The sequence below is a fragment of the Symphalangus syndactylus genome, chromosome 21 (assembly GCF_028878055.3).
Source record: "Symphalangus syndactylus isolate Jambi chromosome 21, NHGRI_mSymSyn1-v2.1_pri, whole genome shotgun sequence".
Lineage (NCBI taxonomy): Eukaryota > Metazoa > Chordata > Mammalia > Primates > Hylobatidae > Symphalangus > Symphalangus syndactylus.
The window spans coordinates 62,725,450-62,797,538 of NC_072443.2; the positions used below are offsets into that span (position 1 = coordinate 62,725,450).

The 72,089-nt window shown below is 40.0% G+C and overlaps 2 long non-coding RNA genes across 2 annotated transcripts; one reads left to right on the plus strand and one right to left on the minus strand.

The window, feature by feature from the left end:
* Window positions 1-24,504: 24,504 nt before the first annotated feature.
* Window positions 24,505-44,062, minus strand: LOC134735483 (uncharacterized). The gene is made up of 3 exons (XR_010118654.1): window positions 43,895-44,062; window positions 26,042-26,129; window positions 24,505-24,594 (listed from the first exon to the last, which is right to left on the minus strand). It is a non-coding gene; the product is annotated as an uncharacterized lncRNA (long non-coding RNA).
* LOC134735482 (uncharacterized) lies at window positions 43,297-52,364 on the plus strand. The gene is made up of 2 exons (XR_010118653.1): window positions 43,297-44,008; window positions 49,177-52,364. It is a non-coding gene; the product is annotated as an uncharacterized lncRNA (long non-coding RNA).
* The last annotated feature ends 19,725 nt before the right edge of the window (window positions 52,365-72,089 follow it).

Sequence of the window (72,089 nt, forward strand, 5' to 3'; positions counted from 1 at the left end):
TATGCATAGATACACACATGTATATCATATATATACACACCAACATTAATGACAAAATAAGGAGGAAATACTGATGACAATTACAGTCATTTCTTAACTGGTCACATGGCTGTAGCTGGTATTTATATTTACTTTCTTCCACTACAAAATCTGTATTCCCTTTGCCTTCAGCACACATAAAATTAACCATCACAGTCATCCAGGCACTTCTTGGGCATTTGTGAGCACAAGCTGGCTCAAGTACCCTGATGGAAGTTCTCCAAGGGTAGGCCATGAGGGTTGGTTGTTAGAACCAAAATCATCTAGGAAAGGGGTGCACAAACGTGTTACACAGGAGCTAGGTGAAACACTATTTTTAATGACATGCTGCTTCACAAGACATTTGAAAACTGTTTAAATTTTCTTGGTATCTCTTTCCTCCAAGTTTTCAATACTCTACCATACAGGTACGCAGGTGCCACAATATCCAGGCTTGTCCATTCTGCTTTGTACTCCTCTCTCCATCTCCTTCCCTGGAAAAATTCACCCCATTCAGGGTCACATAATTCTGGTAAATTTGATGTGCCCTGTGCAACAGTTAGTGAATCTGATCTTCGAATCCATGGACCTGAATTTTAACATGTGACATTTCCCAGGTAACATTCATACTTTGATTAATGTTTATCCCAGAAAGTGTGTTTTAAGGAATTGACACTAAAATGGTGTCAAAATGTAGACAATATAACGCAAAAAAGGAGGAACATTTTTGAAGAGTTCTCCCATACATGAACATCTCCAATGGTTTCTTTGAAACAGTAAACACTTTCCACCCATATAGCTAAGCCCTTGGTAGAGGCAGCAAATGTAGTAATAAGAACTATGTGAACTATTAATATTTATTATGGCTTGCTATATGCCAAGCACAGGCATCATGCAAAATAATTGTATCTCATCTAATCCACACAATGACCACCCTATGAAGTAAGCATTACTATCCCCATTTAATAGAAATTGAGCGTTTATAAAAACTGTGGTTTAGAAAATTTAAATAACTCACCAAAAGGTAGGAGCTAAAAAATAGCAGAGCTAAGATTCAAAGTTTGTGATACATGAAACCAAAGCCCTTGCTCTTCTCCACAATGCTATCTTGCCCCCAGGAGTTAATTGATATTACCCTAAAAGTCAAATCAGTAACCCGACATCGGGGTAAAGAAAGAAGCAGGAGAATATTGGCACTGTAAGGTCTTCATGAAAATCCTAATGGACAACTCACATGTAAGCTTCTTAGTTACATATAAATGTATGTGTGTGTTGTATGTTGCTTTCTTAATTTCTCTTTCTCTCTCACACACATCCCTACTCTTCACTTTCATCTCATGGGAATAAAAGATAAACTTAGATAGGAAAGGCAGGTTCAACAGAAGCTTTCTAAGAACACTTCTTAACTCCCCAGTCCTCTATGCTGAGAGAAACTGAAGAAAAAAAGAAAACTGCATCCAACTTCTCCATATTTTGTTAAAAGTGTAATCAAAGAAAAACTATCTCTCCAACTTACAGAAAACTGTGTGAACAATTGCATGCTATAAATGCCTATCCACTATGTAATTCTCAGAACCCAGAAGTTCAGAAAAATAAGTCCATAAATACTATACTGTGTAGAAGAATTGAGGTGTAATATTTGTTGCTGCTGGGCAGTTGACAACTGCAAAACGATATGTAGACAATGAAAAATGATTTCCAGAGCCCTCTGAAGTGTCACCCAAATGATAAATGTTTAACAAGAATCTTATCAATGTTAAAGAAATTGATTATCACTGACTGACCTTTCACCTTAAACTGCCCTTTTTTTAATAAATGTCTTAAATATTTCAAAGGGAGCATTACAATATATTTTATTTGTGGCCTTTAATCCTTTTCAGGAAAACCTTTCATTTTGATGAATGGCAAACAGAGAAAATACAGAACCCGATTCTGGGTATTTTACTGACGTCTCCATCTGCATGAACTCTGAGCCACAATTACCAGTGCTGTGAGATTGGAGGTGGTTGCTTATCCATTTGAGATTCTCACAGTGATTAAGAAAAAAAAAAACAACCTATCTTTTTTTTTCACTTTTAATGAGACTTCATGGTTTGAGAGATCTGGAAACAAGAGTTGAAACTAAAGTTCTCCTATATAGACAAAACATTCTTATTTCTTGAGGTTAATCAGGACACTTGTAACTAATATTTTCCCTCTATAAGGAAAATATAACTTAATACTGCAAACAATAAAGTGGAGATAGGTAATCATGTTCCTTAGTATTAGCTGGAATTTGAAGACCACAAAAAGTCTGAATAGGGGTGTGTGTTGGGGGATGGAGGAACAGGTAAAGAAGAAAGTAGGTTTAGATCTTCTGGTATTTTAACAAACTAAGTTTGAGTTTTGCCAAGCTCTGTATTCAACTGTGTTCCAGGTACTCTGATTGCATAACAAACTATTGTCAACTGTCATGTTATAAAGTAACTACTTATTATGTTCATGATTTCTGCAAATCAGGAACTCAAGACACTGCAAGCATGGTTGTCTCTGCTCCAGATTACCACTCCTTAATGGAAGACGTGAAGGCTGAGAGACAGGAGGCAAGACATTTTTCTGTGAAGAGCCAGAGAGTAAGTATTCTTGGCTTTGCAGGGCATAGTCTCTGCCATGACTACCCACTTCTGCTATTGCAGGGTAGTAGAAGCCATTGATCATATGTAAATGAATGAACATGATATGTGCCAATAAAACTTTATTTATGAAAACAAGGAGCTGGCTGGATGTGGCTGCCTGGAGCCCTGAATGCTCATTTGCCTGCATGTCAGGAGGTTAATGAGAGCTATCACTGGCGGCAGGGGCTGGGGGGTCTCAGTTCTTCTGTGTGTGGACAACTCCATGTAGGCTCACTGTAAGGCCTTCATGAAAACCCTAATGGACAACTCACATGTAAGCTTCTTAATTACATATAAGTGTGTGTGTGTGTGTGTGTGTGTGTGTATGTGTGGTACACTGCTTTCTTTATTTCTCTTTCTTTCACATATACATCCCTACTCTTCACTTTCATCTCATGGGAATAAAAGATAAACATAGAATGGAAAGGCAAGTTCAACAGAAGCTTTCTAAGAGCACTTCTTAACTCCCCAGTCCTCTATGCTAAGAGAAACTGAAGAAAATTAGTAAACTACTTCATATTTTACATTTGAGATAGTTTGGCCTTCCTGTCATCAACGAGTCTGGGATCCAAGGATGTGAGTCCTAAAAGAGAGAGAAAGAAAGAGAGCATCAAATGGAAGTTGTATGACCTAGTCTCCAACATCACGCAGCATGACTTCTATCACATTCTATTCATTGAAGCAGTCACTAAGTCCAACCTGGGTTCAAGGAGACAGGGAAGAGACTGTCTCTCACTGGGGAGCATCAAGTTTCCAGAAGTGCTTGTGGATTGGAAATATTGATCTGGCTATTTTTGGAAAGCACAGCTTTACACTGTCTCACTCAATACACCAACACATTTTTAATGAGATACTTGCCAAGTCCCATAGTAGACAACAGTAAATAAAAGTTAGTATCTGCCTCAGAAAAGATCACAACAGGGTGAAAAGACAGTTTTGCAAAGAGATATTCAAAGATAATATATTACAGAGATTTGAGCCAAAAAAAAAAACAAACAAACATGGAGGAATGACAAATAAATGCTACCAACATAGATTTAAGATGTAACATTTATGCTAGGTCTAGAAGAGATGTCAGCAAACTATAGCCCATAGTCCCATCTGACCTGCTGCTTATTCTTGTTAAAGTTTTATTGGAACACAGCACACTCATTTGTTTATGTACTGTGTATGGCTGCTTCTGCATTACAACAGCAGAGGTGAGTAGTTGCAACAGAGACTGTCCCACGAAGCTGAAAATATTTCCTATCTGGCACATTACTGAAAATGTTTGCCAACTCCAGGTGGTCTAAAGAAGAAGCTTGCCAGGAAACTGAGGGGAAGGGAAAGAGGGAAAAGCTTGTACAAATGTGGAAAGTCACCAACAGGCCTGGGTCCTACTCAGAGTCTATTGACTCTATTAACCAAGAACTGTGCAAGTTTTTTCTTCTTCAGCACAATGTTCATATATTTTATTTATGCAGGAGCAATGAACACTTATCGGCTTGTGGGCTAGCCTTCATCTGTGTAGAGAAAAGGATTCAGAGACTCATAGGAACAAGGAAGAGGGGAAAGGAGGGGAAGGGAGAGAGGGGAGGGGAAGGGACAGAGGGGAGGGGAAGGGACAGAGGGGAGGGGAAGGGACAGAGGGGAGGGGAGGGGAGAGAGGGGAGGGGAGGGGAGGGAGGGGAGGGGAGGGGAGAGAGGGGAGGGGAGAGAGGAGAGGGGAGGGGAGGGGAGGGGAGAGAGGGGAGAGAGGGGAGAGAAGGGAGGGAAGGGAGGGAGGGGAGAGAGGGGAGGGGAGAGAGGGGAGGGGAGGGGAGAGAGGGGAGAGGGAGGGGAGGGGAGGGGAGGGGAGGGGAGGGGAAGGGAGGGGAGGGGAGGGGAGGGGAGGGGGAAGACATATCTGTTAGATACTTGCATCTTGGATTTTGTCTTCCTTCCAAAAAGCGAAAAGGATTTTGCTGATTTTGGCAAGAACCAAATCACATTTTTCCCTATCTTTTCATTCCCCTTGTTGCTTGTTTTTTTTTTTTTCCTCTCCCCAACACCCACCCCCCCACAAAAAAATAGAAAGATATTTTTAAAGATAGCATGAGTCCTGGAATCAGAATTGAGAAGTATAAATCCCATCTCTACTACATACTATGGTGTAATCTCAGGCGGGCAATTCACTAAATTTTTCTATGCCTCAATTTCTTCCTCTCTGAAGGAATAATACTAGTATATTATTTAGATATTAAACATTTAAGGCATAGTGCCTGGCTTTAAACAAGCACGAAATAAATGTAGCTTTTACCTCACTGCATTCCACCCCTTTCACCCTGTGGACCACATGAAGTCTAGTAGAGCAGAGATCTTTCCTTCTATCAGGAAGTTAACCAGGCCATCAGGTTATTAACTCAATATATTTTCCCCTTACCCCTTCACTAAAAAATCATGAGTTATCTCTTTAGTAAGCCTTCCCACTTTACAACCTGTGCTGCCCCCTCAGGTTCCAATGGTGGTAACCTCAATGGTGGTAACATCTGTTCTCTGAAAAGATGGAAAATGCTTCAACATGAACTATAGGCTCTGCCTCCTCTCCAAGCCCACCTTGGTCATCCTCACGGCTTCCCTTAGTTTTACCATCCTCACCTCTTGGTTCTTCTCTTTCACGTACTCTGCTCCTTCCACCCCTCAGTATTCAAGTCCTTGACTCCAAAACTCTCTTGAAGACTCAGTGCAAATGACCCTTTCTCAAAGCAACTGTGACCTCTTATGCTAAATTAGATAAAAGCCCCTCTTGCCCTCTCTCACAGAACCAATTTCCAATTTAAAAAAATTTATTTATGGCCGGGCTCGGTGGCTTACGCCAGCACTTTGGGAGGCAGAGGTGGGCAGATCACCTGAAGTCAGGAGTTCAAGACTAGCCTGACCACGATGGTGGAACTCCTGTCTCTATTAAAAATATAAAAATTAGCTGGGTGTGGTGGCATGTATGTAATCCTAGCTACTCAGGAGGCTGAGGCAGGAGAATTGCTTGAACCCTGGAGGCAGAGGTTGCAGAGCCAAGATCATGTCACTGCACTCCAGCCTGGGTGACAGAGCAAGACTCCATCTCAAAAAAAAAAATTGGCCGGGCACAGTGGCTCACACCTATCATCTCAGCACTTTGGGAAGCCAAGCCAGGTGGATCACGAGATCAGAAGACTGAGACCATCCTGGCCAACATGGTGAAACCCTGTCTCTACTAAAAATACAAAAATTAACTGGGCATGGTGGCGCGTGCTTGTAGTCCCAGCTACTCAGGAGGCTGAGGCAGGAGAATCACTTGAACCCAGGAGGTAGAGGTTGCAGTGAGCTAAGATTGCACAACTGCACTCCAGCCTGGCCACAGAGCAAGACTCTGTCTCAAAAAAAAAAAAAAAAAAAAAAAAGAAATTATTTATTGTACTTAACAAAATGAACAGTCATATATCTATAGGTATGTTAATTAATGTGGGTCTTTCTCACTAGAGCAGGGATTGATAAACATCAGCCTGTGGCCAAATCTGGCCCAATGCCTGCTTTGGTACAGCCTGCAAGCTAAGAATGGTAACATTTTAAGTGGTTATCTACGTACCTACGTAATTCATTTTCCTCTTGGCCCAGAAGTCTAACATATTTACTATATGGTCCTTTGCAGAAAAGGCTTGCTCATCCCTGCACTAAGTTAGGTGCTTCTTCTTTTTTTTTTTTTTTTTTTGAGATGGAGTTTCACTCTTGTTGCCCAGGCTGGAGCACAATGGCACAATCTCAGCTCACTGCAACCTCTGCCTCCTGGGTTCAAGCAATGCTCCTGCCTCAGCCACCCGAGTAGCTGGGATTACAAGTGTGTGCCACCACACATCCAGTTGATTTTTGTATTATTAGTACAGGCGGGGTTTCACCATGTCGGCCAGGCTGGTCTTGAACTTTTGACCTCAGGTAATCCACCCACCTCAGCCTCCCAAAGTGCTGGGATTACAGGTGTAAGCCACCAGACCCAGCCTTTTTTTTTTTTTTTTCAATTCCAACATATCCAGCACTTAAAAGTGTCTGTCAGAGAGTAAAAACACATAATATAGAGAGATGAGAAAATAATAATTTTGACATTTTAAAGCTCTCATTTTGAGCACACTCTGTGTACCAGGCATCACGTTTTGAAGGAATGTTGATTGTATGAACAGAGAACAAAGAGTTTTAAGCTGAAGCATAGCTGACTGTTGTCATCTCTGGAGGAGCACACCTTGAAGTCTAAGGATGAAACATAAATCTGTGATCTGGGGGGACGTTCGCTCTGTGCCTCTGCTCTTCTGGTTTTAAAATCTTTGCTTCCTGACAAGATGCCATGTCCCTTTCTTGCTCCCTGTTCTACTCATTCTTTCTCCTGCATCCTTCTCCATTTGCTCGGTCTCTCTTTGATCCTTGATCTGTCTGTCTGAATACCACCCCTTATTCCAAAGTCTTTCTCTCAAGCTTTGGAGGGCACCTTCTAGTCAAGTGCCGGGTAATAAAGTCACACTCAGTCTGTTCAAATCCCTTAAGACCATGGTTCTCTAGCACAGTCCCAGGGCCAGAATCATCATCAGCTGGGACATTGTCAGAAATGCAAAATCTCAGGCTCTAACCCCAGCCTGGCTGAATTAGAAACTCAGCAAGCCATGGGGGCAGGAGGGGACAGCAATCTGTGATGTAACAAACTGCCTAGGTGGCTCTGCTTTAAGGTAGTGGCTCTCAATCCTGGCTGCATATTCTAATCGCCTGTGCCACTTTTTGAAATCTTCTATGCCCAGGTTCCACTCAACAAAACATTCTGATTTTTAAAGATTTGGGAAGGCCCAGGGTTAGCTATTTTTGCTTGCTTGCTTTAATAAATGAATGAATCCATTCATCTATCCATGCATCCATTCCCCAGGCCACTCCCTTGAGCAGCCAGAAATGAAAATTATTCTTGTATCTTCATAATCCAGGTCACTGACCAGGCCTATGCTAGAATAGCCAATAGTTCAATAGCTTTCTAGTAGAACAATACTCTGTTATAGGTATATTATTGAATGAAATAATTAAAGAAATAAAAATACTAACTAGGACATCACATAATAAAAGAAGGAAAGAAGAGAAAAGAAAAATTGTTTAAGATATCAACAAAAGCAAAATCAAAAGAGACCAATTAAAATAAGCCTTCAATTTTCACTATCATCTGTATTTTGCAAACTAATCCACCTGATTTGTCTAAAACCTTATGGATTTACAATTCACCAGGAAACAGAAAAGGAATTCCATTCAGCTTAGAAATATGGTCACTTCAATAACTTAAAGAAAAACAGTATCGCATTAAAAAATATATACCTGCCATTTCCATGAATATATTAGTCCCATTTCGTCTTCCAGCTGCTTTTTCCAAGTTTCTAAAATATTAATTTTATAACTATCCTCTTCATCGGGATGGAATTTTTGTTTTTGAGCATATAACATCACCACTAAAATCTCTTGGGGAACTAAGCAATGTATTTGCCAGGAAAATCATCATTTTAATAACCCAACATGATGGGCATAGTGCAAAAAATACACATCTAGCAGGAGTATGAACTTGACAAGTGTCTTCTATTTCCTAGATGAAATCAAATCAAATAATATTCTTAAATTCACCCAGGATTGGAGAGGAGGGGTACAAAGGCAGGGCAATGGGAGTATTATCTTGTAAACAAGTAATAACTAGCAACATTGAATTGGCCTTGGTTTACTGTAAACACTTCAGAGTTGTCTCCGCCAAGTAACCACACTCTCATAACCACTGGAGGAATAATCAACCTTCAGACTAACACTCCTGTTTAGAAATGAACCACTAAAACTCACAGAGCAATTGGAATACAAATGGAATGACCTCCAAAAGGGTGGCAGAGTTTGGCTAAGCCTCCTAATGCTGCTTGTCCATAGCACCATGCCACCTGACAAAAACACGGGGACGGGGTCGGTCTCTGTGAAAGTTGTGCAAGTGGATTCCTGGGCCTTCCTTCCTCTCCCCTGCCCACCCACCCAGTCTGGCCTCACAGTCCTCTGCAAACCCATTCAGTGCAGTCTCTGGGCCTTTGTTCATAGCGGTCCCTCCTCAAAAATGTCATTCATTGCTCCTAGGCTGATCCCTGATCAGTTTCCCTTCCCCAGTAAACTTTTCTCAGTGAGACTAGGCCAGTGCTTCTCAGTCTATGGTGATTAACCAGGTGTTTGTTTCTTTGTTTTATTATTTTAATCTCCAATTCATCACGGATCAACGATTTTGTGAAACCCAACTAAGATTAAGTACTAGAAAAATTATACTTAAGAAGGCACATAAATACGTCCAATTTTTTAAATTATATCAACAGACATGAATTACTCTGTTCAATGGTTATGTTTCTCCATGTTTCCTCTCCACTTTGTGCAGATTAGCATGACATAGTTCATAGACCAATACCAGCTCATCAACCACATTTTGAGTGGCTCTGTTCTAGGTAATGCTGATATTGTCTTCCTCTCTCCTCTATTAACTATAAACATTTTGGCAACTTCTCACTCAGTTATTACATCTCCTGAATATGTCATATAATACTAGGTAGGGTGAAACTCTTAAACAAAGACTGTCTCACTAAAGTTTTAGTCAATGGATTTGTTATCTGGCCTAACTTCAGTAATCCAAAGCAAAATAAAACAAAACACTTTCGTCCCCCAATGTATTAACCAGACACAGAAATATATAATTCCAGTCCAGAGAAAGGGTAATTATTTACCCTCTGATTCAATGAATATTCTCTCTACTACTACCCAAGGCAAGTTCTGAAAACACAAGCTCCACAAGAAGCTGAACTAAAAGAAGGCTTATGAATATTTGATGATATCTTTGTCACAACAGATATCAGCATATTAAATATCCTGAGAATGTATATGATAAGGAAGTTTAACTTATATAGGTCTGGGGTTTTTTACACATTTTTTGAAAACAGCTTTTTATAATTGATAAGTTATATTTTAAGCATAGTACAAATAGCATCCTTTGGGATGTGACATTCTCATGAAATGCCAGTTTTCTGAGCAGTCACTGCAGAGTACTAGGTACTAGGAACATGCAAAGATGAGTGAAACATATTCTCTGTGTTCAATGAGGTAATGATATCTATATTAGAGTTCTCCAGAGAAACAGAACCAATAGGATGTGTAGATAAACAGACAGATTTGCTTTAAGAACCTGGCTCACGTGATCATGCAGGCTTGCAAGTTTCAGTCTGCAGGGAGGGCTAGCAGGCTACAGAGCTGAGAAAAGCCAATGTTGCAATGCCATCCCCATCAAGCTACCAATGACTTTCTTCACAGAACTGGAAAAAACTACTTTAAAGTTCATATGGAACCAAAAAAGAGCCCACATCGCCAAGTCAATCCTAAGCCAAAAGAACAAAGCTGGAGGCATCACGCTACCTGACTTCAAACTATACTACAAGGCTACAGTAACCAAAACAGCATGGTACTGGTACCACAACAGAGACATAGATCAATGGAACAGAACAGAGCCCTCAGAAATGATGCCGCATATCTACAACTATCTGATCTTTGACAAACCTGACAAAAACAAGCAATGGGGAAAGGATTCTCTATTTAATAAATGGTGCTGGGAAAACTGGCTAGCCATATGTAGAAAGCTGAAACTGGATCCCTTCCTTACACCTTATACAAAAATTAATTCAAGATGGATTAAAGACTTACATGTTAGACCTAAAACCATAAAAACCCTAGAAGAAAGCTTAGGCAATACCATTCAGGACATAGGCGTGGGCAAGGACTTCATGTCTGAAACACCAAAAGCAACGGCAACAAAAGCCAAAATTGACAAACGGGATCTAATTAAACTAAAGAGCTTCTACACAGCAAAAGAAACTACCATGAGAGTGAACAGGCAACCTACAGAATGGGAGAAAATTTTCACAACCTACTCATCTGACAAAGGGCTAATATCCAGAATCTACAATGAACTCAAACAAATTTACAAGAAAAAAACAAACAACCCCATCAAAAAGTGGGCAAAGGACATGAACAGACACTTCTGAAAAGAAGACATTTATGCAGCCAAAAAACACATGAAAAAATGCTCATCATCACTGGCCATCAGAGAAATGCAAATCAAAACCACAATGAGATACCATCTCACACCAGTTAGAATGGAGATCATTAAAAAGTCAGGAAACAACAGGTGCTGGAGAGGATGTGGAGAAATAGGATCACTTTTACACTGTTGGTGGGACTGTAAACTAGTTCAACCACTGTGGAAGACAGTGTGGCGATTCCTCAGGGATCTAGAACTAGAAATACCATTTGACCCAGCCATCCCATTACTGGGTATATACCCAAAGGACTATAAATCATGCTGCTATAAAGACACATGCACACATATGTTTGTTGTGACACTATTCACAACAGCAAAGACTTGGAACCAACCCAAATGTTCAACAACGATAGACTGGATTAAGAAAATGTGGCACATATACACCATGGAATACTCAGCCATAAAAATGATGAGTTCATGTCCTTTGTAGGGACACGGATGAAACTGGAAAACATCATTCTCAGTAAACTATCGCAAGGACAAAAAACCAAACACCGCATGTTCTCACTCATAGGTGGGAATTGAACAGTGAGAACTCATGGACACAGGAAGGGGAACATCACACTCCGGGGACTGTTGTGGGGTGGGGGGAGGGGGGATGGACAGCCTTAGGAGATATACCTAATGCTAAATGACGAGTTAATAGGTGCAGCAAACCAACACGGCACATGGATACATATGTAACAAACCTGCATATTGTGCACATGTACCCTAAAACCTAAAATATAATAATAAAAAAAAATTTTTAAAAAAGTTGCAGCTCAAGTCTGAGTATCATCTGCTGCAACATTCCCTCTTACTTAGATAATTTCAGCCTTCTGTTCTATTCAGGCCTTCAACTGATTAGATGAGGCCCACCCACATTACAGAAGGCAAACTGCTTTACTCCATCAATTTAAATGTTAGTCTCATCTAAAAACAGCCTCACGGAAACATTCAGAATAATGTTTGGTCAAATATCTGGGCACCATGTCTTAGCCAAGCTGACAAATAAAACTAGTCATCATAATATCCTAATTAGAGCCACAAGCCATGCATACAACAGACGATAATGCAAAGCAGAAAGGATTAAGGGCCAAAGAATGGAATGAAGCTCCTCGCAGCTTCCTCCCATTGCTTTTAGGATATAGACCAAGTTCTTGACATGACTTTCAAGGCTCTGCATAATTTGGGGCCCAGTTCCCTGTCTAGCCATGTCTAGCTTCACTCTATCTCTGGCTTTCTGAATTGCAGCCACTTGTCTTTCTTCCAATGCCTCAATCATTCCAAGTCCTCTCCAGTCACTAAGCTTAAATCTGGCCCCCTGTATCTGGAATACTTCCTCATGCCCCTCCACCTCTCGATAGCCTTTTAACTTTGACCTGCTACTTATCCTAGGCTCTCAGCTGAAACTTTAACTCCTTAGAGAATCCTCTCTGACCTTGAGCCCAAGACCCTAGTCAGGCCCAGGGTCCTTCACTTTCTCATTAAACTGTGATCCTTTTCGTCACTGCACTAATACCGATGTATAACGATAGACTCATGACTGTGATTACTTGATAATTGCCCGTCTCCCTACACTGGATTGCAAGTCCCTTAAGAACTAAGACTCTCAGGTTTTGCCCACCATTGCAACCTCTGTGCCTCACTCACCATTTTGTTCCCAGAACAGCAGGCAACTAATACATACGTGTTGATTGACTGACTGACTGACTGACTGACTGACTGACTGAACTTCAGAAACAAAACATAAAACGTCTCATAGATTTGCACAGTTGTTCAGGATGAAAGAAAGGGAAAAGAGAAAGCTAGAATAAAATGGGATTTATATATTAAAATTATAAGTACGGGTCCTTTCTCATTTATCAGTAATCATTTACCACTAAAGGAAGACACATAAGAGTTCTAAAGGTAAAGTAGGTGTGTACCTATACAGTCGTAGAATGAATCTCCTAGAACGACTTCCTTCCCATCCCTCTCCCCTTTCCCAAACCAATATTAGGTCATAAAGTCCTTCAAAATCCTTTGGCTTGGGTTTATTTATATTTTTAATTTCTTCTTTGGCATTTTGCTAGCACTTTAAAAAATATGAATGCTAGTTAATTTTTGAGATTAAATATATAAATCTGAAAGGTAACTGTGTAATAACACATCAACCAAATAAAATACATAATACAATTTAATAATACTAATAGCACACTAAAAATATCAGCTATCGCGCATGTATGTCAAACGATGACAAGGATAATAAAACTCAAAAGTATGGTACAATAATAACATACCCAGAAGAACAGTAAATGAGGCACCTTTAAATAAACTACTTTCAGAAGAAGGTTGCAAATTACAATATCAAGAATGCAGTGAAAGGAACTGAATGCTCTAAAGGTATGTAAATTAACGCAAAAATGAGATCTTTAAGTATTGCTCATTATCCTGGTTTAACAGAGATGATTTGGAAAGTCAGTCACAATTACCAAGCTAAGTCGCAAAAAAAAAAAAAAATCAGTAGAATAAGCTTCCAAAAGAAAGGTATTGCTGATGCGGAAAAAAAAATATTCATCAAAGGCACCCAGAAATTTTTTTAAGTCTAGATGATGGCAGGATTACAGATAATTTTATCTTCCCTTCCAGGTCTTTCTACATTATAATTTTTCTAAATTTAAAAAAATGTAGAAAAGCAATAAAGAAGCAATTTAAGTAAAAAAAAAAAAAAAATACAACATATCTTTAAAATTGTGAGGTTTCTAAGTAAATAGACAGAAAACATTTTCTACTCACTTTGATTTCTTGATTTGCTTACTTAACACTTTTTGAGGGTCTACCACTCCCTGGACATTGTCCTAGGTCTTATGAATACAAAGATGCCAGAGTTTCCACCTGTTGTCTTTCCTCTGAGGCAGATTATAGATACTGACAGTAAATAAGGGAATAAGCCCTGTGATTTTGTCCTCAGGTCACTGCCCAGAAATTTAGCCGGTCACAACCTTTACTAAACAAACACTGTACATATTTAGTAAGTATTTATTTGCTGAGTATTAACTCTGTGTCAAGCATTGTACTAGACATCTTGAATATAGCAATGACCAAGATAGGGACAGTCCTTATTTAGGAAATCATTTGACATGAGCTACAGATTAAATATAGAAACCAATCACATTTTTTAAACTTGCATTCATTTCTCAAAGCAATACTTTTATGACTCCGTCGAATGTTTCTTGATGACCCTGACTAGACCTAGCTCAATCTCTGAACGAGAGTATCAGTGAGGATTCCATTTGCCTGGATGCAACAAAAAGCCTGATGACTGTGGCTTTTCCATTTGCAGCTTATTTTTCTCATATAAAAAGGAATCAAGAAGCAGTGCATTCAGAATTGGTATAATAGCTCCTTGGTGACATCAGAGCCTCAGGCTCCCTCTTCCCCATTTTACCATGCACTTGTTATCTTCCATAATGGTATTTCTGTAAGAGGAGATGGTGTCCAACCATATTTTTTATTAACAAAGTTAGAAATAGAAGTCACATACTAGTTAATATTAACCTATAAGAAACAAAAAAACTGAAGGCTTAAAATTAAAAATACAGATGCCAAAAAATGAAAACATGACTTTACCCAAGGTTTGAGGAAAATTAACAAGATAGTCCACATGATTTAAGCGGTGTCTAAAGAAAACAAAATGGATGAATAAGCTGTTCATGTGTCAGTAGGTCAGGCACAAATAACCAATAAGGACAATTTAGACCAAATATTACAAAGCAGTAATAATGATGAACATGACTGGGTACACTCACTAGATAACGGCACTGCGCCAAGTACATTATCTGCATTCTCTCCATGTATTCTCACCACAGTTTTAGCCATGAGGGCCCCAACATCAATTGAGGGTACTGTCAAATGGGCCTTCACAAAGCACTATTTACAAAAGTGGCAGCGAGGTTAAAGGCAATGAACAAGGAATAGTGTGTTTCAGTAAATTAACCACAGACAACCATCACTATCCCTAAGCAGAAGGCACCAAGGGCTGAGTAGAATTCCAAGACAGAGACAGGAGGTCTGGCTGTAAGACAGCACTAACCAGCAGTAAGCTTTCTGAGAGGGACACAGCCAACTGTAGTGACCCCACAGAGGATGAGCAGGGAACACCAAACTCCTTATTTCATTCTCCTTTCATGCTTAGAGCTCCTGCTGGGATTCCTTCTGGGGTGAACCCCACTGGAAAGCAAAGGACAAAAGGCATTGCAAAATAGCCAAGGGAAGAAAATGCTACTGGGGACAAACCAAAGATCTCCCACACAAACCCTAAGAGGTAGGCATTTTTGTTGTTCTTGCTTTACAGATGTAGAAAATCAAAAAAACTCAAAGAAGCTCAAAGATGTTACTAACTCACCTGAAGACCATATTTGGAACCAGTTCTGACTCCCGAGGCCCATCACTCAACTATCAAACCATATCATTTCTCAAGATAGGCTTTAATCCCCAAACTGGGTAATATGACTATATTTCTATCCCTATTCTCTGATGTTTAAGAGGAAAGATGGATGGATGGTCTACTTTTATATTCTTAATCACAGGATTATAGTCTGCATTGGAAAACTGCCTCTAAAATCATCCTATCCCTTAAACTATAGACCAGTGATCCTGAAATCTGATACCCAGACCAGTAGCATCAGCTGCACATACTATGCACAGACTCATCCTCACCCCCAAACCTATTGAATCAGAAACTCTAGGCTGAGGGCCCAGCCTACTTATATTAACAAGCCCCAAGCCAAGGGCTTCTTTTTACTGATTCAGAAATTCTGGGTCTGAGGCCCAGGATTCTTATTTAACACATCCTCCATGTGATTCTGATGCATGCACCAGTTTAAGAACCACTGCAATATCTATTTTCTGTATAAAAGAAAAAGTCTATAAACACCTTGAGAATCACTTCTCTCAACCTTTACAGCATTAGCAGCTGGTTCCAGTAGGGCTGCTCATCTTAACACATCCCAGTGTGTTGCATTCACTGGCAGATGGAGAGGACATTGTGATGTGCATCCAAGCCAGTGGAGGGCACATACTCCTGAAGGCTTGCTACTGTCCTGTTTTTCAGTTAACCTGAAGTAGCCCAAGTCATGAGAGAATCAATCAGTTGATGAAGAGAGAAAAAGTAGGGAGCATGTCCTAAGCAGCAGTAATCTCCCTCCCAATGAGTTTTGTGTTTTGTCATAGTCTGTAGCAATTGCCCCCTACTCCCCTAAGGATGGACTGGACTATATTACTTTGCACGCATATCGTCCAGAGTGTAGTCATCATTTTTAGGTTCCATCTGCCATGTAGCTGTAATCTCACTGATGGACTTCTCTGGGTTGAATAATCACTTCAGCACTGTGCTGCTTCTACTGTTCTCCATGAAGGGTAAAGGTGGTTAAAATGCAAGTCCCCAAGCCTCACCTTCAAAACTAATTTTGTATGCCACGGGTAGAGCTCAGGGATCTGTATATTTAACAAGCTCCCTAGGTGATTCTACGGCCTCTGTTCTAAAGACCATACTATCATACTCAGTGGTTAAAGACACAGGTTCTGGCCAGGTGCAGTGGCATGTGCCTGTAACCCCAACTACTCAGGAGGCTGAGGTGGGAAGATCACTTGAGCACAGTTCAGGACCAGCTCAGGTAACATAGTGAGACATTGTCTTAAAAAAAAAAAAAAATGTAGGCTCTGGGGTTGAACAAACCTATTCCAACCTCACCTCTTACAACATCTGTCCCTTGAGTAAGTTACTCACCTCTCTGCGCTTCTGACTCTTTCTTTGTAAACTAAGGATAATTTAAAGTACCTAGATCATAGATTTGTTGATAAAATTTAAAGACAATAATCCATGCAAAGCACTTACAAGTGCCAAGCACATAGTAATCACTCTCATGAAGTACTAAGTGTCAGCCACTCTTACTTCTGTGATGATAATGATGACCATCACTGTCATTTAAATCAACTACATTTATCGAAAAAGAAGAAAGAAGACAAGTCTGGCTTCTTTCTTCTGATCATATCCTTCTGATGTGTCCGAATTTTCACTTAGGCTGGCTCTTTGTAATATGTTTCTTAGAAAATGAAAACTGAATTTAAACAGGTAGCTGCCCCCCATTACATAGGCAGGGGAGAAAATGAAATGGCTTATTAGGGGATTTTAGGGGAAATTAGACAATCAGCCTAAGTTTCAGTTCACTGCCAGATCGAGGTGCAGGTAGGAATGATGGAGGTGGAAAGAGAATAGGCACAGCCGATCCTCCAGGGTGTTTGTGGAGCTGTGGAGAGTGATAATGGCAGCGAACAAGCTTTATCAAAGTGTGAAGGACAAAGTAAATGTAAGAGATTACTCTCAAACTCCTTACATTTGAAAGAAACTCTTCGGAAAATAAAAGGTTTCAACATTTCGAATGACACACCACATCCCTCGATTACCTACCCCTTCCCAAAAACTAAAGTGAAGAATATCGAAGGAATTTTATTTCAAAAGGGATGGTGTTGAGAAGAGATGTATGGATGTATGGGATAATTTTTTGAGATCTTTAAGTATTTTAACTCATTTCTTTATATGCTATTAAACCAAAAGACCATTCTTCTTTCTTCCAGCAGACCAAAGTGTACATCTACCACCTCCTCCTCACCAAAAGCTCAGAGTTCTCTCCCTGACCATTCCTCAAGTAATATTTTCTAAAATATAGTTAATGGCACAAGAGGACAATCACAATGTAAATCTCGCACTTCAGAGAGAAAGCAGTGCCATATACATCTGCTACTAGCACACATGTGACTCCCTTCTGAAACTGCCTTTGCGAAATTGTAACTGAGGAAATTATGACAGAGAAAACAATCAGACCTAATCAACTCCATCTTGCTTCTAACCTTTAAGCTGTCCTTGTCCATTCCTGGGCATAGGCCGAACTAACTTTGGGAAGAAATTCAGTTCATGTTTTGACTCTGAAACAAATTTGATAACAGCCCTTTCCCGAAAAGATCCCCTTCTTGCATGGGGACCAGTCTGCCTTTGCAGGACTAACAAATCAGCTATAGGATTAGAAATTACAGTTGAGGGGTGTGCAGCCTCGGGCTCCAAGAGTCTGAACCTCCCCAAATTGCTTCTGGGGATAACATCACTACTGTAAAACCTAAGATCAGTGCTTAAGGTATTTTCCAGACCCTGCACTGGATGGATCAGCTGGCCCCACCCAGAAATGGCACAACCAGTTCTGCCATCCCACCCAGGAACAGAAGACAGCAAAACAACCTCACTTCAACCCCTATGATTCCATCTCCAACCTGACTAATCAGCACTCCCCACTTCCCAAGCCCCTACCCACCAAATTACCTTTAAAAACTCTGATCCCCAAATGCTCGGGGAGACTGATTAGAGTAATAATAAAACTCCAGTCTCCCACACAGCCAGCTCTGCTCTCTGCTTAAATTATTCTTTCTCCATTGCAATTTCCCTGTCTTGATAAATCAGTTCTGTCTAGGCAGCAGGTAAGGTGAATCCACTGGGCGGTTACACTTTGACTTTATTTCCTTGTTTGTGTGGAAGAGAAAATTTCTCTTCCTTTGTCAGCTGATTGCTGGAGTTCCCTTTGTCTCTGATTCCATATAAATATCTGAGACTATTTCCCAAATAATCGGTCCCAACAAATTCAAACCCTTGAGCCACAAAGTCATTTGGTGGTCACCACTGATCTCACTGCTAATGAGACACTATATGCACAGAGCCAAAGAGGCAAGGTTTTAAGGTTTATTTCAGCACTGTGGCTTCCTTTAACAGGGAAGAAAGGAGGGATAAAAACTGGATATTACAGACTCAGCTCAAGTGTCTGCCTGACCTCCTTGACGGAAAGCCATCAGCAGCTTTATGTATTAATAATCCCTTATGCATGGAACATCTCTGAAATAGGAGGACTTGGTTTCTCTAGAACTCCTCCTCTCTGAAGAATCGTTCACGCCCTTATAATCTACTGTCATTTTTTTTTTTATGTTTATCCTTTCATGGCCCTCCCATCTGAACTGTGAGAAGCATGAGTGCAGGAAGCATATAAAACACCTTATCATTAGCCACAGTGCTTTGGACCTTGCTATGTGTATAACGGACCCGTAAATAAGTTGAACTGTGTGAAACAGTTGATGCTCAATGATTATTGACCTTTAAAAGTAGCAATTACATATGGCTCAACCTAATACATGCTGTTTCCTCTGCCTGGAAGGCTCTAATCCATGATTCTTTGCCAATTAACTCCCACTCTTGCTTCAGAAGTCAGTTTAATTCATCATTTCCGAGACCAGCTTTCCCTGATGAGGTCAGCTTCCTCTATGACAGGCTCATATGGTACCAACCACTGCTCCTTCACAGCTGTGATCACAGTTGTAATTTCCTATTTTTATGTACACTTATTTTAATACTTCTTCCTCTCACAAGATGAGAAACTCCGTGTAATCAGAGACTGTGCTTTTTCCACTGTTTATCTAGTACAATGTCTGGCACTTAGTAGATATCAACAAATATATCTTGAATAATAAAATGGGTTTCACTAACTCACATGCAACTGGTATAACCAGAGTATTTTCTTGCTATGGTAAAGAAAAAGCTATTCAATATTCCAGCTTTTCTCCATATTTAGGCAGCTTACTGGAACTGAGAATCCCATAGAAGTTTAGACAGACCCATTGACTCACTTAATGATCTATGTGATATTTTGATCTCATATTTGCAGTTATTTAGCTTCCATTAATAACTTCTGTTTCTATTTTCAGCACTGGGATTAACTTCCTTCTGAGTTTGGGCAGATTTAAGAAGTTCTTAACCTCAAATGGCTTTGAACATCCATGAATAAGATATAGTGTATAAGATTTTCCCCTTTGATTTTTTTTTTTTTTTTTTTTTGCTGAGCTTCTGATTCACCCATAGGTCTGGTAAGTTACCATGATTCTTTTAGCTAAATCTTGCCAGATGTTTTATTCCTAATGTCTAGATCTCTGTGTTATATCCCTGTATTCCTGATCTTTTTTTTTTTTTCTTATCTATAGCAATACACTCCTCGGTGCCTGTTTTTCAACTGAACCTTGGTTTGGATACCAGCACACCCCACCAGAGCCCACTGTCCAAAGTTAAAAATAAGACGCCACATGGATTCATTCAATATATTTAGCAACATTTAAAAGAAATGAAAGAGGGAAACTCACAAATATTGAATTGTACATCTTAGCACAGTTAGCTGGATTCAGAGAGAATAAGCTTAAAGGCTAACATGCACCTTTTTAAACCTTTGGTAGTTCTTCAGGCTTTGTGATAATAATATACTTATGTCATTAAGCAGTTGGGAAGACTGCATAAGAAAGTGTGTGTCTAGCACAATACTTGGAAATATAATAAACACAGACTAAATAGTAACTATTGTTATTCCTATTAATAAAAAGAGACTGTGACTATGTCAATTATACTTTCTCCTCAAATAGCAGAACAAAAAGTAGATTGTTTTCTCTCCAAAGCTTTTACTTTATTGTCTCTTTCATGGCATACAGTTTAATGCATGTGACTAGACGTGGTCAATTATGAAGCAAGTAGTCACTAAAAACACTGGTAGCTAAAATTTTTACTGTTCACCAAAATCAAATAACTATTTTGTTTTTAATTGCCTTTCTGTATTTTTCCTTTTAATTGCATCCTAATTCTCAGCTGTGAGTAACCTGTAGACTGAGGCTTTCGGCAAGCATCATCACCATTAGCAAGCATACCCCTATGCTCTGGGATCTCCAAGTCACCTTTATATCTGCTGCTTGGGGCCCATTTGTGTACAGGCTGATGCTTCTTTCTGAGCTGTCACCAAAACTACTCCTTGATATAAAAACTGGTCCATTGCATATGAGAATCACTGACCAGTATATTACCTTTGGCACCATTAATTTTTCAACCATGCAGCAGTTGCTCCTTAAGTATTTGTCCAGGCAGTAATCCTACTGATCATACATCGCTTCTGCAAACAAAGGGCTCATGCCATCTTTATTTGTTATGAGTTTAATTTATTGATTTTTCTGTATCATATGCACATTACTGCATTTTGGATCATATAAAACTTATTTATGAGAGTTACTAAGTTTAAAGTGACTTAATTTCCTTTTCATTTCTCTGCAGTATTTTTTATGCCTTGTGTTTCTTTTTCTATGTGTATAGGTTTCTCCCTTTTGATTTTTTTTTTAAAGAGGTCATCCATTCAATAAGGCTTAAACATCAAAGTGTACAAAAGGTATGCAATGAAGAGTCTCCCTCTCAACCCAGGTAATCACTGTGGTTTACGTCTTGTCATTCCAGAGATTTTTATTCATAAGCTGACCAGCACAAATATGCATTCTTTCCCTCTGTTTTTACACAAATAGTAGCAACTATACCTGCTGTCCTGCACTTGCTTTTTCACTTAAATAAATATCTTTTCACATCAAAGTATACTGAGCTTGCTTGTGTGTGTGGTTTTTGTTTGTTTTTACAATCGGGTATTCTTTTATGGTAGAAATACACCATAATTCATTTAGTCAATGCCCTGTGATAGATATCCAGGCTAAACCTAATCCTTTATTATTACAATGATACAATTAATTTACATAGGCCATAGCATGTGTATTTGAGTGTAATCATAGGATAAATTCTTAGAGGTAGACTTGCTGGGTCAAAGGCTACACATACACTTTTCAAATTTTGACATATACTACAAGCTCTTCACAGGGTTGTACAAGTGAGTGCTTCTTTCTCAGTAACTCACAACAAAATGTATGTACCTTTTACATTTCGTCAATATGATAGGTGAAGAATTAGATCTCAGCATGGTTTTATTCACATTGTTCTTATTGCAAGCGAGGTTTAACATCTTTTCAAATGTTTAAGAGCAATTTTTATTTCCTTTTCTGTCATTTGTATATTTATAAATTTTGACCATTCAAAAAAATTGATATGTAACTCTTTTCATTATTAATTTCTAAGCCCTCTTTGTATATTGGTAATATTGGCTCTGTGTCTATGACATGTGTTGAAAATATTCTAAATACATTTTTCATTACTTTGCTTATTTTCTTCTGGGAATAGTGGGGCAAACAGAAGTTTATTTTTATCCCTTTATTTTTCATTTCACTTATTTTGTCACTCTTTTATGACTTCTGAATTTTGAGTTCACATTAGGAAGGCCATCCTCATCCTAAGGTTTAAACATATTCTCCCACGTTTTTTATAGAAATTTGACAGTTTTCGTTGTCATTTGTTTTACCACTTATAACTTCTATCCACTGGAATTTTTCATAGTGTATGAAGTATGGATCCATGTTTATTTTTTTTCTAGATGTCAACTCAGTTGTCTTAAGACCACTTATTAAATGCTCAGACTGGGCCGGGTGTGGTGGCTCACGCCTGTAATCCCAGCACTTTGGGAGGCCCAGGCGGGCAGATCACCTGAGGTCAGGAGTTCGAGATCAGCCTGACCAACATGGTGAAACCTCGTCTCTACTAAAAATACAAAATTAGCCAGACATGGTGGCACATGCCTGTAATCCCAGCTACTCGGGAGGCTGAGGCAGGAGAATTGCTCGAACCCGGGAGGCAGAGGTTGCGATAAGCCGAGATCACGCCATTGCACTCCAGCCTGGGCAACAAGAGTGAAACTCCATCTCTAAATAAATAGCCAGGCTTTCCCCTGTGGTTTGAAAAGTCACTGCTGTTATCTTAACCTAACAAAGTAAAACCGCCAAGTTATGAATGAGGGAAGTTGGAGGTAATAAGCATACACTAAATCAGGAAAAGAATTTTTTCTTTTATGATTCGCAGCAGGAATTCTTTTAAAGATCCTGCTTTTCTAATGAACTGAATTTTTATTTTAAAAAATCAAATATTTTTCAGAACCTCTCTATTTTTTGTTATACTTTAAGTTCTGGGGTACATGTACAGAACATGCAAGTTTGTTACATAGGTATACACATGCCATGGTGGTTTGCTGCACCCATCAACTCATCATCTACATTAGGTATTTCTAATGCTATACCTCCACTAGCCCCCCACCTCCCGACAGGCCCTGGTGTGTGATGTTCCCCTCCCTATGTCCATGTGTTCTCATTGTTCATCTCCCACTTATGAGTAAGAACATGCGGTGTTTGGTTTTCTGTTCCTGTGTTAGTTTGCTGAGAATGATGGTTTCCAGCTTCATCCATGTCCCTGTGAAGGACATGAACTCATCCTTTTTTATGGCTGCAGAGTATTCCATGGTGTATATGTGCCACATTTTCTTTATCCAGTCTATCATTGATGGGCATTTGGGTTGGTTCAGAACCTCTCTCTAACATGCATGTGAAATTCTAATTGTAGTATAAATTACCACTGGCTGGAAAAAACTATTTATTTAAGTGTTGGAATCCAATCTGATTTTGGAACCATTAAAATCAATTCTGAATTCTGTACATTTTTCATCTTTACCAAAACCTTTTTTCTCTACTGTCTCTGTCTTTCTTAACGACAATGACATATTCCCAATTTTTCACACAGAAAACTACAGTCATCTTCTGTGTGCCCATGTTTCCCAATTTGTTGTCAATTCCTAATGATTTTTTCCTCATATCACCCGTTTATTGCCGTTGCCATAAACCACGTAATGTTTTGGGGTTTTTTTTTGAGACAGAGTCTTGCTCTGTCATGCAGGCTGGAGTGCAGTGGCACAATCTCAGCTCACTACAATTTCCACCTCCCTGGTTCAGGCGATTCTTCTGCCCCAGCCTCCTGAGTAGCTGCAACTACAGGTGTGTGCCACCACACCTGGCTAATTTTTGTATTTTTAGTAGAGATGGGGTTTCACCATGTTGGCCCGGCTGGTCTCAAACTCCTGACCTCAGGTGATCCACCTGCCTTGGCCTCCCAAACTGCTAGGATTACAGGCATGAGCCACACTGCCCAACCCATAAACCATGTAACGTTCCATTAGCACTCACTTTCCTAGACCCTTTCTCACTGGCTTTTAGGCTTTCGGCGTGGTGTACACATTGCCTATTTCAATTCCCCATCCAGCCTTCTTCAGCAGTTCCTATTTTCTGTTGTCCAAAGCCTCAGTGCCTAGAATTGACCTTCAAGTTCTCTAGGACTCATCCCCACTTCTTTCCAGCATCCTTCACTACTTTGTCTTACCTCTGCCATGGTATGCACTTACAGGCAGTATATGGTTTTCACTAAGGCTTCCCCATTAGAGGAAATTTTATAAAAGTTACAATAATATTTGTTTTGTCATGAACCATGCAAATGCTTCTTACATACTTACCTGCACCTAGGATGATTACAACAAAGTGGGAAAGGAAAGGCAGCACAATTTGCATTTAAATATTTCCTGTGTTGCAGGTACTGAGACAGGATTAATATATGTTTAATAAGTATATTTGGATCTCTGCACATATGTATAAAAAATGGATACAACAATTTTAAAGTAAATAAGGCATCAGTATTTCCATTTATAGATAAGAAAACAAAGGCCCAAAGAGGTTGAGTAATCCATGGTCACGCAACAAGATAGATTTGAGTGTATGGGTGCTTGTTTTATGCTAAATTTTGTCTCATTTTTATATCACCACTCAGTCAGCCTATAGATGGGAGTTTCCCTTCCTTCTGCTCACTGGAAGTGACTTGTTCACGTTATCTACCTAACAATAAAATAATCATAACAGATCTTAAACTAATAGAAAGGGTTAAATGACTTGCCAAGTAGTAGCCAATGAGAATCAAGTGCCGGATTTTCAGCTGAGGCCTCTCTTTCCCCGATTGGATGCTACCTTGAAGTTTTGTGAATCCTGTGAAAATCAATCACAACACCTGTAATGTTTTGTCAAGTTAGGGAGGAATAAAAGATGTCAATCTGAAATCTATGAGCACCCTGACTCTGTTACAACCTTGGGCTGCATTTTGGAGAAAAATATACTACAGATCAGACACTCCATCAAAAGATGCATTCATCAATTGGGTATAACACTGTTTACTGTCATCACACAATTTTGTTATTTGTTTTGGCTTAAATTATTAAGACAATTCTATTTACCTCTCCCTCCTCCCTTTGCTTATGTAGACACCCAAGGAAAGACTTAGGATGAGTGTTCTGTAAATGGATTGCCACGGATAATTTAAATGATGCAACAAAAATTAACACTTAGAAGTGTGAGCCCGTAACTTCATTAAATGTAGATTTCAATTGTCGAGGGAAAAGTGTCGTTTCAAAAAGTAAAAAGATTGAGTGACTGGAGTGGTGCTGATGCAATTACAATGCAATGCAATGTAAATCATATTAAACATTTAAAGTCTAAACCACTCCAAGCAATATCAAATACTGCCTGAGAATGTTAAGTAAGCAAGCTCCCTAGTTATTACCAAATCATCCTTAAATGAAAAAGCAGGAATTCAGTAAAGTGAAAAATTATGTAATCACCCAACATATAGTCATTAAACTTTTATTTCTAGTAAGTAATTTTGGAGAGGAAAGGGGATAAAGTATATGAATTAGGAGTGTGGATCACTTGGCTCCCTGTATTAACTATAATGAAGAGAATAATTTGTTCTTTGTCAATACATGTAATGGGCTATAACTTTAAATCCCTTGTGGGGAATAACTCTGTTTTATTGTTTATCTGCAGTGCGAAGGCTCCCTCTGAAGACTTTATACAATATGTCATTCAAGCAGATGAAAAATGCACTCTGTAAAAGTGCTCCCTGCACCTTCTTTGTAAAGAATAGCTTTCAGCAAAAGAAAACTATACAAATATTTGTCATACATTTAGTCCTAAGTAGCACTGACTGTGTAAGCAAATTACGAGCTAAACGTGGACTGCCCTCAATACAGATGGAAATATGGGAATAATCATCTGTAAGAAATGTCATTGCCTAAAATAAAACTTTTGAGATTCTTTGTGAATTTATCCAAAAAATTAAGTGATTTTAGAATTCAAATGGGGACATAGTAGCTTAGCATGGCTTTGAAGAGATGCTCCTGGCCAGATGTTCTGGAAAAGGAAGAATGTTAGGATCTGAGATTGAAAGTAGCATGGTGGTAATAAGGTCATTGTTTAAAGGGAGTAGATCTAATGAATCACACCAGGAATCTAGGGATGCATTATCGAACAATAGAGAGAATGTTCTATCTCTGTCTACAAGTTATGCTTTTAATTATATAAATGAATTGATCTGATGGAATCAACCTAAATACCCATCAATGATAGACTAGATAAAGAAAATGTGGTACATACATACCATGAAAAACTATGCAGCCATAAAAAGGAATGAGGTCATATCCTTTGCAGGGACATGGATGGAATTGGAAGCCAATAGTCTCAGCAAACTAACATAGGAACAGAAAACCAAACACTGCATGTTATCAGTTATAAGTGGGAGCTGAATGATGAGAACACATGAACATATGGGGAGGAACAACACACACTGCGGCCTGTCAGGGGGGTAGGAGAAGGGAGAGTATCAGAAGGAATAGCTAATGGATGCTGGTCTTAAGACCTGTGGATGGGATGACCTGTGCAGCAAACCACCATGGCACATACTTACCTATGTAACAAAGCTGCACATCCTGCACATGTACCCCAGAACTTAAGAGTTGAAGAAAAAAAAAATTGGTCTGAAGCACATTCACATATACGGAAGTCCAGAATCTTGGGTGTGCTAGTCCACGTGCATTGCTATAAAGAATACGTGAAGCTGGGTAATTTAATTCATACAGAAAAGGGGTTTATTTTGGCTTATAGTTCTGCAGGCTATACAGGCAGCATGACAACAGCATCTGCTCCTGGTGAGGGCCTTGGGAAGCTTGCAATCATGGTGAAAGATAAATGGGGAGCAGGAATGTCACATGGTGAAAAATGGATGAGAGAGGGAAGGACATTCTAGGCTCTTTTAAACAAGATCTCATAAGAAGTCACTCATTACCATGAGGATGGGCCAAGTAATTAATGAAGGATCCACCTCCATGATCCAAATACCCCTCACCAGGCTCCAACTCCAACACTGGGGACTCCATTTTAACATGAGGTTTTGAGGGGATAAATATCCAAACTATACGATTCTGTCCTGGCCTCCCAATCTCATGTCTTATCACATCGAAAATATAATCATCCCCTCTTAATAGTTACCCAAAGTCTTAACTGGTTCCAGCATCAAACCAAAAGTCCTATATCCAAAGTCCAAAGTCTCATCTGAGACTCATGTTCCTTTCACCTATGAGCATGTAAAATCAAAACCAAGTCATTTACTTCCAAGAAACAATGGGGGTATAGGCACTGGGTAAGCTTTCCCATTCCAAAAGGGACAAATCATCCAAAAGAAAGGGGCAGTAGGCCCCACATAATTCAGAAACCCAGCATGGCAGACATTAAACCTGAACGCTCCAAAACAGTCCTTGACTTTATGTCCTGTATCCAGGGCACACTGGTGCAAAGGGTGAGCTCCCAAGGCCTTGGGCAGATCTGCCCCTATGGCTTTGCAGGGTACGGCCCCTGTGGCTGCTCTCATGGGCTGAAGTTAAGTGCCTGTGGCTTTTCCAGGCACAGGGTGCAAGCTGCTGGTGGCTCTGCCATTCTCAGGTTTGGAGGGCAGAATCCTCCTCCCCATAGCTAGACTAGGCATGTCTTCCCTGGTGGGACACTGTGGAGGTATTACAACCCCACATTTCCCCTTGGCACGGCCTTATTAGAGGCTCTCTGAGGGCTCTGCCCCTGCAGCATGCTCTGCCTAGGCACCCAGGGTTTCCAATACATCTTGTGAAATCTAGGTGGAAGCTGCTAATCCTTCTTCACTCTTGCTTCTGCACACTGGCAGAGTTAACACCACAGAGAAGCCACCAAGGCTTATGGCTTACACCCCAAGGTGTACTTGGGGCTCTTTGAACTTCAACTGGAACTGGAGCAGCATGTATGTTGGGGATGCCAGGAGCAGTGTTTTGAAGCTGTGCTGGACAGTGGAGTCCCAGGCCTGGTCCATGAAACCATTCTTTCCTCTGAAGCCTCTGGGCCTGGGATGGGAGGGACTATCCTGAAGACTTTTGGAATGCCTTTGAGGCCTTTTAGACTCTTATTTCCTCTTTAGTCATCCTAAACTCTCTAGCACGTGGTTGCTCCACAGTCCTCTTGAATTTCTGTCCTGAAAATGCTGTTTCCTTCTCTTATCAAAAGGCCAGGTTGTAAATTCCCCAAACTTTAATACTTTGCTTCCCTTTAAACCATATATTACAACTTTAAGTCATGTGTTTGTTCCCTGTATCTGATCACAGGCTATTAGAAGCAGCCAGGCCACATGTTGAATGCTTTGCTACTGAGAAATTTCTTCTATCAGATACCCTAAATCATCACTCTTAAATCCTGCCTTTCACAAAGCCTTAGGACACGGGCACAATGCAGCCAAATTCTTTGCTATGACATAGCAAGCATTACCTCTGCTCTAATTCCCAATAAATTTCTCATTCCATCTGAGACCTCCTCAGCCTGGCCTTCACTGTCCATATTTCTATCAGTATTTTGGTCACAACCACTTAACAAGTCTCTAAAAAGTTCCAAACTTTCTCTCAACTTCCTTTTTCTGAGCCCTCTAAATTCTTCCAACCTCTGCCCATTACACAGTTCCAAAGACATCTCCACATATTCAGGTATCTTCATGGCAATGCCCGACTCCTTGTACCAATTTTCCATGTTAGTCCATTTGCATTACTAAAAGGAATACCTGAGGCTACATAATTCATAAAGAAAATTGGGTTACTTGGCTCACAGAACTGTAGGCTGTACAGAAATCATGGCTCCAGTGTTTGCTCCTGGTGAGGGCCTCAGGAAACTTCCAATCATGACAGAAGGCAAAGGGGGAGCAGGCATCTCACATGGCAAGAGAGGGAGCAAGAGAGAGAGGAGGAATTTCCAGGCTTTTAAAACAACCATGTCTCATGTGAACTCATACAGTGAGAACTCACTCATTACCATAAGGATGGCACCAAGCCATTCATGAGAAATCCACCCCCATGATGAAAACACCTCCCACCAGGCCCCACCTCCAACATTGGGGATTACATTTCAACATGAGATTTGGAAGGGACAAGCATCAAAACCATGTAGTGAAGTAAGCTATCTGATTCTTCAAGCCAGAAATCTGCATTAAAAGGGGGGGTCTATAATAATGAGAAGCTACCTCACCATAGGGAGCTGCCAAACTTGAAGTATAAACAACAGATAATTCTGGAATGATAAGGCCTGGGGAAAAATAGAGGAATCAGCAACATCTGTCTAGTAGATGTTATTATGAAATTGCTTTCTCAAGCAAGAAATGTCTACATTTAAATCACAAAATAACTAGGATTGTATATATTTTTCTCCTCAAAATTGATCATGAACATGATATATAGTAACTCAAGTACCAAGTATTAGTATTCTCAATTAACCAAAATAATGAATCCTGATTAATTCATTGATTCATGAACTCAACCAGTATTTATTGAGTACCTTCTGTTTACTTAGCACTTGGATGGTAACAAAAAAGATAAAAACCTTTACTGTCTTGGTGTTATATGCTATCATCTTACTCATCCTAGAGAAACCAGAGTTACTACAATTAGACTTAAGTCAATATGTTTTTTATTATTTTAAGAACTGTATATTAACAATACTTGACTGATTGCTGAAGATTTCATAATTCTCAAGTTCTAAGAACATTCATCCAGAAACAGCAACTGATTACTAACCCTTCTGATGCATTCAGAGCTCATTCATATTTTACAAAGCTAGCTAACAAAAACATTTCCTCCTCAGATCCAGAAGTCCTCTACCTATAAACACAGGAACCACAACGGTGATCAGAAAAAAATAGAACAGATATAACAATAAAGTCTCTCAACTCAGCACCAAAAGCTTTATCTTTTAGGCTAATAGATAATTTTCCTTCTAAATAATCATAATGAAAAGTTTCAGCATCAGCTTGTTAAAAGATTCCTAAAGGAAGAGAGAAAGAGAGAAAAAAATGGAACAAGAGACATAGAGACAGAAACAGGGAAAGAGAGACACATAGAGAGACCAACAAAGGTAAAGACAGAACAAGCCAAGCCCATCACCCCATCACACATATAGCTATAAGAGAATTGGATATAGTTTTAGACCAGTAGGTATTACGGGAGAGGGGGTATCAGACTTTTCAACTGCAAATTAAAAGTAGTCTACCCACACATGCTGAAGTAACAATGGGTATTTATCTGTTAACATAATAATAATGTCAGGAATATTGTTGGTTTCAGATACAGCTGTTCTCAAACCCCAAATAATGTACTCTTGGTTCAGTTTCTCTCATCCTTTCAGTTCAGCCTTCCAGGTTGTTGGCTTCATCCTCAAAGAGGTTCCACCACTGTGGCTCAAGGCCACAACAGCAGCTGCAGACCTTATCTCCCCTCTATTCAAAGTGCAGCAAACCATGAGAGTCTGTTGGCCAGGATTCCTAGGAAGAGGGTCCACTCTATCTTCTTAACTCTGATCAGACCAGGTTCCTCTATGGTCAGAGAGGCACAATGCTCTGACTTAGTTCTATGTCATATATGTTCCTACCTCTTCCCAAAACCGTTTCAAAATTCTTGGGCTGAGCATGCAGGAGGCAGTGACTGTCCATAGAGAAATCAGAGAACAGTTATGAAAAGAGGAAGAAATGGATGCTGAAAGGTCAAAAAAATAATTAACATCCTCTAGAGTTAGAATTTATCTGCATGTAGATAGGAAAACTAAATTAAGTTTCCTTTAAATTTAGGCTCCTTGGAAGGTAAGAAACAATGAAGACAGAGAGATGACTGGATGGAAAAAGAAAGAGATTAAGTTAAGACTATGATATGAGGAGTCAGGTCTGCTGCTTGCACAACTGTGCCTGTGTGAATTATAAAAAGGCAGCTGCTCTGGGTGGACAAATTCAAACCTCACCCAGTCTGAGCAGATGAATTATCAAAAGACATTCCTTCCTATGGCCTTTCTCCACAGCCAGCCAAGTGGAGGAAGCACTGGCAGGGTTACATCACCTCCTTTGACCAAGAACCCTCTTGCAGTACACAAACTGACAATCAGTGGGGTGGCCCTGCCAGGAATCTCTCTCCAGAGGAAAATTAATTGTTATTAAATTGGGAGGAAGTTTTATGTTTTGTACTTTCAGGACACGAAGTTTTGAAGAAATAAAAGCATTGCATGAGACCTGATATTTGGGCATCTGGGGACCTGCTAGGCTATTACAGAGGTATGCATCATGTTCTGCCAAATCCAAGACACCACTGACAGTAAGATGTACCATTGATTACCGTGTATAGCACTGAGAATGAAAACAAAGCTGGCAATTAGACTGTGGCTTAGTACTTATTGTAAGATGCAACAAACTATCACAGATATTAAAAAAGAAAAAGTACTGATATGGTTTGGCTCTGTGTCCCCACCCAAATCTCATCTCAAATGTAATCCCCACTTGTCAAGGGAAGGCCCTGGTGGAAGGGGACTGGATCATGGGGGCTGTTTCCCCCATGCTGTTCTCATGATAGTGAGTGAATTCTCATGAGATCTGATGGTTTTATTAATGGCAGTTTCCCCTGCTCTCCCCCTCCTGCCACCTTATAAAGAAAGTGCTTCCCCTTCACCTTCTGCCATGATTTTAAGTTTCCTGAGGCCTCTCCAGTCATGTGAAACTGTGACTCAATTAAACCTCCTTTCTTTATAAATTATGCAGTCTCAGATATTCTTTAGAGGAGTGTGAAAGCAGACTAATACAGGAAACTGGTACTGGTAGAGTGGGGTACTGTTTTAAAGATAACCTGAAAATGTGGAAGCGACTCAGAAATTAGATAACAGATGAGGACTAAACTCTGATTTTTCTTATCTGGCCCAAATTCCTATATAACGAGTCTGGGGACTCAAACCCTACAAATCATAAATTCTCATCAGATGGGTTTTATTTAACCCTGTATATAGTGACTTACTTTCCCATCTTACTCTGGCATAACAAGGAAGAAAATCAAAATGTTTTACCTCAAAATGTATTTCCTTGCTATACCTTGAAATTGCCCTGTGAAGTCTCTTGTGGGAAAAATCCACATTCTATAGAGAATCCCCTTTCTCTCTTTTTTTTTCTTTCCTTCCTTTCCAGATCCAACAGATAATCAGCTAACAGCCAGGCACCCTTTTAAGGCAGGTAAGAAGCATTTTACAACGTGTTCTCTCTGAAGTCTGCTATCTGACAGCTTCTTCTGCACAATAAAACTTGGTCTGCGCAATCTTTTATCTTAACCTGAACAGTTCCTTTCTACTGATCCCAGGTCTTCAGACAGACTTAACAAATTGACAACCAGAAAATGTTTAAATTTACATATAGCCTGGAAGCCCCCGCTTTGAGGTGTCCCGCCTTTCTGAACCAAACCATGTATTTCTTAAATGTATTTGATTGATGTCTCATGCCTTCCTAAAATATGTAAAATCAAGCTGCACCCTGACCACCTTGAGCACATGTTCTCCAGACCTCCTGAGGGCTGTGTCACGGGCCATGGTTACTCATATTTGGCTCAGAATAAATCTCTTAAAATACTTTACAGAGTTTGACTCTTTTTGTCAACGCAGGCAGAGGCTGGAACAGTTTGGAGGGCTGAGAAGAAGACAAAAGACAGAGATATGGGAAAGTTTGGAACTTCCTGGAGACCTGTTGAATGGCTTTGACCAAAATGCTGATAGTGATATGAACAATGAAGTCTAGGCTGAAGTAGTCTCAGATGGAAATGAGGAACTTGTTGGGAACTGGAGTAAAAGTGACTCTTGCTATGCTTTAGCGAAGAGACTGTAGACATTTTTCCCCTGCCCTAGAGATCTGTGGAACTTTGAACTTGAGAGAGATGATTCAGGGTATCTGGTAGAAGAAATTTCTAAGCCACAAAGCATTCAAGGAGTGACCTGGATTATTCTGAAAGCATTCAGCTTTATGCATTCACAAAGCCATGGTTTGAAATTGGAACTTGTGTTTAAAAGGGAGGCAGAGCATAAAGATTTGGAAAATTTGCAGCCTCACCATGTGGTAGAAAAGAAAAAACCATTTTCTAGGGAGGAATTCAAGCCTGCTGCATAAATTTGCATAAGTAAGGAGAAGCCAAATGTTAATAGTGCAGACAATGGGGGAAAATGTCTCCAGGGCATGTCAAACATCTTCCTGACAGCCCCTCCCATCACAAGCCCAGAGGCCTAAAAGGGGAAAATGGCTTCATAGGCAGGGCCCAGGGCCACCACTGCTCTGTGCAGCCTCAGGATTTGGTGCCCTGTGTCCCAGCCACTCTGGCTTCAGCCATGGCTAAGGGTTCAAGGTACAGCTTGGGCGGTTGCTTCAAAGGGTGCAAGCCCCAAGCTTTGGTGGCTTCCACATGGTGTTGGGCCTGCAAGTACACAAAAGACGAGTGGAGCAGTTATAGTAGTACGAAAATGGACTAATGCAAGTATGGATATTAGCACTAATAAAATATGATTTAAAAAAGAAGGCAAGAAGACCACCATCAATGAAAATAAAGCATCTTTTAAATTAGGCAGGCAAAAGTTGCAAATAAGTACGGAGTATGATTCTAGTCTTCAAGAAACATTAAATAATTAATCAAACTAGGGGGCAATGAAAGGCCTAAAATGAAATTCAAACTCCTGCGTGTTGGATAAATGTGAATTCTTCCAAGGAGAAGTGTAACAACTTTCATCAGACAAATTCTCATCAGAAAAATTTCTCTGTGACTCTAAGAAGTTGAAAAATCACTCCTATAAATAGTCAGAGCAAATTATTTTGAAAATATAACCATTTAAGTCACAGGTAAACCAGATGTTTAACACCAAACGCAAAAGAGGAGGAATTAGAGTCCTTCTGTAACAATGACAACATCAACAATGATGGGTGATATTTACTGCATGCTTATTGTTTGCCTCACCACTATTCTATGGCTTCTCTGTATATCATCTCATTAATATGTTTAGATTACAGTAGAAATTATATTCCCAAATGGAAGTTACAGGAAGGCTTCACTAAGTTATAACCATGGTAGTTTTCTTTCAGACCCTGGAACTCTTCATGCTCACTTTCTACCTTGGGGCCACTGTACACATGTTAGATATGAGTTCTAAATTTCAAAGAATCAGTATGTCAGTATGTTCAATTCTTTGCCTTCTACTTTTAAACTTAACTTCCTCCTAAAGCAAACTTTTTTGATTACCTGCTCCACCCTGACTTATTTCAATCACCTGCTCCATCCTGACTCATTCCGATTACCTGCTACCTGCTCTGCCCTAACTTATTCTCCATCCTGCATAACCATTTTTCCCACCAAAACACTCATCCCGTCACTCTCTTTAAATTAGCCAATCAGAATTAGTTTAGCCTGTACGGTCTAACCCTAGCCAATAAGGGAATGACACAGCAGCACCGGGGCCACGTGCATCAGGGATAAGAACCCAATCCCCTCCCTTGTCCAAGTGTGTGCTCACCATTGCTCCATCTGTAAGGGCACACCCTTCTATAGAAGTAACTTCCCTTGCTGACAATTACAAAGAAAATTTTGTATTTGAGTGTTATTTCTTTTGCGGCACCAAAGCTTTATTTATAACAATCTGGGGGCTCTCCCACAATTACATTCCCCTCTGGGGACGGTCTCTGGTTCTCTCTTGTGAGGAGGTGTGCCCCACCCCCTTGCAGCAGCCTCAGGGGTGAGAAATCAAGACCCAACCAGTGCAAGGAATAACCCAAGCTCTCAGCAATGCAAAAATAAATAAATAAATAAATAAATAAAATAAATAAATAAAATAAAATAAAAATGACCAGCAGCCTAGCTTAAAGGATCCTCACATACTGCGGCAACAACTCTGTGCACAGACCAAGGAAGGAGAAGCCACGGGAGCCAGTAAAGTATTTCCTTGGTGGTCAGGACTAAGGAAAAAACCATAGGGCAGTAAAGCATTCCTTGGTTAGGACATACCAAGAAAAGACAAATTGCAGGGGTGGTAAAGCATTCTTTAGTTGGGACTAGGGAAAGAAAGCCATGGGGGGTCAGTGAACTATTCCTTAGTTGGGATGTCTTGGAGGTTAAAAAGAGGTGAGAAATCCCCATAGTAGGGGGTTGAAAGACAGAAAGAGGTGAGAAATCCCCACAACAGGGTGTTGAACCTCAGAAAGAGGTGAGAAATCCCCAGGAGGGAGGGTTGAACCTCAGAAAGAGGTGAGAAATCCCCATGAAGGGAGGTTGAACCTCAGAAAGAGGTGAGAAATCCCCATGTGGGGTTCGAACCACAGAAAGAGGTGAGAAATCCCCACGACAGGGGGTTGAACCTCACAAAGAGGTGAGAAATCCCCAGGAGGGAGGGTTGAACCTCAGAAAGAGGTGAGAAATCCCCATGAGTGGGGATTGAACCTCACACAAACCTCCAGTAGTAAGAAAAATATTCAGAACTCTCCTTTCCTTTCTTTTAAGGGGAAGAAAGAGTAGCTCCAATCCCGCCAGTCCCTCAAGGGGAAGGGGAAGGAGAGGGGAGAACAGCAGCATTAGCAGCTGGCAGAGGCAGGGAAAGAACAGCAGAGAGGAAGGGGGGGAGGGAAAACAAGGAGAGGGGAAAGAGAGAGAGAGAGAAGCAAAGAGAGAGGAAGAGACAGAGAGACAAAGAGGGAGTCAGAGAGAGAGACAAAGAGAGGCAGAGAGAGAGAGGAAGAGACAGAGATGAAGAGGGAGTCAGAGAGAGAGAAAGAAAGTCAAAGAGAGAAAGAAAAAGAGAGATATAGTAGTAAAAACACTGTACCCTATTCCTTTAAAAGCCAGGGTAAACTTAAAACCTATAACTTCAATTGATAACTGAAGATCTTCTCCGTGACCCTGTAACACTTCAACACCACCTTGTTGTCAGTATAAACAAGGGTGTAGCCCAAAAGCACTAAGGCCACTGACAACCCGCAGCCTTCCTATCAAAAATCCTTAACCCAGTAACCCGCGGATGGCCCAAATGCATTTAGTCTGTAGTGGCAACTGCTTTGCTAGCAGAAGAAAGTAGAAAAAAGACTTTTAGAGGGGACCTCATTACGAGCACACCTTACCAGTTCAGAACTATCCTAAGTCTAAAAAAAAAGCAAAAGGTAGCTTACTAACTCAAAAATCTTAAAATATGGGGCTATTCTGTTAGAAAAAGATGATTTAACATTCACCATTGATAATTCCCTTAACTCACCAGGTTTCCTAACAGGAGATGTAAATCTTAATTAATTACCATACAAAGGTCCAACCTGACCTAGGGGGAACTCCCTTCAGGACAGGAGGATAGATGGTTCTCCCAGGTGACTGAGGGAAAAAGACACAATGGGTATTCAGTAATTGATAGGGAAACTTTTGTAAAAGCAGAGTTGGGAAAATTGCCTAATACTTGGTCTGCCCAAACGTGGGAGCTGTTTGCACTCAGCCAAGCCTTAAAGTACCTACAGAACCAGGAAGGAACCATCTATACCAATTCTAAGTTAATTTGGACTAAACAAGGTCTTAGTAAGAGCAAAGGATCATTGAAATCCCAAACTTACAAGGTTTTCAAAAAAACTAAAGATTGCTAAAAGTTAACAGTGTAACATGTATTATCCTAACTTCTAATCTTGTGGCCTTAGGCAGTCTACTCCACAGATATAAAGGAAGTTCACTTTGGAAAAGACTGGTTATCATCTTTGGAAAAAAAATGGGGGGCGAGAGAGTTTATGTAAAAAGAATGATTAACCGGTTGTTTAAAGAAAGGGATGTTAGAAAAGGCCTTTGACAAAATTCAACAGCCCTTCCTGCTAAAAACTCTCAATAAACTAAGTATTGATGGGATGTATCTCAAAATCATAGGAGCTATTTATGACAAACCCACAGTCAATATCATACTGAATGGGCAAAAACTGGAAGCATTCCCTTTGAAAACCGGCACAAGACAGGGATGCCCTCTCTCACCACTCCTATTCAACATAGTGTTGGAAGTTCTGGCCAGAGCAATCAGGCAAAAGAAAGAAATAAAGGGTATTCAATTAGGAAAAGAGGAAGTCAAATTGTCCCTGTTTGCAGATGACATGATTGTATATTTAGAAAACCCCATCATCTCAGCCCAAAACCTCCTTAAGGTGATAAGCAACTTCAGCAAAGTCTCAGTATACAAAATCAATGTGCAAAAATAGTAAGCATTCCTATACACCAATAACAAACAGAGAGCCAAATCATGAGTGAATTCCCATTCACAATGGCTTCAAAGAGAATACCTAGGAATCCAACTTACAAGGGATGTGAAGGACCTCTTCAAGGAGAACTACAAACCACTGCTCAGTGAAATAAGAGGACACAAATAAATGGAAGAACATTCCATACTCATGGATAGGAAGAATCAATATCATGAAAATGGCCATACTGCCCAAGGTAATTTATAGATGCAATGCCATCCCCATCAAGCTACCAATGACTTTCTTCACAGAATTGGAAATAACTAAAGTTCATATGGAACCAAAAAAGAGCCTGCATTGCCAAGACAATCCTAAGCAAAAAGAACAAAGCTGGAGGTATCACACTGCCTGACTTCAAACTATACTACAAGGCTACAGTAACCAAAACAGCATGGTACTGGTGCCAAAACAGAGATATAGACCAATGGAACTGAACAGAGCCCTCAGAAATAATACCACACATCTATGACCATCTGATCTTTGACAAACCTGACAAAAACAAGAAATGGGGAAAGGATTCCCTATTTAATAAATGGTGCTGGGAAAACTGGCTAGCCATATGTAGAAAGCTGAAACTGGATCCCTTCCTTAAACCTTATACAAAAATTAATTCAAGGTGGATTAAAGGCTTAAATATTAGACCTAAAACCATAAAAACCCTAGAAGAAAACCTAGGCAATACCATTCAGGACATAGGCATGGGCAAGGACTTCATGACTAAAACACCAAAAGCAATGGCAACAAAAGCCAAAATTGACAAATGGGATCTAATTAAACTAAAGAGCTTCTGCACAGCAGAAGAAACTGCCATCAGAGTGAACAGGCAACCTACAGAATGGGAGAACATTTTTACAATCTACCCATCTGACAAAAGGCTAATATCCGGAATCTACAAAGAACTTAAACAAATTTACAAGAAAAAAATCAAACCCCATCAAAAAGTGGGTGAAGGATATGAAAAGACACTTCTCAAAAGAAGACATTTATGCAGCCAACAGACACGTGAAAAAATGCTCATCATCACTGGCCATCAGAGAAAAGCAAGTCAAAACCACAATGAGATACCATCTCACACCAGTTAGAAGGGCGATCATTAAAAAGTCAGGAAACAACAGGTGCTGGAGAGGATGTGGAGAAATAGGAACAGTTTTACACTGTTGGTGGGACTGTAAACTAGTTCAACCATTGTGGAAGACACTGTGGCGATTCCTCAGGGATCTAGAACTAGAAATACCATTTGACCCAGCCATCCCATTGCTGGGTATATACCCAAAAGGATTATAAATCATGCTGCTATAAAGACACATGCACACGTATGTTTATTGCGGCACTATTCACAATAGGAAAGGCTTGGAACCAACCTAATTGTCTATCAATGATAGAATAGATTAAGAAAATGTGCCACATATACACCATGGAATACTATGCAGCCATAAAAAATGATGAGATCATGTACTTTGTACGGACATGGATAAAGTTGGAAACCACCATTCTGAGCAAACTATCACAAGGACAGAAAATCAAACACTGCATGTTCTCACCCATAGGTGGGAATTGAACAATGAGAACACTTGGACACAAGATGGGGAACATCACACACCAGGGCCTGTTGTGGGGTGGGGGGAAGGGGGAGGGATAGCATTAGGAGATATACCTAATGTTAATGATGAGTTAACGGGTGCAGCACACCAACATGACACATGTATACGTATGTAACAAACCTGCAGGTTGTGCACATGTACACTAGAACTTAAAGTATAATTTAAAAAAATAATAATAAATAAAAATAAAGGGATGTTAGCTACAAGTCAAAAAGTTGAGGCATGTCGAAGAATTGTCCATGAAAGTTGTGAAAAAAAAATGTTTTATAAAAAGGAATTTATGCAAGTAATGTTGTATAATTTTAAAATAATTAGGCCTCCTGAATGTAAAACTATTGAAGAAACAGTTTATGTGCAAGATGTATAAGGAAAGTAAAAATATACTTTTGGTAAAAGGATTATAAGGAGGCATAAGAATGTGGATTTTTATCTACAATAAAAGGTTAAAAAAATTTGTTTTGAAGGGTTAAGCAAGTTTTAAAACATTAATTGTAAAGGAAATTCTGCGTGTAAACATATTGGCTAAAGTTAAAAGGCTATCATCCAGTTTTTCTGTGAACTGGATGTTAAAATAAAAGCACAATGGGTTTTTCTTAAAGCACTAACCTGCTCTTTAACAAAAATTAGAAAAGGTTAAAAAGAGTCTATAAAAACCTTACCTTAAGGTCAGACATTAAAATTGGATAAATATGTCTACAAGGTTTTACTAAAATTGAGTTTAACATTAATAGCACACTAATGTAAGGGTGTAATTTAGCTTAACTGGTATAAAAATCATACAGGAAGCATTGTCAAATATAAAATGGTGTTTGGCTTTCTGTGGTCTAAAAACTAATAAAAATAGGTGCTAAAGGAAATTTCTCAGTAAGAACACACCAAGGACTATAAAGTCCACTGCTGATGTCCCCGAATTTTTTTTTAAAAAGATCAATTTCTGAGAAATTTTATACTTGGTTTATCTTCCACTTTCCTTTCCCTCAAAACTAAAAGTCTTTTAGCATAGGTACCACCCCTAGAATTTCTGGTAAACCAGCACCAGCCTGAGGATGACATTCTCATCAAAGGGTAGAAAGAAAGAAAACTAAAGCCAGCCTGGGAAGGACCCTACCTTGTGCTGCTAACCACTGAGACTGCTGTTCATACAGCAGAAAGGGGATGGACTCACCACACCCGAGTCAAGAAAGCGCCACCTCCTCCAGAGTCGTGGGCCATGGTCCCAGGGGAAAACCCTACCAAACTAAAGCTAAGAAAAATTTAACTCTCTTTCATCTATTTTATTACTCTTTCTTCTTTCCTCACTCTATTGCTGACCATCTAGTTATAATATAACCAAGTCAATTTTGCCACAAACTATTGTATTTAATGCTTGCCTTGTTATACTCTGTGGGAACTCGCCAAGTCAAAGGCAGCTCTCTACTTCAGAAAAGTACCTCTGTCCCTCTTGACTCTCCTCAGACTGGGCCTTAGTAAATTGGGACCATTTAATCCGGGGAGATTTCGATAAAGACCCCAGTGTCAATGAGGAGTCTTGCCCCCTAACGTAGAGCTTTTATGCTGTAGTTGGTCCAACGTTCTGTGGACCACTAAAGAGCAAGGATGGACTGCCACAACTGGTTTTTGTAATTTCCTAAAACCATACATTCATTTTACTAGAGGATTGTAGACGTTAAAGACTTAAAACAAACTTTGGCAATTAAGATAGGATACCAAGATGCAAATGCCTGGTTGGAATGGATCAAATATTCCACCTGCACACTAAACAAAAGCAATTGTTATGCTTGTGTGCATGGCAGGCCAGAGGCCCAAATTGTCCCCTTTCCACTAATCTGGTCCTCCAGTCGACCAGGTGTGGGCTGCATGGTAGCTCTTTTCCAGGATTCTACAGCCTAGAGTAACAAGCCATGCCAACCTCTCTGCTATATCCCAAAGGCCAGCACCCTGTGGGTCAGCCCCCGAGGGCCATCCAGCTTCCATCTCCCAACACTACATTCACTTCCTATCTCTCATGACAGGGAGGAAACTTAGCATTCCTTGGGGACCTGAAGGGATGCAGTGAGCTTAAGAATTTCCAAGAGCTTATCAATCAGTAAGCTCTTGTTCATCCCCGAGTGGATGTGTGGTGGTATTGTGGTGGACCTTTACTGGACACTCTGTCAAATAACTGGAGTGGCACTTGTGCTTTAGTCCAATTGGCTATCCCTTTCATCCTGGCATTTCATCAACCAGAGGAAGGAAAAAATAAGACATCATAAAGTGAAAGAAGCCCCTTGTGGGTCTTTTGACTCTCTATTTAGACACAGTTTTATTTGATATCTATTTAGACATCTATTTAGATACAATTACAGTCCCATAGTTAATACCAGATCAATTTAAAGCCCCAAATCAAATAGCTGCAGGATTTGAGTCAATATTTTGATGGATGACAATTAATAAAAATGTAGATTGGATAAACTACATCTACTACAACAAACAGCAATTTATTAACTACACTACAGATGCTGTTAAAGGAATATCTGAGCAATTAGGGGCTACTAGCCAGACGGCTTGAGAAAATAGGATAGCCTTAGACATGATATAGCAGAAAGAGGAGGAGTTTGTGTCATGATTAAAACTCAGTGTTGTACCTTCATCCCAAACAACACTGTCCCTGATGGAAGTATAACAAAGGCATTGCAGAGTCTGACTGCTCTGTCCAATGAGTTAGCCAACAACTCAGGGGTAAATGACCCCTTTACAGGATGGCTAGAAAAGTGGTTCGGTAAATAGAAAGGAATAATAGTCTCAATTCTTACTTCCCTCGCAGCCGTAATGGGTGTACTTATTCTTGTTGGGTACTGTGTCATACCATGTATCCAGGTGTTGGTGCAGAAGCTCATAAAAACAGCACTTACTAAAACCTCCCTTAACTATCCTCCACCTTATCCGGAGAAGCTTTTTCTTTTGGAAAATCAAACAAAACAACTAAGCCAAGACATGTTTAAAAAAGTTTGAAAGAAAGAGCTGTAAGAAAATGCAAGAGGAGGGGTTGTTAGATATGAGTTCTAAATTTCTTTTCAAAGAATCAATATGTCAGTATGTTCACTTCTTTGCCTTCTACTTTTAAACTTAACTTCCTCCTAAAGCAACCTTTTTTGATTACCTGCTCCATCCTGACTCATTTCAATCACCCTCTCCACCCTGACTCATTCTGATTACCTGCTACCTGCTCCACCCTAACTTATTCTCCACCCTGCATAACCATTTTTCCGGCCAAAGTACTCATCCCGTCATTCTCTTTAAATTAGCCAATCGGAATTAGTTTAGCCTGTGCATCTAACCCTAGCCAATAGGGCAATGACACAGCAGCAGGGGCCACGTGCATCAGGGATAAGAACCCCTTCCCCTCCCTTGTCCAAGTGTGCGTTCACCATTGCTCCACTTGTAAGGGCACACCCTTCTATAGAAGTAACTTGCCTTGCTGAGAATTAAAAAGAAAATTTTATATTTGAGTGCTATTTCTTTTGTGGCACCAAAACTTTATTTATAACACACACTATTCCCTTTGGCTAGAATGTTCTTCCAGACTCTACCTGCAGACTTTCCATTTTTCAAATCTCAGCCCTTTCTCAAGGTAGCATTGCTAAATTACTTAAAGTAGGTCTCTCCTTTTCATTTTCTCATGGACACCTTTTCCTTTCCTTCATAACATTTGTCCCAACCCAAACATGTATTTATTTGTATGTTTGCTTAAAATGACAAGCATTAGCATTTATTTCAATTTACAGTGTGAAGACAATATTCCAAGTGCTTGGAGTCTAGCATCTCATTTTAGCCTCACAACACAAAACGAGATATATAATCATTTTATATGCATGGAATCAGAAGTACTAGATTATGCAGTTTTAAGAAGGTGATTCAGCTAGTAAGTGGAGATGCTGGGATTTGAACAGCCTAACTCCACAGGTGTAACAACTTGATTAGTGTCTACATCATTAGGTGTAGAGATCTCATGACAGCAGAAGATGTCTTGTTTCTGTATAGTAATATTCTAGGCCCCTAACACAAAACCTGGCACATGTTCATAGTAGACTTATCAAAAACATTTGTTTAATAAATGAGCATAAAGATGAATTAATAATTAAGGGTAATGTTGCAAGAATTAAATAATTCAGAAAAGTTTAAAGGAAAGAGCTTGACATTGAGGGTATGCATCCATTCTTTCCCTATAAATTAAAACTGTCACTGTTCACTTGTAATGATGGGCACTTTGGTTTAACTCATAGAACACCAGTTTTCTTTGCCAGTATAGAGGCACCAGACTAGACGAAATGTGAAATCCTTAGGGTGTGTGAATATGATATGCCTACCTATAAATGCCTCACCCCACCCAGCCCAGTCACATAGATCCTTGTTGGACTGGCTGCATGAGGAAGAAAGTTGCAATGTGGTCTTTAACTATTTATCCCATAGAATTTAGCGCCACAGGAGGCCTCAGGAACCCTTATCAAAATTTTCCATGGGATCCCCTAAGATGCTTCTCTACTAATAAGATGGCAATGAGGTGCAAAGCAGTTCTTTAAGCTACTGGTGACAGATTCCTGTAGGACATAATAAATTCCTCTTCAAAGGTTTTAGCCTGTAAATTGTTAAGTATAATGAGTTCTGAGATCCTCTCCAAGAAATCAATGTATCAGTATGTTCTGCTCCTCTGTTCTTTGTTCTTCATTTTAAAGTTTAACTTCCTCGTTCTTTACATCTCCTTGCCCCTAGTTTCAGTAAACAACCCCCTCCTAGCCTCTATCACCTGCTCTGATCTTAGTCACCCTTGGTCACCTACTCTGTTCTTAGTCATCCTGAATCACCTGTTCTGTAACCATCCTTCCTGCCAAACTACTCACCCTGCCACTCCGGCTCATACTCCTGCTTTCTTTAAAATAGCCAATCAGAATTAGCTTAGACTGTGTGGTCCAAACCTAGCCAATAGGGGAACAACACAGCAGTAGGGGCTACCTGTGTCAGGGATAAGAACCCCTTCCCCTCCCTTGTTTGGGTGTGCTCTCGCCATTGCTCCATCTGTGAGACGCACCCTTCTATAGAAGTAAAATTTCTTTGCTGAGAAAATTCATAGTACAGTGCTATTTCTTTTGCAGCACTGAAAATTTATTTCCAACAAATTTGGGGGCTCATCTAGGATTCCCATTCTCCTCTGGGAAAGGGTCTTCTTTTGCCTCTCCTATGAGAAGGTGTGCCCCACTGCCTTGTTGTGGCGGCCTCGGGGTAAGGAATCAAGACCCACCTGGTGTGATGAATAAAGCTGGACTCTCAGCAATGCAGGAAGAAACAGGCTGGCAGCTTGGGGAAAGGATTCTTACATACCCCGGTGACCAGGTAACTCTGTGCACAGACCAAGGTAAGAAACATCGCAAAAGCGGCAAAGTATTTTCTTGGTGGTCATGGCCAAGGTAAGAAAAGCTGCAGAGGCAGTGAAGTATTCCTTGGTTGGGACATACCAAGGCAGGGAACGTCACAGGGGTGGTGAAGTATTTCCTTGGTCGGGGTGTCCCGGAAGTTAAAAAGAAGTCAGGAATCTCCACTGGGGGGATTGAGCCTCACCCCAAAAGGGGAGAAATTTCCAGTAGGAGAAATTGAGCATCACCCCAAAAGGCAAGAAATTTCCAGTAAGGGAAACTGAGCCTCACCCCAAAACCATCAAGATGTGAAATACCCCAAGTAAGGTAAGAGATAAAAAGGATAAAGCTAGCAACAATAATACTCCCCCTAATAATCCCCTAGGCCTAATGTTAAAGTATTAGAAGGATAAAACCAAAAACAAGAAAAAGCAACTGCTGTTTCAGAACATTCTCCTATCCCTGTTGTCCCCCTCCTTATAACCCTGCCTCTTGGGAATCGTCCCAAAAGCCCACTTACTACCAGCCTGAGTATCCTTTCCTAAAAGGACTTCAGTGTGAGACAGAGCAATGTAAAAAGGATAGTCAGAACTTTCCCCTCTTTTTGGGAGAAGAAAGAGGCATAATCCATAGAGCTGCAACGGGAGCCCAGGGATGTGAACGCCCTCCTGGCCAAAATATTCCTACAGCAGATCAAAAATTTCCCACCCAAGAGCCCCAGTGGGACAATAACAATGCAGCCAACCAAGGAAATATGCAAGACCTTAGGGAATAGATAATAATGGGCATTAAAGAATCAGTACCCCGAACCCCGAATCTTACCCAAACATTTCATATACAGCAAGGGGAAGATGGAGGGCCTATAGAATTTTTAAACAAAGGAACAAATGAGAAAATATGCTGGTCTAGGTCTTGAGGATGCTCTTGGGCAGGGAATGTTAAAACTTCATTTTGTCACTAACAGTTGGCCAGACATTAACAAGAAATCACAAAAGATAGAGAGCTAGAAAGATAAACCTATAGAAGAGCTTCTGAGAGAAGCCCAAAAAGTATATGTAAGAAGAGATAAAGAAAAACAAAAGCAGAAGGCAAAAATTCTGCCGTCAATCATATAACAAAGTACGCAGGGGGCCAGAACCTATAAAGAACCTAGACCTCCATTCTCCAGGCAACATGAAGGGTACAAGAGAGTAAAGCCAGGAGACTCAAAGGTAGGAAAAAAAAATCTTAGAGGGAAAAAGACTGACAGAGGGAACAGAGGGAGTCAGGGAGAGAGAGAGATAGAGAGAGAGAAAGAGAGACAGAGAGGCAGAGAGAGAGAGAGGGAGAAAAAAGAGAGGCAAAGAGAGAGGGAGAGGCAAAGGGAGAGAAAGAGGACAAAACAAATGTTTCAGATTAAAAATAGGTCACTTCAAAAGAGAATGTCCCAAAAGGGAAAAAGAACGAAAGTCATATATAAAAGCAAATCAGCTAATATTAGATGCCTGTTAATTCTGGGAGCAGGGACAAATCTATTAGGAAAAGATTTAATGTTAGAATTAGGCTTAAGGCCTACAAATCAATCATGGAAAATTCCTCCCCTCCCTAAACCTGCTCACCACTGCAGACAAAGAACACATTTATCCCAAGGTATGGTCAGTAGATGGGAATCAAGGAAAGTTACAGATTCCTCTGATTCGTGTTAAATGAAAAACCCCTGGGGAAGTAGTAAAGCGAAAGCAGTGTACCCCATTCCTTTAAAAGCCAGGGTAAATTGAAAACATATAATTGATAATTGAAGGTCTTCTCTGTGATGGGCTTCTTTAAACCCTATATGTCTCCCTATAACATTCCAATACTGCCTGTAAAGAAGCCAGATGGGTCATACTGGTCAGTACAAGACCTTACAGCTATTAAATAAATAATCCAAACTACACACCCTGTTGTTCCCAATCCTTATACTATTATCAGTAGGATCCCAAGCAGTCACCAGCGGTTTATAGTAATAAATTTAAAAGATGCCCTCTGGGTTTGTCCATTAGCAGAGGACAGCCGGGACCTATTTGCCTTTCAGTGAGAAGACCCTCACTCTGGTCAAAAATAGCAATACCGACAGACAGTCTTATCCCAAGGGTTTATGGAGTCTCCAAATTTATTTAGTCAAATATTTGAACAAGTCATTTAATTAACAAAGGTAAATGGAAAATTGAGCTTGAATGGATTGAAGGCATCATATCCTTGCCTCTGCCGGAGACTAAACAAGAACTTAGAAAATGTTAGGATGAGTCAGTTACTGTCATCTATGGATAGACTTTTTTGCCTTAAAAACAAAACCCTTATACAAAAAGCTCACGAAAGACTGGCTAAACCCCCTCATTTGGCAATTACCAGAAATCCAATAGGTGGAAAGATTAAAACATCTATTACTAACTGCCCCTGTCCTAGTTTTACCCTCCTTAAGCAGCCATTCCATCTTTTTGCCACTGTAAACAAGGGTGTAGCCTTAGAAGTACTTACCCAAAAGTGTGGAGGCCACTGACAACCCGTAGCCTTCCTATCAAAAATCCTTAAGCCAGTAACCCACAGATGGCCCAAATGCATTCAATCTGTAGCAGCAACTGCTTTGCTAACAGAAGAAAGTAGAAAAATAAGTTTTGGGGGAAACCTCGTTGTGAGTACACCTCACCAGGTCAGAACTATCCTAAGTCAGAAAGCAGAAAGGTGGCTTACTGACTGAAGAATCTTAAAGTATGAGGCTATTCTGTTAGAAAAAGATGATTTAACATTAACCACTGATAATTCACTTAACCCAGCAGGTTTCCTAACAGGGGATCTAAATCGAAAGAGAGAGCACACGTTTAGTTTTAATTAATTACCATACAAAGGTCCGACCAGACCTAGGAGAAACTCCCTTCAGGACGGGACAACACTTTATAGATGGTTTCTCCCAGGTGACAGAGGGAAAAAGATACAATGGGTATTCAGTAATTGATAGAGAAACTCTTGTAGAAATAGGGTTAGGAAAATTGCCTAATAATTGGTCTGCTCAAACGTGTGAGCTGTTTGCACTCAGCCAAGCCTTAAAGTACTTACAGAACCAGGAAGGAACCATCTATACAGATTCTAAGTATGCCTTTGGAGTGGCTCATACATTTGGAAAAATTTAGACTGAACAAGGTCTTATTAATAGCAAATGCCAAGACTTGCTCCACAAGGAGTTAATCACCCAAGTATTAAATAACCTTCAGCTGCCAAAAGAAACAGCTATTGACCATGTCCCCGGACTCCAAAAAAGCCTTTCTTTTTAAAGTCAAGGAAATAACCTAGCAGATCAGACAGCCAAACAGACTACCATTTCTTAGCTGTACAACTGGCCTGCTTTGCAGCTAGGTAAAATCTAGGACACATGGAGTTAAATGCTAGAATAAGCCAGACCTTATCTGCACTTCTCTCTAGGTCTTAGGTTATACACCTATCACATAATTAAAATCCCAAACTTAAAAAGTTTTCAACAAAAGTAAAATTTGCTAAAAGTTAACAGTGTAACATGTATTATCCTAATTTCTAATCTTGTAGCCTTAGGCACTCTAGTCCACAGACATAAAGGAAGTTTGCTTTGGAAAAGAACGGTTATCATCTTTGACATTAAAAAAAGGATAATTTATGTAAAAAGAATCTTGTATGGTAAATTCTTGTCCTAAAGTAAATTAACTGGTTGTTGGGAAGAGATGTTTATAACAAGTCAGAAGGTTAAGGCATGTCAAAGATTGTCTGTGAAAGTCATGAACAATGTTATGAAAGGAAATTTGTTCAAGAAATGTATAATTTAAAAGTAATTAGGCCTCCTGAATGTAAAACTATTGAGGAAACAGTTCATGTGCAAGGTGTGTAAGGAAAGTAAAATATACTTTTGGTAAAAGGGTAATAAGGAGGCATAAGAATGTGGATTTTTACCTACATTAAAAGGTTAAAAAATTATTTTGAAGGTTTAAGCAAGTTTTGAAACGTTAATTGTAATGGAAATTCTGTGTGTAAACATATTGGCTAAAGTTAAAGGGGTATCATCCAGTTTTTCTGTCAACTGGACATTAAAATAAAAGCACAACAGGTTTTTCTTAAGGCACTAACCTGCTCTTTAACAAAAATTATAAAGGGTTAAGAAGAGTCTATAAAAATCTTACCTTATGGTCAGCATTAAAATTGGATAAATATGTCTACAAGGTTTTATTAAAATTGAGTTTAACATTAATAACACACTAATATAAAGGTGAAATTTAGCTTATCTGGTATAAAATCATACAGGAAGTATTGTCAAATATAGAATGATGTTTGGCTTTCTTTGATCTAAAACCTAATAAAAATAGGTGCTAAAGAGAATTCACAAGGAAAATGGGTACTGCCACACCACACACAGAAATGTTATCCAAACCCCTTATAAGAAAAATCTTGTTCCAGCTGCATCAAGGGACCCATTGGGAGCTCCAAGCCATGCGTGATTCAGTCCTCAGTGTTTATGAGTGTACAGGAATTTATACCCTGGCCAGTTACAGACAGTTGCTTAGTATGTAAGAAAATGAATAAACAAACTATAAATAGATTACCCCTTGGGGAAAGGAGTCCAGGCTTAAGACCATTCCAAAGTATCCAGATTGATTACACAGACATGCCTCCAATTGGTCGTCTAAAGTATTTATTAGTAATAGTAGCTCACCTCACTCATTGTGTAGAAGCTATTTCCTTTTCAAGTACAACTGCTAATAATGCAGTTAAGGCATTATTTGAAAATATTATACCCAAGTTGAGATTAATAGAAAACATTGATTCAGATAATAGGACTCATTTCACTGCACATGTCATTAAGAAATTAGCCCAGGTACTGGATATAACATGGGAATATCATACTCCCTGGCACCTACCTTTATCAGGAAGAGTGGAAAGAATGAACCAGACTATAAAAAAAGCCACCTAACCAAATTAGTCTTAGAGACTCGGTTTCCATGGACTAGATGCCTTCCCATTGCCCTGTTGAGAATCTGAATAGCTCCTTGGAGAGATGTTGGCTTATCCCCTTATGAAGTGTTGTACAGGTCGCCCTGTTTGCATTCCACTGATTACATTCCCACGTTAAAAAAAAAGATCAGTTTCTCAGAAATTATATACTTGGTTTATCTTCTACTTTCTCTTCCTTCAGAACTAAAGGTCTTTTAACACAGGTGCCACCCCTAGAGTTTCCAGTACACCAACATCAACCTGAGGACCACATCCTCGTCGAAAGTTGGAGGGAAGGAAAACTCGCACTGGCTTGGGAAGAACCTTTCCTAGTGCTTCTAACCACCGAGACTGCAATTTGAACAGCAGAAAGAGGATGGACTCATCACACCTGGGTCAAAAGAACACCACCCGCTCCAGAATAATGGGCAGCTATTCCAGGGCCAACTCCAACCAAGCTAAAGCTTGGTTTGATCCTCTTACATTGCATCTCTTTCTTTTCCCCTTCTATTGCTAGACCTTTAGTTAGTAATGTAACTAGGTCAAGTACACCCCAAACTGTTACTTTTGATGCTTGCCTTGTGATGCCCTGTGGAGATTTGCCAAAACAGAGGTAACTCTCCACTTCAGAAAAGTATCTTTATCCTTCCTAGCTCTCCTCAGGCTGGAAATCTGTTAACTGGGATAAGTTAGTTTGGGAAGAGTTTGACGAAGATTCTAGTATGAACTGGGAATCTTGTCCTCCTAGAGCAGAGCTTCTCTGCCGAAGTTGGTCCAATGCTCTGTAAAATACTGAAGAGCAAGGATGGACCACCCCAACTAGTACTTGCAGTTTCTTAAAACCATATATTCATTTTACTGATGGAGTTAACCCTCCCCATTCTCAGCTGAACCAATGTAATCCAGTACAGATTACCATCACTGCTTCCCAGAGTTCTTCCCCTTCATTAAGCTGTTTCTATGGTATTGGAGCAGAAGTCTCAGGGAAGGACCCCATAGGATCCTTTGCAATGCACTTCATTGCCTCCTCACTTCCTGCACCCACTTCTCCCTCTCCTTAGTTCTCCAGTAACCAAACCTTCTCTCATTATATACCCAATGATAAAACCAAAGTAATTGTTGTACAGGTTAAAGATTCAAAACAAACCATAGCAACCAAAACAGGGTATCAGGATGCAAAGGCTTGGCTGGAATGGATTAAATATGCTGTTTGCAGGCTAAACAAAAGCTCCTGTTACACTTGTGTGACAGGCAGGCCAGAGACCCAAATTGTTCCCTTTCCACTTGGGTGGTCCTCTCACAGACCGGGCATGAGCTGCATGGTAGCTCTCTTCCAGAACCCCACAGCCTGGGGTGATGAGTCATGCAAGACTCTTTCACTGCTGTTCCCTGAGGTCAAGAGCCATGCGGGTCAGCCCTGAGGACTATCCAGCCTCCAGCCCCTGATATTAACTTCACCTCATGCCTTTCACGGCAGGGGGACAAGTTAGCATTCCTTGGAGACTTAACAGGGTGCAGTGAAACCAAGCCTTTTGAAGAGCTTACCAATCAGTCTGCCCTTGTTCATCCCGAGCAGTTGTGTGGTGGTATTGCTGGGAACTATTAGCTGGGTACACTGCCAAGTAATTAGAGCAGCACTCGTGCTCTAGTCCAATTGGCCATCCCTTTCACTCTAGCATTCTGTCAATATGATAAAAAGAAAATTGTAAAAGAAGTGCCTCACATGGGTCCTTTGACCCCCCTGTTTATATAAACACTATTGGAGTTCCATGAGGAGAACCGGATGAATTTAAAGCCCGAGATCAAATAGCTTCAGGATTTAAGTCAATATTTTCACGGGTGACAATAAAAACATAGATTGGATAAATTACATCTATTATGATCACCAGTGGTTTATTAATTATTCCACGGATGCTGTCAAAGGGATAACAGAACAATTGGGGCTCACTGGCCAGATGGTCTGGAAAAACAAAATGGCCCTAGATATGATATTAGCCATAAAAGGTGGTGTTTGTGTTATGATTAAAACTCAGTGTTGTACCTTTATCCCAAGCAACACTGCCCCCACTGGGGGCATAACAAGAGCCTTACAAAGACTTACTGCTTTATCCAATAAACTAGCTAAACTTCTAGAGTTGATAACTCTTTCTCAGAGTGGCTGGAAAGGATGGTTTGGTAAACAGAAAGAAATCACAGCCTTAATTCTTCTCTTGCAGCCATAGTAGGTGTACTCGTTCTTGTTGGGTGTTGTGTCATACCACGCATCCGTGGGCTAGTACAAAGACTTACAGAAGCAACACTTACTAAAATTTCCCTTAGCTCTCCTCCACCTTATTCAGATCAGTTTTTTCTTTTATAGGATTAAGTTGAACAACAAAGCCAAGACCTGTTAGAAAAGTTTGAAGAGAAAGTACTATGAAAATTGAAAAGGGGGAAATTGTAGGATAATAATAACAAATTCCTGTCCAAAGGTTTTAGCCTGTAAATTGTTAAGTATAATGAGTTTTGAGATCCTCTCCAAAGAACCAATGTATCAGTAGGTTCAGCTCCCCTGTTCTTTGTTCTACATTTTGAAGTTAAACTTCCTCATTCTTTATGTCTCCTTGCCCTTAGTTTCAGTAAACAATGCCCTCCTAGCCTCTATCACCTGCTCTGACCTTAGTCACCCTTGGTCACCTACTCTGTTCTTAGTCATCCTGAGTCACCTGTTCTGTAACCATCATTCCCACCAAACTGCTCACACTGCCGCTCTGGCTCATACCCTCGCTGTCTTTAAAATAGCCAGTCAGAATTAGCTTAGACTGTGTGGTCCAACCATAGCCAATAGGGGAATGACACAGCAGTAGGGGCTACCTGCATCAGGGATAAGAAACCCTTTCCCTCACTTGTTCAGGTGTGCTCTCGCCATTGCTCCATCCATGAGATGCACCCTTCCATAGAAGTAAAATTGCCTTGCTGAGAAAATTTATGTTCGAGTGCTATTTCTTTTGTGGCACTGAAAATTTATTTCCAACATTCCTAACAGTACAAACACTTGGAATAACTAGCTCCTTTCTCCCTTCCCCTTTTCCAGAGGCAGTAACACCTCCAATATGTACTTGCAGATTGGCATATATCATCCTTCCATTTTAACCCATTCAAGGACTCTTTAGAAACCATCAACAAAGGTTATTCTCTAAGACATATGGCATAGGTCAGGGGCTAGCAGATGTTTTCTTTGAAAGATTACATAAACATCCCATGCTCACAGGCCATATGGTCTGTCACACCTATTCAACTCTGCCATTCTAGCATGAAGGCAGCCATAGACATATGTAAACAAATGGATGTTATTGTGTCTCAATAAAACTTTATTTATAAAAAGGGCCAGATTTGGCCTATGGAGCTGTAGTTTGCTGACTCCTGGGAATAGAACTTATTTAATTAATAATTGCCTTAGTTAAATTTTCATCTTATTTCAGATAATTTCTATCTCATCTTGGTTGAATTTGCATTCTGTTCCATACTATCTTCTTTGGAAAGTCCCAGGAAACATATAGATAAAAGAGACTGGGCAGATACAGATAATGAAATAGTATTTGCATGAAAAATGTTACAGTTTTTATGGCTGGCTTTTTGCCTGTCAAATAAAATAATGTGTGTGTTGTTTCTTTAACAGACTAACTCAGAATTATCCCCATTACTTTAAATGAAATATGGGATGTTCATTGTTGAATTTCTTTCCTTGCTACATACCTTGATGCACAAAGAAATCAAAGGAATTTTTACCAATTCTGTTAAGTCAAACTCTGAATTTACAAAAGATAAATTAGTATTCAGAATCTTTTGGTTTACTGTTCTGTAGAAATTCCATTCCATGGATGATAATTAATGGAACTGAGAGGTCATTTTAATTATGTGTCATTTTTATAAGATCTTTTTTTTAGAGTTTTAAGAGGCTGAGAGAAAGAGTCAAAGGATATAATTCTACTTAACCACATAAATAGTAATCTTGTGGTTCCTTTCCAATTACTGTAGGATGGTGCTAGCTTCTTAGAGGGGTTTCAGGTGATATAATGATAACCTATCTTATTTCCAAATACTTTTTTGGCATTTCTAAAGGATTATCATTCTGTCCTTTTTAAAGCATTTCTGTACCAGGATCTTAAGACAAGATCCAATATAAGACATCTTTTGAAGACTTTATGGGCTCAACCTAACAGACCTTAGAATAAATGTCAACTGAAACCACCAGGGTTCCTAACGTCCAGGGCGCACCCACTCTAGGAATCCTAGGTATACAGAGTAGGAGTAAAGGAAGCAAACTAACACCCATAGAACTGCATTCTACAAGCATCATGCCCAGAGCTTTAGAAACATACTGTCTCATTGCATGATTAAAGCAAGTAAGAATAAAATGCAAATTTCAGGTTGCCTCAGATAAGGAACTGGTCTGGGAAATGTGCATTATACTTCTTAGCATCTGTTTTCCAAGAATCTTTTCTTTCATGTCCAATAAAGTTGGCAACTAGGATAATTAAGTGGCTGGATAAATATTTGAGAATCTTGATTTTCTAGTGTAAACAGGATTTCCTCAACTTCCATCATGGCCTATGTAATCCTTGGCCAGATGTAAGGCACTCATTTATGGGTCTATTATTTGGCTCTTTAGATACTTCTTCCAATTAAGAACATAGCTATGCATAAGAACTGTACTCCAAGGTTAGCTCAAAAATGGCATGATAGGATGAATGTAGAGGAACATTTATAGTCATTGTGTTAGCGAGTATTAACTGGGCATTACAAAGAATCTGTTCTGCTCCCACCCCTGTGTCAGGTTTTACACTTCTACTTTCCTGTCCTTAATATAAGCACACTAACTTTTGCAAAGAGGTGGGATTAATAATACTTATTATGTATTTAGTGCTATGTGCCAGGCATAATGTAAAATACTTCATACTACCCTGTGAGGCAGAAATTGTTATCCCCACTTTGCAGAAGAAAAACCAGCAGCCCAGAGAGAGGTTGTGATTTGAACAAAGTCAAAACCTAGATAGTGGCTGACATAGAATTTATACCAGGTCTGTCGCACCCCAAAGCCTGGGCTCTTAACCACAATGCTACGATTCTCTCTTATTTTCTTTCTTTCTTTGTTTAAATTGTGGAAAGAATACTTAACATAGAGATCTACCTTCTTAACGAAAGTTCAAGTGCACAACACAGCATTGTTAGCTGTAGGCACAATGTTGTGCAGCAGATCTCCATCACTTACTCATCTTGCATAACTGAGACTTTACACCCACTGAACTGCAATGCCCACTTCTCCCTTCCCCCGGTCCCTAACAGCCACCAGTCAACTCTCAAAGTCTCCCATTTTGTAATGATAGCTTTCAACTAGAGAACTCTTCCCAATCCATTTAATCCCCAGCCTCAGTACTCCTAGGAAACCTCCTCCTCCCATTATCTACCTTAAAGAAGGCTCTTTCCTGTTCCCTAGTTGGCTTTCCAATCATTTCCTCCTAATCTTCAAGGGTAAACAAAGCCAAAATGCTGGAATTAGAATCCCAAGTCTGTCAAGTACCAGCTGAGTGGCCTTGGGCAAATTACTTAACTTCTCTGGGCTTTAGTTTTCTTTACCGCAAAATTGGGATCCATGTAGGTAAAATTCCCCAGAAGCAAACTCTGAAACAATGATCCACATGAAAACTTGGATTTGTTAGAAAGTGTTCCCAGGAAAAAACAGAAGAGTGGAGAAGTGGAGCAGTGATGAGAAGGGAATATGATTTCAAGAGGAGTCCCACAGAAGAAAACCTTGATCTCATCAGGGAGCTTTGGAGATAGTGCAGGTCTTACCTCCAAGCCATCTTCATCAGGGACAAGGGAACGGAAGTGTTTATACTCCTATGCCTCTCAGCCATTGGTTCAGTGCCACACCAAAGAGACATAAAGTCCCAAATGACTATTTATAAACACAGACAAAGCAGGGTTCAGCAGCCTGGGGGAAGGTCTAAGTCTGACATGCAAGTGTTGGTTATTGGGGCTGAAAGTTCATTGGAAATGGTATACATAAAAAAGCTAAAGAGATCTGGGCAGAACACTGATACCAGCTGCCACAGGAGTAATAACAGTTCCTTCTCTGTTTCTGTGAGGGTTTTTATTGGTAAAATGCTTATGAGAATGCCTAGTTCATAGTAGGCACTATTAAATATATGTTACACGAAACAAATAAAAAGGCTAGAAGGTGATAATACGGAGAATCCATAAAACAGTAATAAAAAACATTTAAAAGAAACTCTAGATTCAAAGTCCGATCTTTTCTTCTTTTGGGAATGATCTTGCAAAGTACTCAGGCAGGTTATGTAGGTTCATCACCTCCAGGAGAAAGAAGAATGAGAATCCAGGGCATGGTAGCATGAAGCTCTGGAGGCATAATTCCCACTCCCTGACTCGGCTTAACTCTAACATACTGAGTTAAACTAAATAAATCAATTCAAGAGTTCCAAAATCACAACATAATATTGAGCTCTCTACCAAGGCTGAGGAAAGACCCTGAGTGGCCCTATGGGGACTGAAAGCAGCGTTTTCTCACCACAGCACCACCACAAGAGAAGTCACAGCAGCTGAAGTCACACAGGGAACCTTACACCTCTCACTGTCCTCTCACATCCTTTTGCCACCCTCCCAGCTTGTTCACATCCTTTGCCCTGAAGCCCAGTTCTAATGCTAACTCTTCTAGCAATTCACCCCTAATTCCTCCACACCCAGCTATGAGATAGCAGCTTTCTGTCCTTGGAATGGCCACTGTACTTTAAAGGAAAAATAAATTATGAAATGTGTCTCATTTACCTGCAGTTAGAGTGGAATTTTCTCCAAATACTTGCAATGATCTCTGCTTGTAGACAGTTCCTTCTTAAAGAAAAGCACTATGTTTTATTTATTATTCTACACCACCAGGTATCTAGCATTATAGGAGAATCAAATGATTTTAATTTCTTAGAAAAATTTGTAATTGGAGAAGAATGTTGAAAGCAAGTTCGTACCAACATATCAAACAAACTCTACTGTCACAATTATGGCCTACAGTACCTCCACTAATAGTAGTAATCTTAATACTCATATTCAAACCCTATAGTCTAAAACTTCTTGTAAAAGTTATCTTTCCTCACCTAGAAGCAGTCAAACTCCAAATGGTGCTGCAGACAGAATCACGCATGAACATACTCTTCTTCTAAGGATCTTCAGATCAACCTCAGGAGGAGCCCTAGCCGCTGTCCCCAACACAACACCCCTTTTCAGCAGAAAGTAGCCAGAAAGAGTTGTCGTCCAAAGCCCCCAATAGCAGTTAGAGTTACCACTCCAAGGGGGTAAATAATAAAGGAGTTAAAAAGAAATTATTTAGGCAGACAGTGAGGGTAAGGAAGTCCTTAGGAAGGTTTTCCTTTTAATGAAAAGCAGCCCCCCAAATCATTTCTTTTCTAACAAAAGAAGCCTGTAAAATCGAGCTGCAGACATAAATAAGCAAGCTGGAAGCTTTCATAGGTGAATGCCGTCAGCTGTGCCAATAGGAAAAGATACCTGAAGGCCAGGCAATGTTCAACATGGCGGTCCATCTTCCGTTTCGTTTGTCAACCACATGTACAGTGAGGAACAGACAACATGACGCCAGCCAGGTAGAGAACCCATCTGCATAATAAAAAATTATGGTGGGATGGCCAGCTTCCTCACGTGCTATGCAAATGTCACACCTGCTCGGACCAATCTCTTGAGCACTATGTAAATCAGATACCACCTCTTCAAGCTTGTCTATAAAATCCCATGCATTTCATCATGAACTGGAAGACCTACTCAGGTGCCCCTCTCTCTGCAGGAGAGATAGTTATTCTCTTTTCTCTTTCTTTTGTCTGTTAAACCTCTACTCTTAAATTCACTTCTTGCATGTCCACGTCCTCGATTCCCTTGGTATGAGACAACAAACCTTGGGTATTTACCTCAAACAACAATGCCACTTCGTTACTTTGAAAGACACATAAATTACCCTTATATCTAAGGTTATTGTCCTGGTCTCAAATCTTACTCAAAATCCAAGAATGGCTGTGTCCAAGGAGTGGATTATTACCCCTGTGAAGTGATTTGAACAAGGAGACCTCACTCCTCCAAGGCTGCCAACCAATATGGTAACATTCCCAAAGAAGTAGGTTAAGGCATTAAAAGAGATCACAGCTGTGATTCAGAATTTATTCGTTTCCTAATATGAAGCCACACCCCACTGGTGGTCTCCAAAATGATTTTAGGTGGCCTATACATAGCCATTTTTTAAATTTGAGCAGTGATATACTAATATATCAAAATATAATTGTTATCTATAGGCTACCTAAAATCATTTTAGAGACCAAATGATTTGTATATTAGAATATGCAAATGTATGTGTCTGTATGTGTGTGTGTGTGTGTGTGTGTGTGTATATATATATTTCAAACCTGTAATTTTCAAATCCATTCTTTCAGAGATTATAAGAACAAGTCGATTCAAATCTACTAGATATGCATATATAGAGCAAAACTTGTAAAGGGGGCATTGGAGATAATTAAAGTTTGAGAAATATTGATATAGTGAAAATTACATTTGAGTTATAATGGAAGACCCAGATTCAAATCCTGTGGCAAAAATAAAATCCATATGAGTGAGCAAGTCACTTACCTTATCTGAGTTTCAGTGTTCAGTAAGATAAAGTTTTTATAGCCTGTGTTTTTAAATATCTGTTAAATGTAAATGTCCTGTCTATGGTGGACACACATATTCCCTTATCACTAATTTCATCTTAGTGCAAAAGAGTTTATCATAGGATTTGTTCTGCCATCTAGCTGGGTCCTAGAGAACTCTCACAAAAGCCGGGTGCATTTGTATGTGGAAATCTAAAAACATGAAAAATTTAGGACCTAACTGGGAGGTGGAGGGAGTCAGTCTAAAATAAGACCAAAGTCTTAGGTAAAGATAAAGGTGCAAAGACCATATAAAAGATGGAGGTGAGGTGAGTAAAGATGACTTTCATCTAATTTACAATTTGACTAAAAGCCGCCAAAACTACAGTGGTGGCTCACACATGTAATCTCAGTATTTTAGGAGGCCAAGGCAGGTGGACTGCCTGAGCCTAGGAGTTTGAGACCCACGTGGGTAACATAATAAGACCCCATCTTTACAAAAAAAAAAAAAACAAAAATTAGCTGGGCCTCATAATGCATGCCTGTAGTCCTAGCTACTCAGGAGATTAAAGTGAGAGGATCACTGGCACCCAGCAGGTTGAGGCTACAGTGAGCTGAGGTACCCATTGCACTCCAGCTTGGACAACACAGCAAGACCGTGTCTCAAAAAAAAATCACATATATATATACACACACACATATATACATATACACACACACACACATATATATATATATATATATATATCACTTTATATTTCTCTTGATAGCAAATGTGATCCTTTAAGCAAGCAAGACAAACCTTAGGGGAAAGATGGAGTGACTTAAAAATAAATAAGAAATTATCCTGAGAAGATAAAGTTGTTTCTGAAATTATATTATGTCCAATCTATATTAATAGCTTTTATAAACCTAGATGTGCTCTTGTATAGTCCCACTTTGGAAACTTACTTCTCTGAGCTTGAATTTAACAATGAAGGACTTGACATCTGCCACCCTGAGTCTCAGTGTCCTGTGACTGGTGCACCCAGACTAGCTCTGACCTACTGTAAGAAGGACATATGCTGGAGTCTGTGTTGTGATGTCACGGTGGCTTTAGACTAAACAAGCCATATTCCTCATCCAGAGGCCACCCCACGTGCCCTCCCACCCCACCTTCTGACCTGCACTAGAACACCCCATGGATTTAGGAGCCACTGATAAGGTTATAACTTCCCCCATTGAATAAAATAAATGGACTCAGGAAGGAATAAAACCCAAGGTCTCCCCTTCACCAGCATCACTCAGAACCACCTCACTCCTCAGGGGCCAAAGAAGTGCTGAATAAAATGAAAAGGTATCATATGTCTTTAGCAAGAAAATCAGATTCTATTAGAAAGAGAGAGAGACAGAGAGAGAACTCAAAGTGTATTTAGAGCCATGGTCTTGTTACTCCCAAACAGGATTAAATCTACTACATATGAGACATCTTCCATCATTTGGCAAGTGCTTCAGAGATGCAGTAGGCATCTTCAGAAAGACATTTAAAATTCACTACCAAAGCTCTACATTAAAGACAACCATTCTGTTCACTTTGTGCAGATTTCTCAAGAAAATGTGGTCTACTTCAAATCACAGAAGAGGATTTATACAATTTCCCCAAAGAGAGAAGGAACAGTTATTAATCTTTGCACAAATATGCTAAGGCTAGAGAATTTCTGTTACTTCCTGGATTTACATAATGGTCCCCTAAATTCTGGGGATCAGGGAAAGAAAAATTAGGTTGGCCAAATAGCAGGGGGAAGTCTTTCCCTGCCAGCAACTCCATTTCAGAGAATTATGATTCATCGTGTATCAAACTAATCATGGCAATTTAGGACAGAGTAAACTCATAATTCTGTGTGTAGAAGGCAAGGCTGCACTGTCTTAAACATCTGTATTAAACATCTTCATACCATGGTTACTATGAAAAGACTGGGTCTTTGCCCTTAGCTTGCTAACTCCAATATATAAGACAAACAGTACTCGTGTCCATTAAATACAGGTGAAAGTGACATATTAAGAAACGCACAGAAAACCTACAACTTAAAAGCAAATGTTGATGGTTTAGGTAGATTTGAGGTTGCTTTCTTGTGCATTCCTATGAAGACAATAAGACATTTTTGAAGTAACAGAGGGTGAGTTACAGTAAGAAAGGAAAAGCAGGAGAGAAAATGGCAGGAGATAAAGATAGCAAAGAGGTGAAAAGCAGAAAGCAATTTTTTAAAAAGCAGACAGCAATTTCTTTATTCTCTTCCTATATATTTTTGTGTTCCAAATTTAATTTGTCTTATTCCATATATTTATGGGGACCTTTTTTGGTTTCTGAAATATTTTTATCACCTCCACCATGGGAAAAAATATGCATCATAGTACTAGAAATGCAGCTGAAGGAATCACAGGATAAGCTTGTTTACTATTGGACCCCAGCAACCCAAGCTGGTAACCTCTTACCAAATCCAGCTCTTGGGTTTTCTTGTGGTTCCGGTACTATTTCAAAAATATCTTTATTTGTAGCTTCTAAGTTATTAACTAAATCTACCCTGTAAAACTCTATTTCTCCAACATTACCATTCCCTTAGAAACAGCGTTGCTAGGTAAAATACAAGATGCCTGGTTACAGTTAAATTTCAGATAAACAACTAAATTTTTAGTATATGTCCCAAATATTGCATGGGGAAAAGCATCCTGGTTTTTATTTTTTGTACTGTTTTAGTTTCACTTGGTTTGGTTCTTGCTAGATCTGAAAACCCTGCTTAGAAGACAAACTTAACTCATCATGATAAAATTACACTGAGTGCTGAGTGGCTTGGGCAAGGTTGGAATAGAAGTTTGAAGAGTCAGGGGCCAGATGTAAGAATATGATTGATGTTTACAGTAGGACAAAAACATGTTTTCTACTATTACATATACCCTCAATACTGCACTTCCGACACCAGATGTGAGGGCTAGGCATTGTTCTATACCAACAATTCTCTGTGGATACCAATCAGGCGCCCTACATTCAACTCAGTTCTGGCACTAGCAGGAGTTAGCACAGACGCCACAGGCTGAGAGCTCAGTCTCACAAGACTGCCCCCAGTTTCAGATACCAATCACGAGTTCTAGATTGTTACCCGTGCTTCTGACCAACCAGCTAGAAACCGGAGGTTCCCACAACCTCCTTGAGTTTGATCATTTGCTAAAGCAGCTCACAGAATTCAGGACAATTCTTACTATTACCCACTTGCTATAAAGCTACATAACTCAAGAACAGCCAGATGGAAGAGATGCATAAGGTAAGGTATGTGGGGAGTGGTGCAGAGCTTCTACGCCCTTAGAAGTTTGTTCCCTACAAATCTCATGTTGAAATGTGATCCCCAGTGTTGGAGGTGGGGCCCAGTGGGAGGTGTTGGATCACGGGGGTGGATTCCTCATGAGTTACTTAGTGCCATCCCCTTGGAGATAAGTGACTTCTTGCTCTGTTAGTTTACATGAGGGCTAGTTGTTTAAAAGGAGCTTGTCACTCTCTCCTCTCTCTCTTGCTCCCTCTCTTGCCATGTGAGAGGGCAGCTCCCTCTTCACTTATCACCATGATTGGAAGCTGCCTGAGGCCTCACCAGGAACAGATGCCGGTACCACGCTTCCTGTATAGGCTGCAGAACTATGAACCACAAGAAACCTCTTTCCTTTATAAATTACCCAGTCTCAGGTATTCCTTTATAGTGATGCAAATGAATTAACACACTGGTATTCTACCCTGCACATGTACCACAACCCAGAAGCTCTGTCAACCCAGTCCTTTTGGATTTTTATGAAGTCTCCATTACTTAGGCATGATTGATTAAATGAGTGGCGACTGGCAATCAATTCAACTTTTAACCCCTCTCTCTCCCCTAAAATAAGGGATGAGGCTGAAAGTTCCAACGCTCTAACTACAGGGTTGGTTCCCCAGGCAACCAGCCCTCATTCTGAGGCCCTTCAGGATCCTGAGCTGTCAATCATCGCATTAGCATACAAAGAGACACTTATCAGTTCAGATGTTCCCAGGGTTTTAGGAGCTGTGTGTCAGGAAACTGGGTCAAGACCAAAATATATTATTTATGATATCCAGTATTAGAGTTTCTGAATGAGTTGAGAACCAAAATTTACAAACCTCCCAGACAGGGAGGATATCTGATATTTTTACAACAAACTCTCAATTTTCCACTTAAGTTTTTTTTTTGTTTTCGTGACGCAGACTCAGAGAAACGTGTAAGGAGAGAGAGATCTTGGAGAAGACAGGATGAGGATATAAATCAGACCAGAAAGGGCCGAGGTTTCCTCGGAAAAAAAAAAAGAGAAAGAATGGATAAAGTAGGAAAGAGCAGGGGGTAGAAAAGAGTGGTGAGGGCTTGGTTTTCAAACTGTTTATTTTTTTCTTTTGCAATAAGGAGAGAACTTTAAGATGTTTTGATGAGTATACAGATGTATTTTCTTCCTACTCACAGGCTTTGGGAGAGACATCAGTAAAGACTAAATGATTCTTTTTTTTTTTTTTCCACTTTAAATTCTGGAATACACGTGCGAAACGTTTAGGTTTGTTACATACGTATACATGTGCCACGGTGGTTTGCTGCACCTATCAACCCGTCATCCAGGTTTTAAGCCCCACGTATATTAGGTATTTGTCCTAATGCTCTCCCTCCCCTTGTCCCCCACCCCATAACAGGCCCCAGTGTGTGTTGTGCCCCTTCCTGTGTCCATGTGTTCTCATTATTCAACTCCCACCTATGAGTGAGAATATGCAGTGTTTGGTTTTCTGTTCCTGTGTTAGTTTGCTGAGAATGATGGCTTCTACCTTCACCCATGTCCCTGCAATGGACACGATCACATTCTTTTTATGGCTGCATAGTATCCCATGGTGTATATGTACCACATTTTCTTTATCCGATCTATCACTGATGGGCATTTTGGTTGTTCCTAAGTCTTTGCTATTGTAAATAGTGCTGCAATAAACATACGTGTGCATGTGTCTTTATAGCAGAATGATTTATAATCCTTTGGGTATATATCCAATAAGACTAAATGATTCTTAACTACTTTTTGCCAAGTATGTTTCTTTGAAAGTGATACCACATGGAGACTGTGCAATGTAGAATTCCACTTACATATTAGGGTTACACACAGGCTCATACACTGTGGACTGACAGAAAACTGAATGAGATTAGAAACAGGTCCTTATCCTCCCCTACTCTACAATCCACATATATCCTTGTATGTCTCCCCAGGTTTGCAGGTTTATCATGGGTGCAAGACCCCATGAAAATAAGAAACACATTCACACTTCTCTAGGAGAAAAAAAAATTATTTTACAAAACTCATTCATGACAGAAAGGTAATTCGGAAAATGCCAACAATAAAGCAATGTTCAATTTGAAAGACACTCTTTCTGATTTCTCCAATCTTCCCTCCTCCTCCCCCATATCAAGAAGGCCAGACTTAGGACAAAGTTTCACCTCACTTATTTTCACATGAACTTCAAGTTTGCTGTGACCCTAATTAAGTTGGTGTGATGCATACATAGATAGGACTTTTTAAAATGCACTGCTAGTAAGTGGCTCTTCTTATTCTTTCCCACCTCTCAATTACATACTATTATTCCATTCCATTTATTATTTACATATGTACTCTAACATCATTATTCAGTTCTAACTAACAGACATGAATAAAATGTTCATAAAGTGATCATAGCTGTATTAGTCCACTTTCACACTGCTATAAAGAGCTTCCTGAGACTGGGTAATTTATAAAGGAAAGAGATTTAATTGACTTACAGTTCCACATGGCTTGGGAGCCCTCAGGAAACTTATAATCATGGCAAAAGGGGAAACAGGCACGTCTTACATGGTGGCAGGCAAGAGACAGAAAGCATGTGTCAGTGCAGGAAAAACTATCATTTATAAAACCACTGGATCTTATGATAATTCACCATCATGAGAAGAGTATAGGGGAAACTGCCCCCATAATCCAATCATTTCCCTCCAGATCTCTCCCTAAACACCCAGGGATTACAATTCAAGATGAGATTTGAGTGGGTACATAAAGCCTAACCATATCAATAGCCCACTATGAACCTCTTCACACTGCACCTCTTTAGCATGTGGCTGTAAGAGATGGAACTAAAGGAGAAGAAAAGGGGGAGGAATTGCCAGGAAGTGTCTGGGGCCTCCCTCTGTGCCTGCTTCGGTATGGAGCCACTTCCCCAGTTTATTTTATTTCTGTATCACAGAGTAAGCATGATAGACCAGGGAACCACAGCAGGATGAAGGGTCAGAGGAAAGGAAAACCCTAGCCATGCTGTCATACTTCCTTGTTCTGATAACCAAGCCCTCCAAATGACAAAGTTAACTAGAATTAAATGGAAAAAGATTTTTTTTAAGTTGCAGGTCAATTTTCCTTTTAAAAATCAGAACAGATCACATACGGACTTGAAAAAATACACTAATATAATATTTTGTAGGTACCATCAATATCAACAACCATATTGATTTTTTTTTTTTTTTTAGCACATCACATCTGGTAGTTGGACAACAAAAAATCAGCTTGACAGCGAGAGAGAGAGAGAGAGAGAGAGAGATGGGAAAATGCAGAAACATTTATACAATTATCTGATACAATAATTTCTGGTATAATTAGAACCTTGTGAAAATTAACATTGACACAAGCAAGGCTGCAAATATTTCATTAAGACAGCAACAGTTCATTCTTTTTAATGTTCATTATTTTCCCTAATGTAACACTATCCAGTTCATGTTGACCTGTTATAGGTGAAGTCCAATCCTACTGCCAGAAATAGTTTACATGTCTACTTCTCAGAAGTATAGAAAATGAGAGGAATGGAGAAATGAAAAAGATAGAATTGAGTCCCTGAGGGAAAAAAACACAGTCTACAAATGAGCCAGAAAAAGCCAGGAAGGGGCAGGAGGTTAGTCACTGGGTTTTAAAAAATGATCATTATACTCCTGACAAAAATAGCAACAAGAGGAAAGGTTTTCAGATATCAAGTTGAAAGTGAATTATAAATAGCTGAACAATATTATTAAATCCTGATTATCCTCAGGAGAAAGCACAGCTCTTCTGTCCATAAATACAGTGCTGGGAGAGCAGTAGAGAGGCACTCATGGTTAGGAGAGACTTTAGCTAGGAGGGTAAACTCTAAAGTTTTTCTATGTTCAAGCCCTCATTCCTGGCCATTCTCAGGGTATCAGTGTCTTTCCTGAGCATTCTTTGTGTGCTTAGACAGAATTTAAGAAATAGAACCAGGGAATGCGTTCATCGAATTCCAGTCTCACTTGGTATTAATATTTTTATATGATTAAGGAAAGCTAAGCATCAGATGCCATTGCAGACACACGATCCAGATGGTGACCCTGTAAAGCCACTACCTGCTTGCAAGCCTGTCTCTGCACTTCTGTTGAGAAACAAAATGCCATTTCCTTTAGTGCCTGTCTCGTAAATAATCACCGCTCCCCAAACAGCCATTCCCCAAATGACAAGAACCATCCTGTGGCCTTCTCCGCTCTCCAACCTGGCCTGGCCTCATTGTGCCTTGGAACTCTGTCCTCCCTCCTCACTCAAAAGGTACATGATTTGTATCTTACTCCCACAACAGAGTGATCCAAGATGACCACAGGCAGGGACTTTTAATGGGGTAAGTGGCTCTTACCTGTCCCAGGTTACATTTGCATTCTAAAATGTGTTCATGTGTTCTGGCAATTTCAGTGGTCAGGAGGTGTGTTGGGGAGGTGGCTGTGGAGCATTTGCTGGCATTTCAAAAAACTACCTCGTGGATGAATGCCAATCCAATCTTATAAGAGATGGCTTGTGTTTAGAGATGTTTCTCAGAGGCCTGGGGAGGAAAACAAGCTCACAAGTGGCTTAGAAAGCAGCAGCTCCACATGGAATTAATATGACCATATAATTGGTCAATTTCATTCCAGGATTTTTTGCAGAAAACCCAGCTGCCTTCGAGTGCTATGCTTTGGGCCACTTCTAGGAGAGATGATGCCCTTCCAGTAGGAAGAAGATTGTGGAGTTTCTCCATCTCTACCTGAACATTTCTCCCACATGAAGCTGGTTACTGGGACCTCTCTCAAAAGTTATTCTTTCATCATTTCCTCCCTCCTCTCCTCCTTTCTTTCTCCATCTATCCATCAATCCAAGAAAGCTATGATGATAACTGGAAGCCTGTGGTAGGGGGGTCAGCTGTAAGAGGCCTTTCCTGTCTTGCTATAAACAAACACCTGAGGCTGGGTAATTTATAAAGAAAAGAGGTTTAATTGGCTCATGGTTCTACAGGCTTCACGGGAAGCATGACACCAGCATTTGTTTGGCTTTTGAGGAAGCTACAGGGAGCTTACAATCATGGCAGAAGGTAAAGGGGGAGCAGGCATCTCCCATGGTGATAGCATGAGGAAGAGAGAGGGGGGAAGATGCCACATACTTTTAAACAACTAGATCTTGAACAAACTATCATGAGGACAGCACCAAAAGTTTGGTGTTAAACCATTCATAAGAAATCCAACCCCAGGAACCAACCACCTCCCACCAGGACCCACCTTCAACATAGGGGATTACAGTTCAACATGAGATTTAGAGGGTGCAACATCCAAACTATATCAGCAGCACTGAACAAGCCAGACAAGGTTGCTGCCCTCATGGAGTTTACATTCTAATCCCAAGGGGAGGCCCCCAAAAAATTACAAAGTATGTGGACATAAAACAAATAAACAAGGCAATATGATGTGAAAGAAACTGGAAGAAGGGGTAACCATTTTCAAGAGTGTGGTTAGGAAGGGCATCTTTAAGGAAGTAAGATGTTAGCTGAGACACAAAGGAAGAGAAGCAGTCGATCATAGGGGGAACTGAAAAAAATGTTTGAGAAGATACAGCTTGTGACAAACTTTTTGAAGTAGAAATGGTTTGACGTGTTCAAGCAACAGAGAGCAGAACAATTGCTTGGAGCACGGTGAGACAGAGGTGCATGTAAGGTAGAGGGTTTCAATGAAAGGGAGCCCATGGAACCTTGTAGAACTGGAAAAGCATATAGATATTATTCTCAGAGTCATGGGGAGCCACTGGAAGACGTTAAAGTGGGGAATGGCAAAATGGGATTTGCACTTTTAAAAATATCCCTCTATCTAATCTATGGAGGAGAAGCTGGGGAAGGGCAGGGAATCATTAGGTGGAAACGACCTGGAAATGACTGTTCAGTTGTGTGTGGTGGGGGGAGGCGGGAGGCAGGGGGTTGTAGCAGAGGGAACAAAGGCTTGGCTTAAGTGTGCCCTGGAGAGGGACAGAAGATTGAGGGAGAAAAGCATGAAATTAGTTTTGGATGTGTTAATTCAGAGATGTCTATGCAGAACTCAGAAACTCATAGTTAAAGAAACTAGTCTGGGCAAGGCACTGTGTCACACACCTGCAATCCCAGCACTTTGGGAGGCCTAAACAGTGAATCACCTGAACTTAGGAATTCAAGACCAGCCTGGGCAACATGATGAAATGCCCATCTCTAAAAAAAAAAAAAAAAAAAAAAAAAAAAAAAAAATTTGCCAGGTGCCATGGCATGCACCTGTAATTCCAGCTACTTGAGAGGCTGAGGCACAAGAATTGCTTGAACCTGGGAGGTAGCGGCTGCAGTGAGCCAAGACTGTGCCCCTGCACTCCAGTCTGGGTGACAGAGCAAGACCCTCTCTCAAAAAAAAGAAAAAAAAAAGAGTCTGAAGTGTAGGGAGGGATTGGAACTGGAAGCCTCCTTCTATATAACCACCAAGATTTCTGGGAACCTGCCAGGATGTCTTAAGCAACCTGCTATGTACCAGATGCAATAGCGATAGAAATGCTGAGAAGCTAAGCAATATGGTTTGGATCTCTCCCCACCCAAGTCCCAAGTCTCGTGTCAAATCGTAGTCCCCAGTGTTGGAGGTGGGGTCTAGTGGGAGGTGGTTGGATCATGGGGGCAGATCCTTCATGAATGGTTTAGCACCATTCTCTCCATGTTGTTCTCATGATAGCGAGTGGGTGAGTTATCGTGAGATCTGGTTTCTTAAAAGTGTATAGCCACCTACCCTCTCTCTCTCAGCTCCTGCTCCTGCCATGTAAGATGCCTGGCTCCCCTTCACCTTCCGCTGTGATTGAAAACTCCCTGAGGCCTCCCCAGAAGCAGATGCTGCCATACTTCCTGTACAGCCCAGGCAATCATGAATCAATTAAACCTCTTTTCTTCATAAATTACCCAGTCTCAGGTATTTATTTATAGCAGGGTGAGAACGGACTAATGCACCAAGGATGTAGTAGTAATGTCTCAAATAACACACACATATTTAAAAGTACATAGAATGTGTTGAATGCTAAGTGAATTGTACAGAAAACAAAAAACAAAGAAGAGCTGATTAGGAGGCCATAGTGTCACTGTGCAAGGAGAAGCATGCATGAAATTTAGTAAACCTGAGTTTTATTCTTAGCCCCTTGCTGGCTGGGTAAACTTGAGCAATTCTTTTAGGCTCCCTAAGCCTTGATCTCTTCATGCTAAAATGGGCACTCAACCGCCATCCCCGGGTGTTGATACAATGTACAATAGAACATGTTTTGCCGGCATAAGACTGGCATCTACTGGGGAGGGGAGCAATCCAGCAGAGTTCCCAGAAGAGGTTGGGTTTAGGATGGGCCTTGAAGAACAGCCAAAGTTGAGGACAACAAAGAGGAAAAATGAAGGCAGTAAGTTCCCCCTGTGGCAACCTGATTTTTGAAACTCAATGTATTAATCTTTGAAATGGGTCTCAAATAAATTTAGATAAGTGATTGTGTCTTCTTCAAAATGAAAGAAAAAAATGACAATTTGCTTTCAGTATCATCCAGTGTACCAGGAGTCACCATGAAAAGAATTTCAGCCCACTATGGCATAATATAAATGTTCATTATAGAATTATATAAAAAATACATATAGTTACACAGAGAGACTATATATAATTACACATATAGGGAGACTATACATACATATACATACATGTATACATACTATACATGTGTAACTATAGTTACACATATAGAACATATACATTATACATATATAGTTAATATGTTTAAAAAATATAAATACATTTAAGGCTCAATACATCACTGTATAAGTTCTGATATGGTTTGACTGTGTCCCCACCCAAATCTCATCTTGTATTGTAGCTCCCATAATCCCCACATGTCATGGGAGGGACCCTGTGGGAGGTAATTGAATCACGAGGGTGGGTTTTCCCATGTTGTTCTCATGATAGTAAATTAGTCTTATGAGATCTGATGGTTTTATGAAAGGGAGTTCCCCCACACATGCTCTCTTGCCTGCCACCATGTGAGACATGACTTTGCTCCTCATTTGCCTTCTACCATGATTGTGAGGCCTCCCCAGTCATATGGAACTGTGAATCCATTAAATGTCTTTCCTTTATAAACTACCCAGTCTTGGGTATGTTTTCATTAGCAGTATGAGAACAGACTAATATAACTTCTCAATATAGCCCTAGTATAAATGCAAAGAATAAAAACTCTTTGTATTTCTTGGAGGTCAGAGTGAACTTGGCCGTTTGAATACAGTAAAATGTGAAGGTTATAAGATACAGGTGGCTCTTTTTCAGGATCATCCCTGTAGCATACAGTTTTAATTTGCCAACCTCCTTTTATAAGTATTTGCACAATGATTTACAACTTGAGGGCAATTATCATCCTGAGAAAGAAGCCCCCATCTGGACATTCTACACTAAGTGACATGAGGGTTGTTTCTGGGACTGTAGAGATGAAAATATCATAACACTCTCCCTGGCTCTGCAAGAAAAATATTTTGCTAGGCACAATAATGAAAGCACTGTTTATTTGAAACCAGTCTATAGAAAACCTGCAGAAGATTTAATTAAGGTTATAGCATAGAATTTAAATGTTATCAACCCTAGCAACATTAAAATTACAGTGCATCTATTAGAAACTGGAAGGATGGGAAGATCGTTGGTATAGGGAACTGTTCCATCCATTAGGGCTTCATAATATTATTTGATTTTTAATCAAAGTTCTTATGACTATATATAATCATGTATATTATTTTAAAATTAAATATAATAGAAAAACAAATTCTTGCTGAAGTGAACATCACCTTTGTATAGTCAGTGGTCATGCTTCCTAACCTACACAATCCTATTTTTCTTCTGTAAGCAGAATACATCTGTGTATTTTATATATCTGTGGAATGGCCACAACTGCGACCTCTGTTTAGCACTACTGAGGCAGACTATTTGTACCCTCTAGTAGAGTATCTCAAAGTGTGATCCATGGACCACCTGCCACAGAATCACCTGGGGCCACTGTTTATTAAATAATAATACCACCACCACCTTCTTAGACACTATTTGAAACTGACAGATTTCTATGGCGGAATCCATACCTTTAACAAACTCCCCTCAAATTATGTTTATAAACGTTACAGAGCTAAGAATCATTGCTCTAGTGTTCCATTTCCACCAAAATATCCTCTCCTTGGGACTACAGATACTCAAATATCTTTCTAAGAAGCTGGAATTAAAAGTGAAATCTCAAACTTTATCCCATAGCTCCCCAAATCAAAGGTTTTATTTCGTTTGGCTTAATTTCTACCAGTTTGGTTTAAGAATCATACAAATTTTCTGAAGCCTAACAACCACAGTGCTTTGAATTTATCGTTAAAGAGAAGTTATATTTAGTACATTTACCACCAGCGTAGAAAGGGTACTAATGAATCAGAAAAGATTCAGACCTCAAGCAAATTTTAAAATAACCCCCGGAGCAGTGTACTGGAGGCCTTGTGCTGTTCCAGTCTTTATGCCACTACTGGCTTAACCTGGAAAAGGCCCAGAAGGGAAAACTTGGAGTGCCCAGGGTAGTGGGGGTCACTCAAGGCTGCTTGAGAGGCTGGATAATTACCAAGTAGTGTGGAGTACATTAATATTTAAACAACCAGTGAGGCTGAGCAAGCGCAACTAACACACAGCAGCTGAATATCAGCTTGATCTCTAATGAGTCCAAGGTGGTAGCTCAGAGAGGTGATTTTACCGTGAGCTATGAAGGGCATGATTAATCCTTATTGCCTTGGTACATGTTACTTCTCTAACAAGTGAGAAGCTATATGTTTGTGAAGGGTGTGAGGGAAGCAGGGTTGGAGTAGGTGCATGGATGAGAAAAATAAGGATTTTCCATACCACTTCCAGAGTTATTTTCCAAAGGGTAACTGATCATGCTTCATCTGCATAAAAATATTTCGGACTCTTTTGCACCTCCCAGATTATGTTAAAACTCCATAAGGCAAGAAATCTCCTTCACAATCTGCTTTATGCTTATCTATCAAACCAAAGCAATGACAAAAACTTAGCACTAGTACCACCCTCTTCAGCCCCACACTCATGACAGACTTCACCACTCAATCAGCTGTGCTCTCCAGTAGAGCACCAAGTGACAGTAGCTTCCTCCTTATCACAACTCCCAGGAAATTCCTGCCATTTAAAATATTTGGCACTGGAGTCCACACCTTCTTTCCCCTGTTCTAGGTCACACAGAACCAAGATTCCCCAAATCTGCTCTGATCTTTCTCTTGCAATGGCCATTCCAACTACCTAGACTGCTCACCCTCGACCATTAGGTAAACTTCCACTCATCCTTCAATAAGTCAGCTCACACATCACCCCCTCTATGAAACCTTTAACCATGATTCTTTGATCCTAGGCTGTGTTTGATCTTCTATGCCCTTGTGTTTTGTAAATATTATAGGAGACCATCTTTATTATGCGCTGTGATTACAAACTGGCATACTCTTCTCTTGGCTAAAGTTTGAACTCCTTAGACATGCATACTTGAACCTTGACAACTCACAATTTGGAGATAAGCAGGATATTGCTATAAAATCTCCAACTAATAGAACCAAATCAAGTATGATCAGGATCAATGGCTTCCCACAGATGGTCAGCAACCTTTATCAGTGACATGTTGGAGACCACATAACAGTAACCACTCTGTCTTTATTCCTATTTGTTAGCTCTGGGTCTCCGATCAAGGCCTGGGTTGTACTCACTATTTGAGAATTTGGCTTATGTAAATCAAAATACTTGAGACTGGATAATTTATAAGGTGTAGAAATGCATTTCTCACAGTTCTGGAGGCTGGGAAGTTCAAGATCAAGGCATCAGCAGATTTCATTCCTGGTGAAGGTTTGCTGCTTCCAGGATACAGCCTCTTTGCTGTGTACTCACAGGGTGGAAAACAAAAAGGCCTAGCTAGCTCCCTGGAGCCCTTTTATGTGGGTATTGATCCTATTACTGAAAGCAAAGCCCTCATAACTTAATCACCTCATAAATGCCCCACCTCTTAACACTATCACATTGGGTCTTAGTTT